The 68,265-nt window shown below is 44.0% G+C and overlaps 7 protein-coding genes across 8 annotated transcripts; 4 read left to right on the forward strand and 3 right to left on the reverse strand.

Moving 5' to 3' along the window:
- Positions 1-12,504: 12,504 nt before the first annotated feature.
- On the reverse strand, positions 12,505-15,393 carry tmco1 (transmembrane and coiled-coil domains 1). Its single transcript, XM_070832329.1, has 7 exons — positions 15,212-15,393; positions 14,333-14,410; positions 14,177-14,236; positions 13,973-14,019; positions 13,671-13,738; positions 13,337-13,481; positions 12,505-12,969 (listed from the first exon to the last, which is right to left on the reverse strand). Exons 1-7 carry the CDS (start codon positions 15,279-15,281, stop codon positions 12,871-12,873), a joined length of 567 nt encoding a protein of 188 aa, XP_070688430.1. The 5' UTR covers positions 15,282-15,393; the 3' UTR covers positions 12,505-12,870.
- Positions 15,394-16,036: 643 nt separating this feature from the next.
- uck2a (uridine-cytidine kinase 2a) lies at positions 16,037-21,292 on the forward strand. Its single transcript, XM_070832582.1, has 7 exons — positions 16,037-16,141; positions 17,628-17,787; positions 17,989-18,085; positions 18,803-18,945; positions 19,662-19,759; positions 19,856-19,904; positions 20,723-21,292. The coding sequence occupies exons 1-7, from the start codon at positions 16,037-16,039 to the stop codon at positions 20,857-20,859; spliced, it is 789 nt and encodes a 262-aa protein (XP_070688683.1). The 3' UTR covers positions 20,860-21,292.
- A 1,020-nt stretch (positions 21,293-22,312) lies between these two features.
- Positions 22,313-24,907, reverse strand: aatf (apoptosis antagonizing transcription factor). The gene has a single exon (XM_070832084.1). The coding sequence runs from the start codon at positions 24,855-24,857 to the stop codon at positions 23,139-23,141; it is 1,719 nt and encodes a 572-aa protein (XP_070688185.1). The 5' UTR covers positions 24,858-24,907; the 3' UTR covers positions 22,313-23,138.
- Positions 24,908-25,564: 657 nt separating this feature from the next.
- Positions 25,565-27,114, forward strand: magoh (mago homolog, exon junction complex subunit). Its single transcript, XM_070832471.1, has 5 exons — positions 25,565-25,717; positions 26,059-26,117; positions 26,450-26,560; positions 26,738-26,820; positions 26,909-27,114. The coding sequence occupies exons 1-5, from the start codon at positions 25,627-25,629 to the stop codon at positions 27,006-27,008; spliced, it is 444 nt and encodes a 147-aa protein (XP_070688572.1). The 5' UTR covers positions 25,565-25,626; the 3' UTR covers positions 27,009-27,114.
- A 192-nt stretch (positions 27,115-27,306) lies between these two features.
- cpt2 (carnitine palmitoyltransferase 2) lies at positions 27,307-30,927 on the reverse strand. Its single transcript, XM_070832906.1, has 5 exons — positions 30,452-30,927; positions 30,075-30,155; positions 29,871-29,977; positions 28,475-29,779; positions 27,307-28,197 (listed from the first exon to the last, which is right to left on the reverse strand). The coding sequence occupies exons 1-5, from the start codon at positions 30,631-30,633 to the stop codon at positions 27,869-27,871; spliced, it is 2,004 nt and encodes a 667-aa protein (XP_070689007.1). The 5' UTR covers positions 30,634-30,927; the 3' UTR covers positions 27,307-27,868.
- A 9,240-nt stretch (positions 30,928-40,167) lies between these two features.
- scp2b (sterol carrier protein 2b) lies at positions 40,168-45,765 on the forward strand. Its single transcript, XM_070832425.1, has 5 exons — positions 40,168-40,281; positions 40,943-41,039; positions 42,722-42,851; positions 43,140-43,219; positions 45,057-45,765. The coding sequence occupies exons 1-5, from the start codon at positions 40,259-40,261 to the stop codon at positions 45,150-45,152; spliced, it is 426 nt and encodes a 141-aa protein (XP_070688526.1). The 5' UTR covers positions 40,168-40,258; the 3' UTR covers positions 45,153-45,765.
- Positions 45,766-51,820: 6,055 nt separating this feature from the next.
- On the forward strand, positions 51,821-65,841 carry podn (podocan). Of its 2 annotated transcripts, none has more exons than XM_070832849.1 (11): positions 51,821-51,904; positions 55,708-55,989; positions 56,149-56,242; positions 58,026-58,090; positions 59,337-59,446; positions 59,538-59,694; positions 59,810-59,925; positions 60,138-60,351; positions 60,573-61,016; positions 61,913-62,061; positions 63,847-65,841. In XM_070832849.1, exons 2-11 carry the CDS (start codon positions 55,726-55,728, stop codon positions 63,998-64,000), a joined length of 1,767 nt encoding a protein of 588 aa, XP_070688950.1. In that variant the 5' UTR covers positions 51,821-51,904; positions 55,708-55,725; the 3' UTR covers positions 64,001-65,841. The 2 variants fall into 2 exon arrangements, with proteins under 2 accessions (XP_070688950.1, XP_070688949.1); XM_070832848.1 differs by having other exon boundaries at positions 51,855-51,934.
- The last annotated feature ends 2,424 nt before the right edge of the window (positions 65,842-68,265 follow it).

The raw sequence follows: 68,265 nt of genomic DNA on the forward strand, positions 1-68,265 counted from the left end.
GACTGTCTGACTACTGTCTATGTATATGAACAAAATTAACATTTAAGCAAAAGACAGGCATCGAATTGCAAGAACATTTTGAAAATGTGGGTTTGGTTGTGATTTTCCCATGCTTGTTACTAGGGCTAGGTGATATATTGAGTATATTCGTCCTAATTGAGTATGAATTAATGTGTTAATTAATGCAGTATTTGGGTATTTACAGTTTGTTATTTTAGAGAAAATGTGTATATCGAGATATATCTCGCAATCACGGAATAGCCTGAAAACATTGAGATATTATTTTTCAGCCATATCGCCCAACCATACTTGTTACTCAGGTTCACAGTTTGCAATGTCAAAAATGTTGATATTCAGTAATTTTATTTATCATCACTATCACAAATGAGTTCAACTAGTGGCTGTGCCGAATAGCACATTTCTACAAGGTCACACTTGTGTTTTTTCTTGTTTTTTAAAGATTTTTCTCCTTTACATCATTCAACATCATCCTCCCTCACGGATACCCTCACATCACTTTCTTCAAGTGACAGTGACTTCACCAGTCAAAAAGAACGGGGCATTCCCAAAAAGAAAAATTATAATCATGTTTGCTTTTTAATTAAAATCAGAATGATGTAAAAAAAAAAAAAAAAAAGACAAATCATATTGCAATTGCAACATCAGTCAAAACAATCACAATTTGATACATTTTTAAAAAATTGTTCAGTCCTAGTTGAATCCAGACTATATTGTTTTGTCTTTTAACCTGACCAGTTGTCAGGTAAATGTTGTGCACTTGCTGCTTTACCCGATGTCTTTTGTTTTGCAGCACTGCTGTGTTTTTTGTGACTTTCCTTTGATGCATTGAATAACTTTTACCCTTACTCTGAAGAGATAATTCATGGTGTATTGGTATATATGTGTGTATGTATGTATATACACATATGTATGTATGTGTATATATATGTGTGTGTGTGTGTAGTGCATTTTATCATTAAAACACAGATCTCCTGGTATGATGAACACTATCGTGGGTTTTATCTGGAGAAGACACACCATATAACTCTTGTTGGACAACAAAACCTTAACGATGTTTATCCTCGGTCAGCCTATATTGTTTCAGGAAAGCGAATGGTGACATTGAAGTGCCACATCTGCCTCAAGTGTTGAGAATCACAGTATGATCTCTGCTTCATCTGCCCTCCTAGGCATGGAACAAACTGTGAGATTTCGGGTCGTCATCAATCATGAAGTCAAGAAACTTACTCTCAACAGTGGCATTCCCTCATCTGTAGATGAATTAGTTGAAGCTGTAAAAGAACATTTTTCCATCCACACAGAAATAAGTCTTCAGTACAAAGACGAAGACTTTGACTTCTTCACCCTTACCTCTACAAGTGAACTGAAAGATAAAGATACACTTAAAGTAGTGTATACACCACTTAACCTAACACTGACCATTGTTCCTGAGGAAAGCACTCCTATCAGATGTTTCCTCTTTTTCTGATTGTGCCTCTCTTTCTGTGGACTCAGACGATACCATCATTCTCAGCCCCCATGTCACTGAGAGGCAGAACCCATGGCGTCCTGTATTTCCAATTCCAACTTTCTCACACAACACTGAGCTGGCTTTGAGGCAAGGCAATGAGACTTATTTAAGAGATGGAACCACATTGACGTCACCAGTGTAAAATCGGACATCCTGGAACAGCTGGCAGAGTCAATGTTTTCTTACACGGCTTACCCTAATGATGCTCAGAGGTGTGCTGTAGCACAAGTGCTAGTGGATAAGCATCCCTGCCTAAAGGAGCCAGGCTCTTTTAATGGAATTTATGGGTGGCAACAAAGCCTGAAATACAAATGCGGAAACTACCGGACAAAATGCAAAGCACTGGGAAGCCCTGAACTCCTGATAAACTCGATGAAACACAAGACTGAAGATGACAGAAAACCTGCTAAAAACATCAAGAAAGCAAAGAAGGCAGAAGTCAATTTTCTTCCTTCACACCCAGCTGGTGAAACTGACGATACCCTTGAGAATGAAGCCAGCAAGAAAAAGGACAATGTCAAGAGCATTAATTACATGATGGCCAAGACATACAGCTACAGAAGAATGGAAGTGGTTGTGCAGTCCCCAGGAGTGGCAGAATTCAAAGAAAGGTGGCCTGCCCTCTTCGAACCATTCCAGGTAAATCATTTCTCATTTTGGTGTTCCTGAAGCTACATTTATTAAAAATAATAATAATGATTGCACAAAATGCAAAGGCTGTGTTTACACCTCCTGAAAGTCCTAAACACTTGCTGTCTTTCAGATCAATGAGTTTTGTAGGTGCACTGTAGTTCCACTAGAGTCAACGTTTATGTCTCATTGATGTGAGATGTCTCATTGAATATATGGGAGAGATTGTTGAGGAGCTCATTTGACTTCAAAGTAAGTATTGTTTCAGGTCAGGACTGAAGTCACTGAGTCAGGTCAGTCAGTCACTGAGTCACTCAGTCAGGTCAGTTACTTAGTCAGGTCAGTCAGTCACTCGGTCAGGACAGTCACTCGGTCAGGTCACTCAGTCACACGGTCAGGTCAGTCACACAGTCAGGTCAGTCAGTCAGTCAGGTCAGTCACTCAGTCAGGTCAGTCAATCAGGTCACTCAGTCACACAGTCAGGTCAGTCACTCAGTCACACAGTCAGGTCAGTCACTCAGTCACACAGTCAGGTCAGTCACTCAGTCACTCAGTCAGGTCAGATTATCTGAGTCGTGTCTGACCTGACTCAGTTTCTGACCTCAGTGTCCCTCTCCCTGAGCAGGCTCTGCACCTGATTTGTCATCCAGGGTTTTTCCTTGGGGTAAACCCTGATGCTCCTGTCCACAGTGGTGATGTCCTTGCAGAACTTTATGCAATCCAAGAATGCTGTCGTGTATTGCTTCAGGTCAGGACGTGGAGCAGTACACGAAAGCAGTAGAGAATTTTGAAGTATTTCAAGGGCTTATATCTCAGCAAAAATGACACGTAGGAAGCTGGTTCCTAGACCAGGTGGAAGCCTGCACATAGATGCATAAGTATGAGGTGAGTATGAGGAGTTGCATCACCCTAGATACAAGCATTGAGGACATATAACAGATCAAAGACATTCCAGATTTACATCTATTGTATTGTGAGAAGAGATTTTTGAAGAATTTCAAGGGCTTATATCTCAATGAGAGTGAGATGTAGGAGGCTGATTAAGTATTTCAAGGGCTTATATCAGCAAGAATGTCATGTTGGAAGCTCTCAGAGCTGGAATTTGCAAATTGAGAATTTGGTATTTGGAATGTTGAATTTGGAAGAATTTCAAGGGCTTATATCTCGGCGAGAATGACATGTAGGAAGCTGGTTCCTGGACCAGGTGGAAGCTTGCAGATAGATGCATCACGGTGAGGTAGTTGCATCACTCTAGCTACAAGCATTGAGGAGATATAACACACATTGGGGCTCGTGGAAAACGCTTCCAGAATATTTAGTGTGGGCTTCTGGGGGTGGTTGTTGTGGGTCCACTGACAGAAAAATGACCACTGGCCATGAGCGGGATGCCAGCTTTGAGCCAGAAGTGGTGGCCAGTCTCTAGCTGGCTCTATGGCCGAACAGGGCCCAAAAAGACTTGTTGTGTGGCGAGCTTGACTTTTTGACCTTAACGGCCATAACGTGACAACGCAAAGGGCTAGGGACGCGGGGCCCAAGTGTTCCCGAAAGCTCTCAAAGAGCTTTATCACATATGTCAGAACGACATCTGTAGCTCATTGTTTTCTTTATTTATAAAGCACCAATTCATACCAGCGCTATCTCAAGAAGCTTTACATAAAGAGCAGGTCAAGACCTCTCTCCTGGACTGCTCCCTGGACAGTGGGCCAAAGTCGTGTCCACCTGCTGAGGAGACTGAGATCCTTTGGAGTGTGCAGGACTCTGCTCAGGACTTTTTATGACACTGTGGTGGCGTCTGCAGTCTCCGGCTGCCTCTCTCCTGGTCTGCTCCCTGGACTCCATACAGGAGGTGGGTGAGAAGAGGACTCAGCAGCTCCTTCAGCAGCAGGCTGAGGCACCCACCCTGCAGACAAGATTGAGGAACCCACACGCTCGACTCAATTAAAGTCACAAAAAACTTTAATCAAAATGCAAAAAACAGGAACCAAGACAAAAAACCCTAAAACTAACTAAAGGCAACTCCGTGAAAAAACAGGAGCGATCAAACAAAACAAAATCAAAACACTAAGAACAGAAATACTCAGGCAAAAGGCACTCAAAACTAGAAACACGATACAAAGTAACAACTGAAAAAACAAAGCTAGACTAATCTTAAAGTGAACAACAAAAAGAGCAAGGCAGAGCTTGAAACAAAGTATACAACTGAAAAAGACCAAACCTCAAGAATGGTACTCCAGCAATGGGATTTCAAAGACAAGATAGCGCAGAATGGCAAGACAATGGACGAGACGCAGACAATAAATACACAGGGTAATGGGGAACAGGTGGAAACAATCAGGGAGGAGCCAGACAATCAGACGAAAGGAAGTAACTGAAACGAGGAAACACATGATACTACAAAATAAAACAGGAAATGACAAGACAACATGAGACGAGACAAAAACAGAACTAGACAAAATACAGGATCATGACAATTTTCTTGTTTTTACACAGCTTTCCCTTACTTAATAGAAATTAAGTAATTTGAAAATTCTCTGGATTAAGCAATTTATTTGCTGTGCACAGAGGGCTGGAAAATCCTATGGTTGACAGTGTTTAAGACGATTCTCTTTTCTTCCACCATAAATTCTTCACATTCTGGAATTTGGTGAGTCGTTTTCTCTTGTATATTTAAATGTTGTCACTGAAGCCTAAAATTTAACTGAGAAATTTCTAATTTCTGTTAATTGTGGTACATACACATCCTGTCGTGTAACCTCAAAATATTGTCACGTTATTTGGTCAAGGTAGTTGACAGTAATTGACCTTTTTTGGGCCCTAGAGGTTACACACTTCCCAACAAGCAAAGTTTCTAATTTTATTCATAAATTATAACTGGCATGAATTCAACTGGCATGAATATCTTTGTTTCTCTTGTTTCTCAAGTTTTATAGGACCTTCATGACAGAGACGTGTTGAATGTTCCAGTGGGTATCCTCTGCTCTGAAGAAAGTGGTGCCCAAAACCCATCGCTGCTTCACTTCATTCAGCAAGTGATGCTAAACCTGGGTCGAAGTGTGCTACCACCCAAACTTCAGACTCTAAAGAATGTGTTTGCCCTGTAAGATTGATCATAGCACCAGAGTGTTCATTGTGTACGTAAAGTGCAAGTTTTAGTTCAAGCTAGTGTAGCACTTGCTTAGATTTTGGGCCAATTGCAAAGCTATGTGGTTACTAGGTTCTGGAGGAGTGAATAAGAGAAGACATATACTTGCAATTTACAACAGCCGGCAGATTTATTGCAGTTTAACAACACCAACGGCAAACATTAGAAAAATAACAAACCCCAAAAAAGTAGGAAAAGATAAGGCAACAAAATAACCAAAGTGTCCTTGGATGTCTCTCTCGGAGATTCCTTTGGTTTGAATTCCTTCGATGTGTCTTTTATTAGTGTGTTTCCCTCTATCCTATTAGGATGGATGTGTGAATGGTAATTGGTCCCTATCTGCAAATCCTGTGGAATCACAGGATGGCGTCTTCAGAGTGGAGGTTGAAACAGCTGGCCACACTGCTTCAAGCGTCCATCTCGTGAAGAATTTCTTACTGGGTCTGGCTCGCCATCTCGTTCAGCAGAACTTAATCCAAGAATCTGATCCAGTCAACAAAAAAAAACAGTCTGCACATACAGTACAGAGCACATCAGTATAAATCATGTTTCTATTCTATTTCTATTCAAATTAATAAATGAGATCTCATCAATGTAAATAATCCATGTTCTTAACTGTTTTTATACTGTTTTAACCCCATTTTGTTTCTAAGGCATATCAGTATTTAATATGAAATAAACCCTTTTCCAGGAATTGGATAATTTACCTTTCAAAACATAATTTATATACATTTATATATATACTCACCGGACTCGTTTACCACCGGAGCACTGCATCGTTCGAGTAAACAAAACCAGTGGATTCCTCCCTCTCCCAAAACTTAGTTCTTTAGCTGATTTAATTAGGGCCCGAGCACCAAGCGGTGCGAGGACCCTGTTGAAATTGCGTGGGTGAAAAACATGCAAGGGAGGAAAACATGCCAGAACCCAAGAACCAAGAGGTGTACGGACCTCATAGGCCTTGGAAAAATACGTCAAATGAAAAAAACCAGGAGACCAGGGGGCCGAAAACATAGTTGAAATGCAAGGAATTATTCTCCTTATTTTCCGCAATGAATTGCAAATTTGGGGGCCTGAACATGCACGAAAAGTCAGGGGTTTTTTTGCACAAAATTCAGACATGGTGAAAATTTTCGGATTTTATGGGGTTCGTAAATGGGCAGGAAAAAATGGCTCTATAGCGCCACCAGAAGTCAGCCCTGGCACTGCGGTTCATGTACATGTATGAAATTTGGTGGGTACATGTATCTCTTCAAGACATACAAAAAAGCCTCTTGGAGCGTTGACCTAAACCAAACAGGAAGTTGGCTATTTTGAATTGCGTGTCAAAATTTGTGAAAAGTAGGGGTCGTAAATGAACGAGCTAGTCCGAGGGGGTTGAAGCGATCGACTTCAAACTTGGTCAGCTGGTAGAAACACTATCAAGGATGAAAAGTTACCAAAGGTTTTATATAATCTTTAACGGTTTGGGCGTGGTGAGCTCTCAAAATTAGGTGCCTCGCCGTCAAACAGGAAGTTGTTAATAACTTGACTGTACGTGATCCAATATGCACCAAACTTCACATGTCTGATGAGAGTCCCGCCCCGAACAGGTCTACATGTCAATATTCATTCTAAGTCACAGCGCCACCTGGTGGTGACAGGGTTATGTTTTACGCTAGGATGGCTCAAGACCAGCCAGTTGATCGGATCCACTTCAAATTTGGTCAGGAAAGCCTCAAGATGTTGATGTTGGTCTGGAGCGAACGCCGTGACTCTCCATCAAAAGCTGTTGCCGTGGCGATGCAGACACTGTCGATTTAATTTTTTTCGCCATCAGAATTAAGTGCTATAACTCCACTGTACAAGGTCCTATCTTCACCAAATTCATACAGTTTGATGACTGTGCGGCTCTGAAGACATGTACATGCCAATTTTGAACCATAGTCATAGCGCCACCTACTGGCGGGAGGAGGTACATGTCTTCTTTCTCGGACGTCTCTCTCTCAGCAGGTTAACCACAGACACCTCAAATTTGGGCCAAACATTCTCAAGACGTGGTTGATGCAAAGTTATGAAGCCCTTGAGGTTTTGCCAAATGCTGTCACTGTGGCGACGCCTTGTTCGCCATGAAAAACGAATTTAATTTCCAAGCTTACAACTGCATGCACACTCACCAAATTTGGCATACACGTCAGGAGGCCTAAAATGAATAATCTTATTTAGTTCACGACTTTGGGTGGGCCAAAATGGCTCTACGGCACCCCCTACAAAACTTTGACAAACTAGCCCCCGGGCTACGTTTTACCTACATCTACCAAATTCGGTATACTTATGCAGGACAATAGGACCTACAAAAAAGCCTCTTGGAGCGTTGACCTAAACCCAACAGGAAGTCGGCCATTTTGAATTAAGTGTCAAAATTTCAGCCATTTATAGGGGTCGTAAATGAGCAAACTAGTCCGAGGGGGTTGAAGCGATTGACTTCAAACTTGGTCAGCTGGTAGAAACAATATCAAGGATGAAAAGTTATCAAAAGCTTTATATAATCTTTTACGGTTTGGGCGTGGCGCGCTGTCAAAGTTCAGTGTCTCGCCATGGCACTGAAAGCTCTTCCAAGTTCACTGTAGATTCTCCAGTGTGTTTCACACTTCTCATGTTGAGTGACAAACCCATATAAACGGGTTGTTCGCCCACAGAAGCAATTCTGTGCATTGGGAGCCGACGTGTGTGATTACACATAGGTCACGTGGTGACCCACCGGGTGAAGCGAAGCCCGACGGTGCCCCCCAGCTCCGGCAGTGCGGTAACCCTGCAGATCTACCAGGGTCCTATTTACAAACTCAGATGTGCTGTCACAGCGATGTCATGCATGGCGTCACATCCGGGTACGAGTTACGTCTGATTGTGATGTAACACAGTATAGTAACTGTGGTGGTGCTGCAATACCAAAGAGCACTACGAGGTGGCGCCCCCCTGTAGCGTCTAGTGATGGGAATTTCGGCTCTTTTTAGAGAGCCGGCTCTTTTGGCTCGGCTCCCTAAAAAGAGCCAGCTCTTTCGGCTCCCAAGTGGCTCCTCAGATTTTTTGTTACTTCAATAAATGTATTACCAAATTATGTGTAAAATGAATTACTAATGTAAAAAGCACATTATATAGAATATTTGTTGTTTATATTGCTTTATTAATTTTAAATTATTTAGTTTTACTGGGGTCATAGAGCTCTGGGCTGTAGGTCTTGGTGGCTGTGGTGTTGTCCTGGATGATACTGTAGACATTGTAGGAGCAGTAGACACACTGGCACCTTCATTAACAGCAGGTTCCCTTGCTTGTCTTTCCTCCTCTAAGTGAATTGATGGTGAACAGTACACACATGCCTGTGCAGGTTGTTTGTGGAGCCTGCCTGATATGAAATTTTAATTTTGCAAAGTCTGCACTCTGCCCTCGAACTATCAATTGTATTAGAATTTGTCCAAATTTTGCTACATATTCTGTCACTCATGTTTCTCACCTGTCCTGCCTGCAGTCTGACTATGTAGCAGTGCTCTCTCGCTCTCTTGTCTCTCCCTCACTCCAGTTCCGAAAGAGCTGGCTCTTTTTAGGGAGCCGAGCCAAAAGAGCCGGCTCTCTAAAAAGAGCCGAAATTCCCATCACTATTACTCTCAGCAGAGCAAAGTTAATAGTTTATGCACAACAGAGGGACGTAGATCAAATGTCCAGAAATGCTCCATTACTAATACTTTTATATTGTTTGTAAGAGTTGGCCAATAGAATACATATTTACATTTCTACTAGTGATGGGCAAATGATACAGAGGCTTTGGAGCTTGTGTCACTCTTCCTGAAGCGGAGTGATTCGAAATGCTGTGTCGGAGCTTGTATCAAAACACCAGTGTCACGTGACCGATGACGTTCGAAGCTTCGAACGTCATCACTGTTTCGCATCGCGCTTCATTGCTTCAGAATGTTTCGAAGCTTTTCATTGGCTCATAGTCTTTCAGTGTGTGTCATTGGCTCATGGTTTCAATGCATTCTGAGCCAATGACAGCTTGACAGGTTTGACAGATTTGAGTGGTTTGGTGCCATACCAGCTATATAAGATGCATCATTATGCTTCAAAATGGGGTTGTGAGGAGAGAGAGATTTGGAGAGTGAGAGTGAGAGTATTTTGGCAAGTTTCATGGCGAGTACCACCAATAAGCGACGTTCTAAAGTTTGGGATCATTTTGATCTCATACCACCAAATAAGGTATAATGCAGTTTATGGCATACATTTTATGTTTCCATAATTGAATTGTATTTTTAATTTTTAAATGGGTCTAAAAATTACAATTGCTTGTAGGTGCGGTGTTTGCTCTGCACACAAGAGTTGTCTTACAGCAACAACACATCATCTATGCTGAGACACTTGCGTGCCAGGCATGATGACAATCATACCCAGCAAACCAGTGACCCTGTCAACACTGGAAATCCTGACAGTAAGCTAAATATATATGTATTTATTCTGTATATATGTATGTGTGTGTGTCTATTTATTGTAGATGTTGTGTATCATATTCATACAGCAACCTTTCTCCCACACAGTGTCCAGAAAACAGAAGCTGGATGAGGCCTTGGTGGACATGATAGTTAAAGATGGTCAGCCTTTTTCTGTCGTTGAGGATGAAGGGTTCAAAAATGTCATTAAAATCCTGGACCCATCATACTCCATTCCAAGCTGCAAAACTGTAAAGGCAATGGTGGAAGCAAGGTACCCTGTAACCAAAGAGAAGGCCTTGGCAGAAATGAAACAGACTTCAGCTGTTAGTTTGACTGCTGACATGTGGACATCAGTCAACATGGATGCATACCTTGGTGTCACTTGCCATTATGTTATCAGACAGCCTAGATCTGGCTACTGTGCTTTTAGGGGTGCAGTATTTTCCTTTGACCCACACAGCAGCTAATATTTCAGATGCAATTGCAAATTTGATGACAGAGTGGGGAATCACTGAAAAGGTCTGTGGGATGGTTACTGATGGAGCTCACAATATTGTGGCAAGTGTTACGCAGTTAAATGTTAGACATATTTATTGCTTTGCCCACATGCTGAATCTCATTGTCAAAAAATCACTCTGTCAGACTTCTGAGCTGGAAAACATGCGCAGCAGGGCCCGCACAATAGTGGCACACTTCAAGTCCAGTTCAAAAGCAAAGGAAAAGTTGAGCTCTATTCAAGCTAATATGGGCATGCCCCAAAAAAAGCTTGTTCAAGAGGTCGAAACCAGATGGAACAGCACTTATGCCATGCTCCATAGGCTTTATGAGCAGAGAGAACCTTTAGGGGCAGCCCTGGCATCACTTAGCACTGACATAGTGCCTTTCACTGCTGATGACTATGCAGCAATCAACCAGTGCCTGACAGTTTTAAGGCCATTCTATCAGGCAACTGTTGAGCTTTCTGAGGAAGGGAGAGTGTCGGGGTCAAAGGCAATTCCTATAGCCAAAATGCTGAGACATGTAATTTCTGCCGAATGTGCCCAAATGGCTCCTTGTATTGGTGCCATGCTTGCCAACCATTTGAAAACAAATTTGAATGAAAAATTCAGTGGCTTGGAAAAGGTGAACTCCCTGTCTGTGGCCACCATCTTGGATCCACGGTTTAAACAGGCTGGCTTTACTAATCAAAGCAATGCTCAGGCTGCTGTAGAAAGGCTGACACGAGAGTGTGCCAGTCGTATTGATGGGTCGGCAGAAGATGTTTCACTGGAGACTGCAACAACATCTGCCAGTGCTGGTGAAGAAAATTACAACTTGTGGGCTTTACTGGACAACTATGTAGAGTCTCAGCACCGCACCAGCAGTGTATCTGCCAGCGCTGCAGTGGAGATCCAGAGGTATGCATGTTGATTACTGTTGAAACATCAGTTGTTTTATTCAGTCATTCATTGTCTTACTGTCTGTGTCGTAGATATTTGAAAGAACAAATTCTGACAGGAGCAGAGGATCCCCTGAAGTACTGGGTGGCACGAAAGACTTTATATCTTACGCTGTGGAAACTTGCATGCAAGTATCTGTGCATCCCAGCATCATCTGTTCCCTGTGAAAGGATATTTTCCAAAGCTGGGGAGCTGGTCAGCCAGAAGAGGAGCCGACTGAAGCCTGCGACAGTAGAAAAAATTATATTTCTCAATAAAAGCCTGTGAAGACAAATAACTTGTCTGCTTCTGTGAATAATCATTCCAAATGAACCATACAAGTCCCCAAATGACAAACCATTATCTTTAAAGGTTTTCCTTAAAAACACTTCACACAAAAAAAACAATGTTTCTGAATTCAAACACCATCATCATTTGCAAAGTAGGAAGGATCTCTAATCCTGTTAGGGACTTTTAGTACAGTTTTTAAATAAAGCTCAAAGTTTTAATAAACCCTTAACCAACATTTAACCCTTAATATAATTTGCATTTATTCTTTGGGTTCATCTGAAATGTGTTTTAGAGTATGGGGGAGAGCATCTGCATATGTTATTGTAATGACGATATAATCATTATTTGGTATGAATGAACAAAACACTTGAATGACCACACAGACTTTTCTGAACTTTTATTGCTGTCATGGGATTGAAACAGTGCGAGTGCTTCAGTCGTGCTCTTTAGAGGTTGCTATGACTTCAGTTGTCCACCAGATGTCACCGTCACTGAAGTCTTGAAGCTTTGAATCTTTTTCGGCACAATTGTTAGGAAAGCCTCAGCGCTTCATGAGGCTTCACTTGCCCACCACTAATTTCTACATAAATAGTATTCTCAGAAAATGTGTTGTGATTTGTTCTGAGAGTGTCTGACTGTCAGGATGTGCTCTCTGGTAACTAAAGTGTTAAAGTATTCATACAAAACATAATCTAATAAATTAGGGCGTCCTGTATGGATTCGAGCCACACAGGAGAACATGAAGTAGTGCAAATGAGCCTGACATTGACCAACTGCAACATTAGCGATGCTCACACGTTAGAGCATCAATAAATATAATCCATTATTATTCTGAATTCTGCTTATTGAATGCCTTTATTTCGGCGTGTAGAGTATGATGTGACATTTGTTAATAACGTCTTCATTGTAAGCTAAAAAAATAGCTAGAAAAGAGAGGAGAGTGAAACATGTGGGACGCCTCAGAGGAGTCTGTCTGAACAATGACAAAGACAAGGTGCAAGTGCAAGAAAAAGACTGAAATAAACAATTGTAGTGTAATCATAAAACTTTATTAATGTGTAAGGAGGACACAGACATTGAAATACAATAATACTGACAAATGGATCAGATGTTACTGTGCCAATAATCGTTAAAATTCCCAAACAATGTATGTGCTGAATACAAGGTAGACATTCGTATCCTTTGGTAATCAACGTAATTAAGAACAACTTCCTCTAATTTCTAAACGAGACAATCAAAGTTAAATAATGAAAACGTGACTGAGGAATCCAGCAGAGGGTGGTGTAGCTGCAACACAGAAGTAGAGGAACACTGGAGGGGCAGTTCTGTCAGTGCTCTGATGAGGGAGCCACGGCTGCACAGTCCCAGTGCAGGAGCAGCTCCGGTGGACCCGTGCGATCATTAGGAAAACTTAGCTGCTTGGGGAGGGGGTCCCAGGAAGCCTCCAGCCTGTTTGGTCGCAGCCCTGGAGGGAGCGAGGCCGAGCATCTTCTGAATGTTCTGAAACAAAAAAAAAAAAAGACACAAAATACTGTCAGGAAACTTTCAATTCTAAATTCCTTTGTGGGGCTTACAACACTTGGCCCGAGGGTGGCACTGCAGGAGGCTGCATCCAAAACGAAGCAGCTGCACATGGGCACCTCTTTGGAATATCAGTAGTGCTGCCTTCATGCTGCATGCTGCAGTGTGCGACAATTTGAACGCCTTAATGTTGTAAACCTGAAGGGCAGTCAAATGTGCTTTGAGACCACCGAGTTTCTTCTCAAAAACCTAGTACTGACTCCCTCCTGTGCAATACAACTCGTGATATCCATAACTGTCCAGTAGCGCACAGTAAAAGGCATCAGGCGTAAAGTGCACAGGGTACCTGTCTGATGGACATGGTGCAGAGGATGTAGAGGAAGATAAAGGAGCAGTCCGTGTAATCCTCGCCCAGCAGGTTGCGATGCGACAGTCCCTGGATGTAGGACAGCGGCACGAATGGCAACTTGGCCACTACTCTTCCATCAAAGCTGCACAAGAAAAAAAGAATACCCAGAGGAGGCCGTGGTGAGCTCAACAGTATGATTAAAGTAGCGGACTGACTAAGTTACAGGTGACAGATTTTGCTCCAAGTATATATTTTTTTCTTTATCTTGTTTGACTTTTCAATCAAGAGATGAACAGCTGATCCAGCTGATGTCATCACATCAAACACTTACATGGAGTTGAACATGCCCATCAGAGCTGTAAAGCAGAAGCCTATGGCGAACATGGACTTCATCCGTACCTTCAAACAAACACGCACACCATTAAAAATTATCATTTTAAATTTGATTGCGTTTCACCAGAGCTTGGGTTTCCAGTATCACAGTATTTCTGAATAATGATGTGAATCCTGAACTACAGGTGGGAGATATAACAACCAAAATCCCAGACATGATCTCATTTCATAGGCCATTATATTGATGCATTTAGTTCTAAGCTCAAGTGTTATATATTCATTACAAACAAGCCGTCTCACCATCGACAGGTCTCTGTTGTTGTTCTTCAGCTTCTCTTCTTGTCTTTCTGTAACAGATTCAGAAGCACAGATCTCTCATGAGTGTGAGGGAAAAGGGTGTTCCTCAGAGCAGTGTGTGCATGTCCATAGTTTTTCCTGTCCAACTCATCAGTGTTTGCTTTAACACAACGTATTGCTCAGCCAATTTGTTTACTGGGTTCTCACCAATTTTCTTCTTCTGTTGACGTCCAGCAGATTCTGTGATGGTTTCCTTTTTCTTCTCAACTAATATCAAGCAAGCAACAGAGAATACAGAGAATTACTAAACAGTCCAAAGAAGAATCAATGGAAAAATAACAGGCTCGCGCATGAGTCACTCACGTTTTTTGCTTTGTTTCTCCACTTCAGCCTTTAGTCTCTTGTACTTTTCAGTCCGATACACTAACACCCACGTAATCCCTGAGGAGTAAAATCAAAAATTAAATTGTCAACCATTTTATTTATCATCAATGGTTCTATCAGTAAACAGTTTAGAGATTTGGAGACCTTCTTGGTTAGTAGAAATATGCTGCACTGAATTCACCATCCATTCTCTCAGAAATTCAAAAGCACCAGACTATAAGCAAAGGTTCAGTTTTTAATCCTGAATTAAAAAACTTTATCTGCAGCTGAATTTTACATCTTTTTGTTTCCCTCTGCACCTGAATGACAAGAATGGGGGATTTAAAATGGCACTTTTAATTGACCTGCAAAACAAAACCATTTAGAAGAAAATGGTGGCAAAACCCACTTGGGAAGCTCTAATAACTGAGGATATGAGTTTAAATGATCACTACCAAAGTCATTATCTTGTTCAACAATAAAACTTCTATTCTTCTTTAACTTTCCTTTTTTCTCTCCTTAATTTGTTAAATGTGAAGAACGAATTTACCTTTGAGGAGGAATAAATCATCTACACCCACGCTACAAAAAAACTTTTATTGTGGAAGTCCACCCGGACGTTGTGTTCCTCTCTCTGTCTAACCTGCGGAACCCGAGGCGTTAGCTTGATTAGCTACATTCACCGGCTAGCTGCCACACTACTGGTCCTCAAAGGCACCAAAATGAGTATTTAATCAATATTAATAACGTATAGAAACATCCTCCGCTGTGTAATCCAGAAAAGTGCTAAATGTTAGCGCACCCCCGGGTTTCTTTGCGTCAGTAATCCGCCGTCCTGCTGAGCCAGCCGGCCGAGCAGTGGGGGACGGTGGGACTCACCTTCGGCTAACAGCGCTGTGCACACGGAGATGAACACGATGAGGATGGTGTCTGCAAACATGGTGCTCATGGTGGTAGAGTCCCGAGGGTCCGACCGCAGACTCAAATGGTGTCTTTTTTTAATCAGAGACTGCACTTTCCACGGCTCAGCCTGGGCTCAGCCTGGGCTCCACAGGGCTGTGTCAGCACGGCACAGCACGGTACAGAGGGCACGAGCAGAGTACTTCCGGTTCACCGCCTCACCACAAACATTCACAGACTCACGCAGAACAACTGTTCTATGGCCAAAATTATAGTTTTATTCAATTCGTATGAATTTATATTTATTTATCTGTATTTATTTTCCTCACTTAAGACACTTTTTTCTATTTTATTTACTTGAATCTGATAGTTATCTATATAATAAACGCTATTTCTTATATTGGGTGTGTCGTTTAGCCAGGCTGACCTGAGAGACCGAAGTGTCAGATGCATACTCTGGGATGTTATTATATTTCTAGAGAGTGTGCGTAGTTTTTATATTTTATCTAAACATTTTGCTGAACTTAAATATAAAAAGAACAAACTCATATTCCCTTTCATCTCGAACATGTCGGTGGACACCACACCGGGCCAGGCCCAGTCAGTGCATGCGCAGCTTTTCAAAATAAGTTACAGATTGCCTCAGTGACCCACATTTTTCAAGCGACTTACCCAGCTCTGGCTTCATCATCACCGTGAGCACCACCACCACCATCATCATCATCATCATCATCATCATCATCATCAGATGGGAGGAGCGCACGCGGAGCGCAGACACAGGCCGCCCCGCGCTGCAGATGAAGCATGGCAGGCGACCGCGAGACAAAGCCAGGTGACCAAGCCGGACATGAGAGCAGCGGCCGGCAGCCTTTCCTCATCGGCGTCGCTGGGGGTACGGCGAGCGGCAAGGTCGGTGTTTAATGTCAGAGCAGAGCGTTTTTCTTCAATGTCTATTTCAGGTGTTTGTCATAATAGACTGTCAGTGTGAGCCGACACAGATGTGTGGACATCATTTATTCTAGGTGAGCGGCGTGTTTTTTTTTTTTTTTTCTCCTCTAGAAAATCTCCATCATGTTTCTGTCGGATCAATCAGACTGATGGTTTATCCGATCAGTAATGAGCGTGGCGAAGGCCGCCCTGCTGCATGTGAAATCTGCCTTTTCTAGGATGGCCAGTAAAGTAGTGTGATAAATCAGACTTAGTGCTGGGATCAGGGATCAGAGGACAAAGACAGCAGAGATTTCAGTTCATTCGCATCAGCTGCGCAGGGTCTGCCGGCTATAAGCTCATGGAAATTAGACCAAAGTAAAAACACATTCACAGATCCTGAAAGCTCAATAAACTCCCCAATCTGCCTGTTCTGTCAAGGTGTGACAGGCCACATGTGACTGAATACCAAGTATCCAGAGCAGGATGTGGCATCCAGAGGACTGTGGCTGAATTGTTATGATCTGTGCTGTCTGTGGTGGATCTGTCACCCTGGATTCTTCTTCTTCTTCTTCTTCTTTGTGACTGATGTAACTGCTGTCTCTGCTCATGCGTCTCAATAAGCTCTCCCCCCTTGATTTTTCATTGCAACCTCATCTCGCAGGCTGCCTCCTTGGCATTGCAATGATGCCTTCGCTGCCAGGAGAGACTAAAATATCTGCATTATCATCCTCTTTTCTGCATCAGGAGACGGATGCGTTACTTTGACAATTTGTCACACAGTTGCTCTGCAGATTAGATCACCAGGACACGCACCCCAAGGCTAGACGCAACGTTTTGTTTGTCCTTCTTAATGTGTGACAAATTTGGTTGGTGAAATGTCAGAGGGGTGTTGGATCAGGTCACGCAGTCCTGCCTCCAGGTGGCAGCGTGCAACATTTTGAACACTTGCACAGTGTAAACCTGGAAGGTACTTGAGTGTGTTTCCATGTACTGTATTTGTGTTTAAGCAGCTCGTTCCTTGGCATCGGCTATGTGTGTGACAGCAGGTTGAATTCACAGGTGATCGGATCATCAAAACTTGGTGGTTCGGCAGACAGCTGTGTGCGGGTTGGACTTCCTGGTATTATGCTCTTTATTTCCCACAGGAGTAACTGCTCACAGAGGCACCTGCTCTCCCACACGTTATCTGAACGGGGGAGTAAACGTCTCTCTCTTGTTTTGCCTGTGTGACTGTCTGTGAGTGCGTCTGTCTGCCAGGTTCAGATGTGATAACAAAAGTTTGTAGCTTTTAAATACTGACGCCTGATAACCGACCGAGGAATATCTCACGGCCCCAGAGGCACGAGTGAACCGAATACAAAGAGTGAATAAAAGTGTGCACCTTGGTTTAATTTGTACAGACAGCCCACTCGAGCCCCCAAAAACACGAGTCACACCTCTTGCTTTGTTCTCCTTGCGTGGCCAGTCGTCGGTGTGCAGCAAGATCATGGAGCTGCTGGGGCAGAACGAGATCGACCACCACCAGCGGCAGGTGGCCATCCTCAGCCAGGACAGCTTCTACAGGGTCCTCACCCCAGAGCAGAAGGCCAAGGCGCTCAAGGGCCAGTTCAACTTCGACCACCCAGGTATGTCAGTGGAATCAGCGATGGATGTGCGCTGGCCTGAAACGGCTGTGTGGCTCCTGCTGGGACACATCTTCCTTGTTTTATTGAGAAGCGATTCCAGCTGTCGGTCTGTTCGGGACTCAGGGTCTCAGGGCGTGAGGTTTGCTCAGTGATGCTGAGGAATGATTTTAACTGCGTTGTGCTCTTCTTCCTGCTGTACAGATGCATTCGACAACGACCTCATAATCACAACTCTGTGGGACATCAAGGAGGGAAAAACAGTACACATCCCCGTTTATGACTTTGTTTCCCACTCCAGGTGAATGACTCTCATCCAGTCCACACAGAGACCACATTAAAGGAGTGTATTTGCAGGCCTCAGCCCACACAATGTAACATTACCTGGAAAAGCAGACTTGATGTCCACTGTGGTTGATTACTTTGCTCTACCTTTTATGCAGATAGAGTCTCATAGCATAGTGAAATGAACATGAAATAGTTACCTGGAAGGCATGAAAACATAGTTGACACTCTGAAGCACCACAGTAAGCTTTGGAAGATGATCATCAGTAACACAAAGTACATGGAAATTATAGTAAAAAGACTAAAACATGCAAAAGTGTGTGTGTGTGTGATCCCTTTTAACTAAATGTTTTTCCTCTTCTGTTTTGTGTTTAATCAATGAATAATTTAACACTGAAAGCTTTTCGTTGGAGCTTTAAAGCGAGACTGTAACTGTCCGAAAGAAGCAATCACACTTTTCTTTCTTTTACAAAATAAAAGTCCTATTCATTAGGAATAAAACACAGCAGTTCTCAGTCAAGCACTCTGGGGATTTTGCTGCTACACCCTGACTTGGTCTGGTATGACCAGTATCACACTTCAGGCAGGCATCGCTGTAAAATAATTAGTTTACTGAGTCAGGTCTCTGTTACCCTACAGATTACCATTTAGCAGTATTGACACTTTGGATCACATTGGGTGCTGCTGAGCAAACTTCAGATAGTTTTTATACGTCGTGTCTTTTGTCTGACAGGAAGGAGGAGGCGGTGACGGTGTACCCTGCTGATGTGGTGCTGTTTGAGGGCATCCTAATGTTCTATTCTCAGCAAATCCGAGACCTTTTCCAAATGAAGCTGTTTGTGGACACGGACGCTGACACACGTCTGTCACGAAGAGGTGAGGCACACAATCATGACCAGACAAATCCCTTCCTTTTTAACCGCACGGGGCAAACATAGGCTGCATATAAAAAGTGGACGTTGCCCACCGGTTTGTGGACCACCATTATTGAAGCCTCGGGTTTCGCTTTACTGGCGTCGCCATCTTGCTTTTTTGGAACCAGAAGGGACATTCATTCCAGCATGCCCTGCTTCATGGTCTATTTATGGTCATTTACTAAATGAACATCATTCTGTGGTGAAGAGGACTTGAAACTCGCGACTGAGATCATAAACTCATTAGGAAAGTGTTAACTGAGGTAATAAATCAAGTGAAATGTAGGGTCATTTTCTCATAGACTTGCATTCATTTGGACTTCTGTTTGCAACCAGCAGAGGCCATTAGAAAGAATGCAGGTTTAAGGCACCTCCACACTGGCTTCACTTCTCAGACCTGGAGGCTACGTCCTCTTCTTTTATACAGTCTATGCAGGAAAGACACTAAATGAAAGAGTTTGACATTTTGGGGAAAATGCACGATACCACTCATGTCTGTAAGGTAAATATGAAGGCTGTCGCCAGCAGGTGGTTAGCTTAGCTTAGCTTAGCTTAGCCAAAGACTGGAATCAGGGCTAACGGGCTGTACTGGCCCTGTCTTAAGAGTTTTTCCCAAAAGGTGTAACCAGTGGTGTTCCTCTTTAAAGAGAACCTTTCCCTGGTCTCATTCTCCCCCAGTGCTGCGTGATATAAGTGAACGTGGACGGGACTTGGAAAGCGTTCTAGCGCAGTACATTACTTTTGTCAAGCCTGCATTTGAGGAGTTCTGTCTGCCGGTAAGTGCTGTTCTCCATCTAACACCGCTCCTCTCAGTTTGTCCCGTCATGTCCCTCGTGGTCCAACCTTTTTTCCTTTATCTTGACACTATTTAGACAAAGAAGTATGCCGACGTGATCATACCGAGGGGGGCTGACAACCTTGGTGAGTACTTGTGCTTTAGCAGCTTGGAGATCAACAATAGACACATGATGATATTAAACACTTTGAAACCACTAGTCTAAACAGGGTTATCGCTCAGGACACAGCTGTGGCTGTTGACCTTGGAGCTGGGAAGTGCGCTCTGGAATCTATGGAGGCAAAAGGCCTGAGCTGAGTCTGTTTAGAGAAGAGAACTTTAACGCATCCAAAACAACCTGCACAAGAAAAGCAGCCAGCAGATACTCAGTTTGTGCTTCTCATCTATTACATCCCCGTGACAATCCTAGCCACGTGTACCATGCTCCTCATCTTAGCTTAGCCTGTTAGCATGCTAATGTTTGGCTAATTAGGATTGCTGAGGCTGATGGGAATGTTTTGAAGTTAGTTTTGCACATAAATGAAAATGAAAACAACTTGATGGTAATGAAATTAAAAATGCTAATGAAAAGTCAGCACAATTCATCCTCTGGGGACTATGACTGTTTGAACCGTATTCTGTGCCCATCCATCAAGTAGATCCAGAGGTTTCACAGGAAAAGTGAAACCTTTTAGCTGTTGGTGGTGCTATGCATAGTCAATGGATCACCAAAGTCAGTATAAAGAAGTGCAGGTGGGGAAAAAGCCTTATTTCATGCAGCAAACTGAATATGTCTTCTATTGTGGAAATACCCTCAGAACAGTGTTGTATTTAAGTGTCGTTAAATGACCTTCAGGGTTTTTCCAGGATCACTGAGCAGTCAGTGACTCAGATGTCACAGAAACACATGAGCGAATCAAGCTGGGGCCAGGCCTGACATCACTCTCTCTGTCTCTTCATACAGTCGCCATAAATCTCATTGTGCAACACATCCAGGATATTCTAAATGGTGGTTTGACCAAGCGGCTCAACGGGTGGTTTAATGGCTACGGAACGACAAAGAAGCAGCCAAACATGGAGTCCAGCAGCCGGCCACACTGAGTGCAGCACACCCACCCCCTGCCAGGAAGGAGAGTCCGCCTGTGTGTGTGCTCCACGCTGTGGCTGACAGGCAGGAGTCAACGCCAGGAAATCAAAAGGCCTCCTTTTTGATCAGATTCTGCTCGGACTGGGGAAATGAAGGGAAACCATTGTTTTGGTTTAAAGCACTTGCATTCAGTTCTTTTTTCTTTGTTTCGCTTGAGTGCTGTTTGAGATTGAAGGGGGAGAAACACAGAGGGGCTCACTTGTAATTTCATTTCAAACGGTTGCTTGCCTTTATCGCAGCACTGAAACTGACTACAGAAGCAGTTACAGTGTCTGAAGAAAGATTTCCGCACACTGGACAGCCTTTAACCATACAATAAATTCAGTGTAGCGACATGCTGTTTCATGGCAGGGCCTTACCCATCTCACTACAGGTTAAGGTGCACCATTTGACCCAACTAATTCCCTTTATCAATGCAACTTGACGTGTTTTTCTCTAGCTCTGTCTTTACAGCATATTTTGACTTAAAGATTTTACGGGATTGAGATTAATCATGTTTGTGTCATGCGGCCCCAAGCTGCTCTTGCTTTGTCTCGTGCGAGTCGAACTAACTGAATTAGTTACTAGTCCGCTTAAACAACCGATCCCCACCTCAAATCATCTGATGAATGACATCATCGCCAAAGAGAATTCTCTGTACTGTCTTTGTGGACTTATTGTGACTTTTATTTTAATGCGATACCGACATTACTGTAACTCGTTTGACAAGATGCCGTTAGCATACGCTGTAATGGAATTACCACAGTGTTATTTTTTCCTTTGAGTTTCTCATACACTTGAATCCTCAGATGCACAGTATGCAAGTTTCATTTAAAAGTGAACCTACACACTGAAATCAGTGTTAATAAATGCATTGAGCTGTAACAAGTCAATAAGTACAAGGTACCCAATGTAAATGTCTTCTGTAAATGTTTAACAGAGTTTTCTTCCTGTACATGTTTTTCTTACGATAAAGTTCTCAGGTACTTCTTGTTTGCTTGAGTTGACACATCTGTCACGTCCAAATTCTTGCATTTGATTTCAAATACATATGCATTCTGGTTTAGTCCGGATGAAAGAGTGTAAATGAGCTTCTTTTGTTGTCTGATGTATTGTAGCAGTTCAGTACCATGTGAAACTAGATAAACATGTAGCTCCTTTAAATTAGCTCAACCTATTGTCTTAGTGATAATGTTGATAATGTGATAATGTTATTTTGATGGAACTGCCAGCAGTTAAACACGCCTGCAGCTCTTTTCACCAAGTGGACGTATCAGCGGCGTCCATCATCCCCCGATACCTCCGACTCACAATTACAAGATGGTTTTTTTTCCCCCACTCTGCTGCTTGTTATCAGCTTCTATGTTAATGTGATGCACGACACGTTGAATTGTCTGCTGTGAAAAAGGCCTCTCCAACATCCTGATTTCATCACTAGATTTAATTTGAACACTTTTTGAAGACAGGTTTCACATTGCAGTGTAGCAAAATGTTTAGAAAATACAATTACAGAAGACACCATTTAAATGACGGGAATAATTAAATATGAAAATCAGAAAAAGAAAAAGACAGAATCAAACTGCATGTCATGTCACAGCCGTGTTCCACACCCACTACAGTCCATACGAACTCTGAACTGGTTTCCACGTTGTAGTGTGTTCACACTGAAGAGTGAGAAAATAAAGTTTCCTCAGACAGTCAGTATTGGCACTAAATTAACCCTTGAGTTTTTCTTTAATCCTACTCTTGAAGGACACTATTCTCCCACAATGCAACACTCAAAGGAAATGAGGGAGCACGACTGGACCGTTTTGTGGCTGATGTTGAAACTGTGTGGCATGTAGGCTGATGTATACGAGCTGAAAGACGAGTACACTGAGGATTAGTGAACCGTCTACAGTGTGTTGTAAGGAGCTGGGACGCAGCAGATATATTAGAAGTTATATTTACCGTTTTAAAAAAGGCCGTACGATTTGAAGAACACACGTTGCTTGAGTCTTGGTGACCAGAGAACACACACTGCACTTTGTTTTAGTGAAAACACACGTGTTACACATTTTGTCAGAAATCAGCCATGAGGCAACAACACAAAACTGAAAATGCTGCTCAGTAGAAAAGGGGATTTTATCAAGAACTGTGTCCCACGAGTCCATATTCAGTCAAGTGAGGGCGCCCCAACAGTGTGCCCGCCATGAGCGGCTCCTCCTGACAAACAGCAGGCCCGGCCTCCATCCTGGCGTCACTCCTGCTCTGTTTACGTGCTCCCCACGAGCACCTGCCTGGCTGCGCTGTTCTGTCCGAAGAGGCTGCGGTACAGTTCGTTGCGCGCCTCGTCGTTCATCGCGCTGTGGTCGATAGGGGCCATGAAGTTCACCAGCTTGCTGTGGATGTGGAATCTGACTTTCCGCCCCTTGCTGGCTTTGGTGTCCACCTTCTTCTTGATCTTGCTGCGCAGCTTCTGGATGGCCAGCCACTGCCGGCCCATGGCCACCTGGTCGTTAGGGTCCGCTGCGCTCGTCCTGCGCTCGATCAGCTCTCTTAGCAGCTGGTGGTAGAAATCGTCGTCATCGAACACGTCCTCGTCCAGGTCCTTCAGGTGTGTGTTTGCTTTCAGCTGCTGCTCCGCCTCCTCTCCCTCCGTGCAGACGGTCTCAGGGGTGAGGGCCTCTCTCTTCCCCAGGACTCTGTACTCTGAGCGTCGGGTCTGGGTGCGCCTCACCAGCCTCTCATTGTCCATCAGCACCTGCTCCACCTGGGTCAGAATGTTTCTGTCAAATGCCCCGAAGCCCTTGCTGCTTTTGCCCATAGTCAGTCTGGTCTTGTCGTGCCACTTTTGCAGCGTGGTGTTACTGTACGGCTGGAAAGCGGCAAAACGTTTGGCCATGAAGTCCGGGTACTCCGCCATCTCCAGTTTTCGTTTGGGTGCTCCACCGTCCTCTGCCGACCCCCCTTCGTCCTCATTCTCATCGCTGTTTATCTCCTCATCTTCATCCCGAGCTCCCGTCCTCCCCAGAACAATGGACCTCGTGTCTGGACTCTGGTACAGCAGCTCATCGTGCAGCTCCAGCAGGGACCGCTGCAGAGCTTTCAGAGCCTTGTGTGTGTTCTTCAGCACCCCTGTGAGCTCAGCCCCGCCTCTCCTCTTGAACTCTGGGAAAGTCTGCGGCTGTGGGAGCTGGTTGGCCGTCACCAGGGCCTTCTGCATTTTGATCCGACCCTCGAGCAGCTGGTCCCACAGGGCCAGCTGGGTCTTCACAGCCTTCCCTTTCTCAACCTCCTCGTCTATTTTCTCTTGGGAAAATGTGCGGACGGTCGCCTCTTCCTCACCATCTTCTTCCTCATCATCATCATCATCATCATCGTCGTCGTCGTCGTCCATCTCATCGTCATCAGAGCCATCACCTTCATTGCTGCCTTCGGTCTCTTCGCCATCGTCGTCATCTTCGCTCACTCCCAGGTCATCCATGCCTTCTGTCAGTCTGTGGAAGTCCACTCCCTGAGGAAAGGTCATGTCACCTCCCTTTGTCTTAGACATCAGTTTAGCACCTGGCTGTCCATCACTGCCCTCCTCCTCCTCCTCCTCCTCCTCCTCCTCTTCATCCCCCATAGAATCATCCTCCTCTTTTTCATCCTCTTGCTCTCCTATGCTGCCCTCCTCCTCTTCCTCTTCATCATCATCATCATCATCATCTTCGTCCTCCTCCTCACCAGATCCCTCCATGTCCATCAGCAGCTGTTTCCGTGAGACCGGCTTCCCCACGTACCGTCTGTCCGTCTCTACGAGCAGGGACGTGTTGCGCTTCCGCAGAGCACTGCGGCCAGCCGCATCTTCTTCCTCTTCATCGTCCTCCTCGTTTAATCTGTCTATCACTCTGGCTTTGGTGGCCTCGTCATCATCGTCATCTTCTGGATCGGCAAATTTGGGCAAAGGATTCAACAAATCCTCGAGCTCCTGAGAAAACGAGCCCGCCATGCGTCAAAGTTTGTAACAACCACACGTGTGCTGCGCGGACCGGACTGTTCCTTGGTGCGGACGGTGATGACGTCAGTAAAATGCGACGAGGCTTAAAGAATATTCATATTCAATCCCCGGGAGTTGTCTTTCAGGCAGAGGCGTTTTAAAGGCTCAGCATAAATCTTCACGTTTAAAGTAAAGGGGAGACTCAAAGCCCGACATTAACAATTAACAAAATTTAATTAAAGAAACAATACAATTTCGAGCACAACAATAATAGCACGGGGAAAATGTAAAATTCTGACCAAAACTGTGCAAGTCTATAAGTAAATTCATTTAGTACTGAAAACACAGAGACAAATCTATGGACACGATTATTACCATTGTAACAGATTAACAGTTATATTTGAGAGAAATTGTTAAAATCTTGCTTTGGGAACGTGATGTTTGCTCAGGAGAAATTGATTTTTGTAATGAGTAATTTATGTGAATGTTGTTAGAATCAATGCACTGAATTCAATTTGAAAGGTTAACAGGTTTAATACAAAAATACCACAAACAACGGATAGACTCAATGTCTTTTTGCAGAGGAAACACAATGTCGGATCTTTTTTTATTTTTTATTTTTTTATTCACCCTCCTGAAAGACAAGTTTCAGGGCACAGCTTCCTCCACGCGCTTGACCCTTGGCGCATGCGCACACGGCTGGTGAGGCTCCAGGTTGCTCTTACCAGCTAAGTTTTGTTTCTCAGAGCTCCCCATAAAGAGTGCTCTCTGGAGAGTCAAGATGTCAACCAGCGACTTCTATTTGAGATATTATGTGGGACACAAGGGGAAGTTTGGACACGAGTTCTTGGAATTTGAATTTAGACCCGACGGTAAGTGAAGTTTGGCGGTAATACAGACGTGTTAGCCTCCCCGTGTGTGAGCTAACGTCGCTAGCCACCGGCAGTGGCTAGGCCGCAGCGGAACTACAACTGGTAGCTAGCGCCAAATTCTCTCTGTGGTGTCCACTGTATTAGAAATCAGAAATGTTAATGTTTGGCCTGAGCTGATACTGTGAAATGTATTTGTGATTAAAGTATGAATGTTGGAGTAATATCCTGTGAGCGTTTAAGCGCCATGTGGCCCGTAGGGACGTTAACACTCACCTGCGTTGTGTGAAAGACGATGCGCTGTTGTGAACTGCTTCAGTACTTAACGTGCACATTTCTTGCAGGTAAACTGAGATACGCAAACAACAGCAACTACAAGAATGACGTGATGATCAGGAAAGAGGTAACTTGATTAAACTTGAGATTAAAAGCACGTTACTGTCGTAAAAAGACTACTGTTTGATGGCTGTTAACACGAGACTAATGTCTCTGACTAAATACCAAGATATCAGTAATGTGAGCGGGTTTTGGGCTCGACTGTTGGTGCTTTCCTGCAGTGTTGTGGTCATTCATGAGGGGGGTTGATAATGATGACCATGCCTCTTGGTTACCACACAGTATATAACATTAAATGCACGTGTATGGTCCAATAATACTATGCTCACACATCACATGTGTTGTCAGTCTATTTACAAAGCTTAACCTGTTTCATGCGTCTTCTCTGCACCAACCCAGGCGTACGTACACAAAAGTGTGATGGAGGAGCTGAAGAGGATCATCGACGACAGTGAGATCACCAAGGAAGATGATGCTCTGTGGCCGCCTCCCGACAGAGTTGGCAGACAGGTTTGTGACTCCATTCGCAGAGAGCAGATTATTGTTCACCCCACCTTTTCAATATTTGGTTAGCCCACAGGTCTCAGATTTTCACGTCATCTCTGGCATTGTAGTAAATTAACTCTGCATTGATGAAAAAGGTTTTAAGTCTTTATAACTTGCCTGTATCTGTGCTCATTTTCACAGGAATTGGAGATCGTCATTGGAGATGAGCACATTTCATTCACAACTTCCAAAATTGGCTCCTTGATTGACGTCAACCAGTCAAAGTGAGTAGTTTGTCAAGGAGTGGGGGGGGGGGTGGACACTGTGGATTTGACAGACAAGAGGGCATAACTTTTGAAACTGTGCTTTCAGGGACCCCGAAGGCCTGCGCGTGTTCTACTACCTGGTGCAAGATCTGAAGTGTCTCGTCTTCAGCCTCATCGGTCTACACTTCAAGATCAAGCCTATCTAAGTGTGGATGTCGCTCGTTTTAATTGCTTTAGCTATTCTGTTGTTGTACTACCGCATTTGTACATTTGCTTTTGGTGGGAACTGTTTTTTATTTTAAATAAAGGGTGAGAAAAAAAAAACATTGTCTCAGCTGTGTGTATAAAGTTCAACACAATTGTCTCGCAGGTGTAACCACTCGGGGGGTGGGAAGATGTTCTTGTTGCAGACATTTATGAAATAACGGAACAAATGTAATTAAATTAAGTTTAATTCAAAGTACATTCAACCACATTACTAAGGCTGTGAATGACCTGATGAATTTTTATTACAGTGACAGTAAGTGCTGTTAAATACACATTTTAATAAGGCACAAAATCAGACTGGTACTTTCAGTCTATATTGCAGTTCTACATCTGAGAAGCACTTCGTAATGATGATCAGCACTTCAGATCTTTATCACTAAGTAACCATATAACTAAAAACAGCTATCAGTTACCATTTGGTTACAGTACACTGCTGTCAGAATGGACGTATGGCTGTAAAATTCAAACAGGAAACTTGGAAAGCCAGTGGATTCAATCAGTTTAAGAGGGAAAAGTGGTTTTCAGTTTCCAATTAATCGTATGAGCTGTGACCACAGTCAGACTGACTAGATGACTTGTTTTATATAGACAGTGATATCCAAACTGCTTCCAACCATTTCATTTGCCAAACTGTATGTAAGCACCACGATTCTCCTTCTGTTGAATAAGATAAATTCTTACTTTCTGCATGTTTGCCCAGAGAAGTTAATCAACTGATTTGTGAGCCGAGAATGAAGATCTTCACTGATCTGTAAAATTATAATTTTTTTTTACTTTAGTGATGTCAAACACACATTTCTTAGCTGAGCGCCTTTCCTTCCAGCACTGTGAAAATGTCCTCTAAAGACTTGTGGACACACTGCAGGAATTCATGGACATTGCGGGTGGGGTAGCTGGACACATTGCAGCCGATCCAGTTGTCATGGACACCGTAGCCAACGCCAAAGCCATCAGGCACCACCGGGGCAAAGCCGCCGAGGTTCACAGCCGGACTGGTGAGGGTGCTGGTGGAGAGGATGTTGTGGTTGATGGTAGCGTACGCTGGGTCTGTGTACAGGCTGTGCAGAGCCTGGCCCTTTGAATTGGCCAGGTATCGCAGGGCAAACAGGTGACGGTCAAACCCTCGGCCTGGTGACACAAAGAAAGGAAGTGGTAAGTACAGCAGACCAAACTGTATGCTTGTGTGTTTTCAGGCCAGTCTTGTCTTAAATTACTCCCTTATTTACAAAATGCCATGTTGCATGTGCCTATTATCAGGTCAGTGCCAACAGATACATTACAGTGTTATACGTCTGTAAGTACGTGAGCATTTACAGAAACAAAAATGTATCTCTAGTGTTCTGAATGTTTCATGGTGTCATGAATTGTAATCATCTAAATGCACGCAGAAACATCTGATACACACCCATAGCTGCTTCCTTGGTGAGCTGCCCGTGATATTTGGAGCATTCACCGAGCATGGCCTGTAGCTGCTCCACACTGTGTTGGCCTGGCTGGAGAACAAAGGCATGTGCACACCGTTTAGTGTGTGTGGTGGCTGGCCGGATGGTCTCTGTGCGGCCGTGCTTGAACGCGGCCGTGCTGCAGGACTCATATGTGGCTACTGTCTGTCCATACTGCCTCAGGAAGCCCATTTGAAAAGCCAGCTGGGCAATAGCGTCTGGACTCAATTTGCTCTTCTTCAACTGTTCCTTCCCACCCTTCTTGAACTCCAGAGCGTCGATGGTGAGTTTAGATACAGCTGAGTCAAAGTTCTCCTTGGCTTTTTTGATGCCGTTCTGCAGCTCGCCGTCCAGGTTGAACTGCAGCCTGCGCACAGCTGAGGCTGAATCCACAGCAGCGGCAGCAGAGCCCGGGTGTACCAGCGGCTGCTCTGTCGTGTCCTTGAAGATCTCATTCTGAAAGCGAAGCACCGCCACGCCGTCGCCCCAGGAGTGCTCAAAATTGATGGCTGCCTGTCCATCTTTGGTGAGAATGATGCTGAAGGACTTGTCGTACCACCGGTTGCAGCCGTCGCCGTGCAGCATGTTGTGGGAGATGTGAATATGGTCCGTCATGCTTTCATCGTCCAGACTGAGACAGAAAAGGGCGCTGTCAACAAGCCCTAAACTCTCAGCGTTTCCGGCTACTGTCAGCTTGTCCCTCAGCCCGGCCCACACGTCCCTGTTCTCACTGGTGAGGACCCCGAGGGGAAAGGCGGGCTCTGGCGTTGGGTCGGACAAAATGTACTTCAAGTGGGACTGGATCTCTGCGGGTTTTACCAAACTCCCATCCCTGTCTACAATGTCGAACACGTACATGTTTCCTTTCCTCATAACTAGGAGATGTCGCCCCTTTTCATTTGTGAAGAGCTCATCTCGCCCACGCTTGGGAATCCGAGTTGAGTTGAAGAGGCGAAAGTACTGAGACATGTCCAGCGGATAAGCGTTCACCATGTAAGCTCCATACCAAGACAGCGAGGACGGGACCCAGCGGATCAGCTTTTTGAAGCGGTCTGTGTCGCTCTTCGCTGGGTTGAGGTGAAAAACCTCTGGCTCCAGTAATCCAGCTCGCAGTGTTTTCATGAAGCGCACTGCTGAACACACCATATTGGTCGCCCGCACAAGCTGGTCATTGTACTCTGTCTTGGGGTCGGGATTGAAGGACATGAAGGGGTTGAAGTTGAGCACCACAGAGTCGCGTGCAGAGAGATACATGTCAAACCATGGTCCTGGGGGGGAAAAATAAGGCGTTATTCAGCCAGGTTCAGCTGTGACTATGCATCAGTTTCGCGGTGATGATCGTCCGAATGCCAAATTCACCTGAGATGTAGCTTGTGTGCTTATTGTTTTTGTCCTGAGCAACCAGTTCCTCGTGCAGCTGCCTCCCGACGCCATTCTGGAAATCCTGTGCTACTTTCTCTGTTGTTCTGAGGGTACACAATAAAGACGGTGTAAATAGTTAGTGCTGATTAGTAGGTATCAAACAATGAAATGATAAAGTTTCATTTCTTTGTGAAAACTTACGTGAACTGGTCATCATCCAGCAGAGGCCTCTGAGCAGCTAAATACCTCTTGATAGTGTCCTCCAGTTTTGGTATAGGGAGCCTAAACAATGACAGAGTGATCACAGAGAACATTGAGCCTCCAAGCAGCCTTGTACATGTTAGATGTCATGTCAGCAGCCCCCTAGTGGCCAGTGATCAGAAATCAGGTGTGCACTTTCACCCACATTCATCTAAAAGCTTTTATGGTCACCTTCTATGACTTCTAACACGTTGCTACATCCACCTGACAATTCCTGGGTGTTTTACACTTCAATGAGCCCAAGGTCACGTTGAATTAAAACCACATTCTGGGGTCAAAAACAGGTGCTTGGCCAATTTGACGTGTGGCCCCCTTACCTGGGTAAGCTCTTCTGGTAATGCATCGATGGCACAACGCTTTGGTGCAAATACTCGCTCGAAGAGGCTTTTCTGCTGCTGTAGTTTGGCGCTCGGACGCCCAGAGCAGCAGCTCCTAGGTGAAGCAGGCTTCCAGGTTTCCTCAGGGAGGCGACGCTTTGAACGGAGAGCAGAGTAGCCATGATGCTGCGGAGCTGACTGAACACCTGACGTTACTGAGGGAGGGGGGGTTTGATCAGGGGAAAGCTCACCGGTTCAAGCTGAGGGACAAAAGCACCAAGCTACAGAGACATCCGTGTCACGGCTATGGGCGAAGCCGACATTAGCGAGCTAGCATTAGCATTAGCAGTTAGCATTAGCTGACAAATTACCTCAGGCTTGTCTGCGAACTAGTTTGAAGCCTGAAGTGCGTTTAGCCAGCGAGTACATGTGTATGTGCCTCTCATTTATATTCACTTCCGACTTGTGATAGAAACATTAACACGTCAGAGCAAAAACTAACTAACTAACGACTGACTGAACTGGATTGTCAACAGGAAGTTTAACCGGCAAAGCCTGTCACGTGACTCAGACGTCACCACTGGTCAACGAGAGTAACTAAGCGGGGGGGGGGGGTATAACAATACAGTTACAATATAACAATATAACCATGTACATTGAATGGATTGATTCAAAAATAATGAATAAAAATTAAAACTACTAGATCCCAACCAATCAACCAGGTCTGATGTATCGGCCAGTATGAGCTGATGGCAGATATATTCATACAGATGGTTTGAGCTGCCAACAATATACATCAGATGTCACCTGTCACTTACTACTTTAATTTACAGCGAGCTAAACTATCATTTTAACACACGAGATCCCCCTCTCTTGTAGGAGCCTGGGGTGTGCACGTGTGTTTTTAGCCAATGTTCTTCTAGTCATCAGACGGTCATATTGGTTCGTACAACAGAATGAACAGCCCCTTTCTCCACAAAGCCACAAATCCTAAATTCAAAACAACATTCTCAGCCTGTCACTGCTAATTTCATCCAGTCATGACACCAAATACTCAGGACTGACTGAACAGACACTGCAGACTAGAAGCCAGTGGCCCCTGCACATTACATTTCAACAGTCTATTCCAGCTTTCATTCTCTGCTGAAGTTGTCTGATTGAAGGACATTTTGATATCACTATCACTATCACTAACACTTGCACAGAACAGAAATGTTATTTGATTTGGCGTGCACCAAGGATGATTGAAAAGTTGAGAATTGAGAGGGTTTAAAAATAGATAAATGAATGAATGAATGAAACAATACCCATGACCTCCAGCACAGGGCCACTTCCAACGCTCACAGCTATGTTGATATTGGTGCACAAAGAAGTGAAGTATAGAACAGCTGCTTGGTGTTTGTTCATCATGTATAGACAAAGCTTTGAGCCACATGCTCTCTCTTGTCTAAAGGCATCTTATTAAAGCCGTATTCAATCAAAAACATTCCATGGTTGTCATGTTTGGTCTCCAGGTGCATCATTTAGACATGAACGTCACTTTAAACACAAACAAACTTTCAAGCGGTCAGAAAGACACAGATTTCTAAGGATTTCTACAGATTTCTACTTTCAGTGGAGCACTCATTTGGAAAGGAGACATCAGCAGAGACTTTTCTCTCCCCGACCTTCTCCTCAGACCTTCTGTCACCAACAACAGGACTTTTTTCACAGAGACATAAGATTCATACTTTTTAAGCCCACGATGTTTTCTAAGGGTTTTAGCACCGACACTCTCTGAACCTCCTAAATCCACTGATGTCTCTGTGAAAATTGGCGATATTTGACCTTTTCAGTGTTTCTGACTGACGTTTGACTGCAGTGACCAAGTTTGAATGAGGGAACCACAAGTGGTTTGTTTTATATAGACTGTGTTCCAGGTGTCTGCTTCAACTGGAATTAAATACTAATAGAAATAAGGTTTATTCATTTAATGTTATTTGTAACGTGTGTGAGGCTATAAGTCTAACCGCTACGTGATGCATTCAGGTACAATAGCATTGAGCCCCTATTATTGAATGTCCTCCGCCTATAGGCTCATAATGAACTCTTTTTTGAAATGTTTGGGATATTTGCACAAAACGTAGTCCGTTTTATGTCATCATGGCCTGACGAACACTCGTGGTGAAAAACAAGTGTCAGAAGAGACTCTTCCAGAAAAAGTGCAGACTGTGAAAATGGCTGATGCCCATTTGGCAAACTGTTTGGATTCATTGAAGAAGGCTGCTGTTTGTCACACGGTTGTCAGGTTCCATTTGAATGAAATCATTTGTTCTGATACAAACGTTGGTGTCCACAGGGCCAAAGAGATGTGAGGCTCTGACATGTCATTCTCCACCTGACTGACACTTTGCTTCAGAGTCATGACAGCTGTCCATCATGAACTTTAAACAGCCCAATCCTTCATATGCTCATTCAGTAATAATTAAGATAATGTTCTGAACACTAATGGTCGCCCCCAGAGCCCCCAGAGCCCCCAGAGGCCCTGTGTCGGTCTGCAGAGGCCCTGAGACAACGTGGGACAAGACTATTAGGCAGCAGGTGGCAGAAGAGGGCTGCTGAGCCTGCAGGTGTGTCCTCAGGTAAGAGCAAGTTCTAGGATGTGGGTTTAAGTTCAATTTTTTTCATCCATTATTTTCTATACCGCTTATCCATCAGGGTCGCGGGGGAGCTGGAGCCCAGCTGACTTCGGGCGAGAGGCAGGGTACACCCAGGACAGGTCGCCAGCCAATCACAGGGCCAACATACGGAGACAGACAACCACTCACACTAACACCTACGGGCAATTTAGAGTTACCAGTTAACCCAGCTTGCATGTCTTTTGGATTGTGGGAGGAAGCCGGAGTACCTGGAGAGAACCCACGCTAGAGAACATGCAAATTCCAGGTTCAAACCGGGATTCGAACCTGGAACCTTCTTGCTGTGGTTCTTCTTCTTGCTAACCACCGCACCACCGTGCTGCCCCTCAGTTTTTTTCATTTGAACTAAATTGAATTAAATTTCTTTTAAATTGAATTTACTTAAAATGTTTGAATTTAATTTAATGACCTTATTTGATTATTTCACTTGAATTGCTTTGAAATGAATGTATTTGAATGTATTTGAGTATTTGAATTAAATGTCAAGAAGTTTCCCAACCAGAAACCCTGGATAAACAGTCACGTGCGTCACATGCTACGTGCTCGCTCTGCTGCATTCACATCTGGCAACGAGACCGAGTACAAAGCTGCGAAGTACGGACTGAGAAAGACCATCACAGCTGCCAAGAGGCAGTACAGAGAGAAGCTGGATGGCTTCTACTCCTCTGCTGACTCCAGGCTCATGTGGCAGGGCCTGCAGCACATCACAGACTACAGGAGCAGCTCCAGTATCACCAGTGCCACGGACAGCCTGCCCGATGACCTCAACACTTTCTACACTTTCTTCGAGACCTCCACCCCCCACACAGAGAGGAGGCTCACAGACACCAGGACCACTTCACCCCCCTCCCCCCCACCAGTCATCTCATCAGCTCAGGTGAACAAAGCCCTGAGGAAGATCAACCCCCGCAAAGCTGCAGGCCCAGACAACATTCCTGGACGAGCCCTCAGAGCATGCGCTAACGAGCTGACTGACATTCTCACCTCCATATTCAACCTCTCCCTCAGCCAGAGAACTGTCCCCTCCTGCTTCAAGACCACCACCATCATCCCCCTCCCCAAAAGGAGCCCGCCCACCTGCCTGAATGACTACAGGCCAGTAGCACTCACTCCAATCATTATGAAGTGCTTTGAGAGAGTGGTGCTGACCCACATTCGGAGCTGCATACCGGACACACTAGACCCCCTGCAGTACGCCTGCCGGCCCAACAGGTCCACTTCAGACGCCATTGCTGCAGTCCTGCACACCTCCCTCTCACACTTGGAGAATAAAGACTCCTACATCAGGATGCTCTTTATCGACTACAGCTCTGCGTTCAACACTTCAACACGGTCATCCCCCACAAGCTCACCCACAAACTGTTCTCACTCAGACTGACTCCTGGACTTTCTGACTGGCAGGCCTCAGTCTGTCAGGATAGGAAACAGGACTTCAGCCAGCATCATCACCAACATCGGCACACCTCAGGGGTGTGTCCTCAGCCCCATCCTCTACACCCTGTTCACCCACGACTGTGCTGCCTCCCACAAGGACAACACCATCCTGAAGTTTGCGGACGACACCGCCGTGATAGGACGCATCACCGGTGGAGACGAAGCATCCTACAGGAGGGAGGTGGACACTCTGGTGACATGGTGTGAGGACAACAACCTCACCCTCAACACGGACAAGACTAAGGAGATGATAGTGGACATGAGGAAGGAGAGGAGCCCTCATCGGCCACTGCTCGTCCGAGGTCAGGAAGTGGAGAGGGTGAGCAGCTTCAAATACCTGGGGGTCCACATCAACGAGGACCTCACCTGGACACTGAACACCACACAGCTGGTGAAGAAGGCCCAGCAGCGGCTGTATTTCCTGAGGAGGCTGAGGAGGTTTGGCATGTCGTCAAAAATCCTCACCAACTTCTACAGCTGCGTTGTTGAGTCCATCTTAACCGGCTGCATCACCGTGTGGTACGGCAGCACCACCATCATGGACCGTAAACGCCTGCAGAGAGTGGTGAGGACCGCGTCCAAGATCACCAGGACTCCCCTGCCCTCTCTGCAGAGCATCTACAGACACAGAGTCCACCGGAGGGCTGCCTCCATCATCAAAGACCCCACCCACCCCCAACACAAACTGTTCACTCTCCTCCCCTCAGGCCGGAGGTACAGGAGTCTGAAATGCAGGACGTCCAGACTCAGGAACTCCTTCTTTCCCTCCGCCATCAGGCTCCTTATCAGCCGATAGGAGTCACTACTACCTCTAATCTGCACATTCATCTGCACACTGACTGTACTTTATTTTAAGTTGCACATTTTGTAAATATATTTATATCTCAAGCAATAGTAGTTTATTTAGCAATAGTAGTTTATATTTATATGTTTTTATATTTTATTCTATCCTCTTCTTTTTCACTCTTTGGCATTCAGTGCGGATGGCAAAGTAAGATTTTCATTGTACAGGGAAACCCGTTTCTGCACTGTACACATGTCAATAAACGCTTTGAATCTTGAATCTTGAATCTTTGAATGTCTTTGAATTGAAATGGTGTTTTAATTGGTTAGAATTGACCTGAGCTGAATTAGATTGAACTGTCACTCAGGCAGGGGGTCTGCACAGAGAGTGTGATCGGGGGGGGATAGAGTGAATCTACAACGTGTTACGCCCCCCCCCCCCACAGTGAAGCTCCTCTGTGCAGAGAATTAACAGGATGTCAAGGAGGTTCATATGTCTGTCAACACCCCCCCACCCCCAGACCATGAAGAGTCTGCAGCAACAAGGCTCTCAGTGCAGAGGTGCACAGTTTACAGTGGTGGAAGGTGGGATAACATTAAGGGGGATGTATAGAAATAGAGGGCATTAAAGAGACGTGAGGAGAAAAGAAAAGACATGAAGACACAAAGAAGAGGAGAGGAGAGGAGAGGAGAGGGGGAGAGGGGGGAGAGGAGAGGAGAGGAGAGGAGAGGAGAGGAGAGGAGAGGAGAGGGCAGAGGAGAGGAGAGGAGAGGGGGAGAGGGGGGAGAGGGGGCAGCATGCAGAGAGAGCTCTCTCATGTAAAAGGTAATTATCAGTTTCTTTAAATATCATCACAATTCATGCTGTGATGGACAAATGTTCTGTTTTTTAACTATGTCTCAGAGGAGAGCAGAGGAGAGGAGAGGAGAGGAGAGGAGAGGGCAGAGGAGAGGAGAGGAGAGAAGAGGAGAGGAGAGCAGAGGAGAGGAGAGGAGAGGAGAGGAGAGGGCAGATGAGAGGAGAGAAGAGGAGAGGAGAGGAGAGGAGAGGAGAGGAGAGGAGAGGAGAGGAGAGGAGAGGAGAGGAGAGGGCAGATGAGAGGAGAGAAGAGGAGAGGAGAGGAGAGGAGAGGAGAGGAGAGGAGAGGAGAGGAGAGGAGAGGAGAGGAGAGGGCAGAGGAGAGGAGAGGAGAGGAGAGGAGAGGAGAGGAGAGAGCAGAGGAGGTGGGAGGCAACAGGAAGTGTGAACCCTCTCATGAAGTTCTTTGTTATTATCAAAATGATACAGATGAATAATTCAAATCATCACCTTTGGTCTCTTAAGATTGTAACTGTTATTTCCTGTTGTCAGAGGAGAGGAGAGGAGAGGAGAGGAGAGGAGAGGAGAGGAGAGCAGAGGAGAGGAGAGGAGAGGAGAGGAGAGCAGAGCAGAGCAGAGGAGAGGAGAGGAGAGGAGAGGAGAGGAGAGGAGAGGAGAGGAGAGGAGAGGGCAGAGGAGAGGAGAGGAGAGGAGAGGAGAGGAGAGAGCAGAGGAGGTGGGAGGCAACAGGAAGTGTGAACCCTCTCATGAAGTTCTTTGTTATTATCAAAATGATACAGATGAATAATTCAAATCATCACCTTTGGTCTCTTAAGATTGTAACTGTTATTTCCTGTTGTCAGAGCAGAGGAGAGGAGAGGAGAGGAGAGGAGAGCAGAGGAGAGGAGAGGAGAGGAGAGGAGAGGAGAGGAGAGGAGAGGAGAGCAGAGGAGAGGAGAGGAGAGCAGAGGAGAGGAGAGGAGAGGAGAGCAGAGCAGAGCAGAGGAGAGGAGAGGAGAGGAGAGGAGAGGAGAGCAGAGGAGAGGAGAGGAGAGGAGAGGAGAGGAGAGGAGAGGAGAGGAGAGGAGAGGAGGTGGGAGGGTGAAATGTGAAATATGAAATGTGAACCCTCTCATGGAAATGGTGAGTCTTCATTTCTTTAATGTTGTTAAGAATGAATGCCTATTTATGTTATGATATCAGAAGGATCCAAGTTCCTTGTCTGATTTTTCAGAGGAGAAAAAGGGATTAAAGAGAAGAGGTGTGAAGAGAGGAGGAACAGAGAGCAAAGACATTCAAAAGAAGAGAGGAGGAACAGAGAGCAAAGACATTCAAAAGAAGAGAGGAGGAACAGAGAGCAAAGACATTCAAAAGAAGAGAGGAGGAACAGAGAGCAAAGACTCTATTGTTGTACTTTTATACTAATATATTTTGTATGCAGCACTCTGCAGAAGTTGGGGCAGCAAAGCATTTCCTGTTGCCCCCATTCCCAAATGTCTGCTTCACTTCTGTGATTGTGTGACGAGGGCTCAGTTATGTAAAATATATGAAGGCACAATAAAAATAGAGGATGATTTCCATTTAATTAGCAAAGTTCTGCAGAAATCATGGCAGCTGTTTCCAAGTTATTACTTTACACTAACTTCTAAAAATGGGAAAAGCACATCAGTTCTGAGTGAAGATCACCCAACATCTGTACGGCCAGAGGGCACTTTACCTTCCTTCTCTGGTACACAGGAGTGTAGGAGAAAATATCAGGGGAACCATCTGGAATGGCTTTATCAACACTACCACCTTCCTTTACCTTAAAATAAACCTTCATACAGTTCATGTGTGTTAACATTTTCCAAGGCGTCCTTCGTGCGTGCATCTCATATTTGTTCACAGGGTACGAACAAATCAGGTAAGAAAATGCTGATGAATCCCAGATTTTAAAACATTCATAGGCACTCGCCTACAGGAGAGCCTGCAGCAGCATCATCACAGTTAGACACTAAGACTAAATGCCCATCAAAGGTATTGTTGCAGAGGCAGGCAGCTCCCTCTGATCTTAACATTCACCACTTGTTTTGAAGCATTGAAAAAGTGAACTTAAGCTGTTGGCCGGCCCGCTGTGGCTCATCCTCAGTATTTCCAGCATGCTGTTACGTGGCCTACAGGCCAGCAGAGCGCAGTGTGTTCCTGATTAGTGTCCGTTCTGGCTTGAAGTTCACCAAGCTGTGTGGCTGTGTGTGGTCTGAGCTAAACCCCCACACATCCACCACAGGTGGAAGCAGAACAGGCAGAATGTTGTGACAGCAAAGCATCACATGTTGAGCCTATCATGCATGATGGGTGCCTGGCCTTGAGCCCTCCTCCACACATACCAGCACCCCCAACCTTCCACCCCTCCATCCCTCGCCATCCGGCCTCCTTGCTCTACAAAGGCTCAAGGGTGATAGTTCACAGCTTCCATTAGGCTGATGAGATTTTCTGATGTTTGCCTCCACCCCTGCTGTGTACATAAGATGCAGCTGACCTGCATTCTGCACTTTCACACACACTGTATCTTCAACTTGTGTATCCAGGTGACATTCAAATTGTTTGCTGTGGCTGTCCATCCCAAGTTTTGAGGGCACGCGTTGAGACGTGTGCTTTCTTTTCCTCTAATGACATTACATTTCTCACCCTAGGCTCTCCATGTTTAAATCAAGGGTGCAGGACCTTGGCAAGAGACCTGGAGGATACCTTATTATTATCTTTGACATTCAGTCGTCGTGTCTTTGGAATAGAAATGTGCAGAAACAGGAAGAAAAAAAAGAACCTCTGTTACCACCAATGCAAGCTTTTGCTCACATCCCTGGAAAACTGTGACATTTCTTGGTACCAAGTTTGATAATTAGACAGAACACTGTAAGAACATTGTGGTAATAATATATACTTTTTAAAAATTATTATTTGACTGCAATTCAATGTGATAAAACACCTTGGGTCAGACCTGCTTTTGTAAAAAATGTCCATGGAATCCATGCAAATCTACAGCAGAAGAGGCAGAAAGCACAATACACAGAGTTTAAATCAGCAGCCCTTCTGCCTCTTTAAGGACCATACTAGTGTGTTTGCAAGTTTTGGCTCCTATAATACTTTTTTAGATGTAGTTTTTTGAAAACTTGAGCAGACAATTAAATGATGGAGGTTAATTTCAGTCCTGACTTTGTAAACATGAAGTTTATCTGTGTGCAAAAGAAGAACGGAAGGCCTCTGTGCCACAGAGCTCCATTGTTGAATGAAAAACTATTACAAACCCATCATGGAGCCATGCTGCTGCGAAGGGCAACATGTTCCTTCATCGCCATGAGTACGCGCACACACACACACACACACACACACACACACACACACACACACACACACACACACACACACACACTGTGGATTATTTTGATTCCACCCCACATACACTATACAGCTGCAGGAAATACTGAATGTGGACTGACATGTGGATCAATGTGCTGCTGAATATAGTCCCTAACAAATGCACTGTGTCCCACTGCTGAAAGATGCAGTGCCTCAGCTGTTTCAGGAAATTAGTCTGACTTTTTTTTTTTTTTTTTTAGAGATGAAACAGTTTCTAAAGGAGCTTGTGTGCAGCAGGAACGAGCAGGCCTGGGCCTGAGAGACACACACTGGGCAGAGAAGCTGGAGAGCAATGAGAGACAGACTGCTGCCACGTCTCGTCTGTGCTGCATTACATCTGTGTGGAAGTGCAGGACTGATTTGAACATTACAGCAGCACTACCTCCCAAAAGTGATGCTCACAGTGATGGAGGCAACACATTCAAAAATGTCTATGCTATGGAATAAAAATAATGTGTGATGAATGGGCTGAATCGTGCCAAACTATGAGCGCAGAACTTGGAGGTTGCTTTTATTATCTATTTTCCAGGTTATGTTGACGATACGTCTTGTCAACGCACCCGGATGTTCAGGGCTCTCTGACATCGACGCGTCGAGTCTGAGGATCCGGGAAACCCGGAAGACACAAGGAAGTGAAGTTAGCAAACAGCAGGCAGAGCGCAAGCTGCACCGGTGAGTCTGATAGCTTCACCTGAGCCCCCGGGACGTTGTAGCAAAATGCCTGAAATACTGACACCAAGGTAAGAACAGTAGCTCAGCTTTGTACCATTACCGCAGCGCTGTGACGCGTTCACTGACATGCTTTTTTAAACGATTCACGGAGGTCCCCCAAGTCCTACCCGGTTAATATGAGCGTTACGCCAAGTTAGCCACTGGGTGAAATGTCAAACAGCTCCGGTAACGTCCGTTATAGGAGCTGTCTGATACATTACGACCAGGCTTCAGCTAGCGTGCCAGTCCTCCTGCTGTGACAACATGGCTGTAGCTAGCAGATGATTCAGTAGTAAGAGCTGTTTCCGGAAACCTGTCATACTACATGTGTGGAAACCCTAAGCAGCCCAGCTTCTCCTCAGCCAGCTGACAGCTGTTTAAAGATGCTCACATCCTGGGTGTAGCTGTTCCGACGCGTAGTTAGATAAAGTGGCTGAGAACCAGGACGTGAAGGTGTCTAATGTGCCCATTAGTGGACATGAGCTTTTAGTGGGCTGTGTTGTGTTCAAGTGTCATGATATTGCATTACCAAGGGTGATCACACTCTTTACTCCAGTGGGCAGATCCATGCCAAAATATAAGGTTCCTCCTACAAATGTAATACATAAGTGTCAAACTGAATGAATCAGTTCTACACTTCCGGCACTTTCTTTAGTTGCTAACCGTGCTTTCTCATTCTCCCTTCACCAGGTCAAGGATTGAGGCCATCAACACCAGTGCTAGTGACGGACTGGAGGGCTTCAAGGCACACGCTGTGTTCCAGGAAATCAACAAGAAGCTCCAGGAGGTGATTACATGACTTTACAACAGGAGCTGATTTTGTTAATTCCTAACATGTGACTTCATGTTTTTCTAATTTTTTTACTGTCGGCTGTTCTTTATTTCAGTAATTCAATAAAAAAAGGCAGCAATTGTTTTTGTAGAATTTAATTTGTAATGCAAATATGAGTTTCATCATGGATATACGGATCCATCCAGCCCGTGCGGTGTTTCCAGGTTTGCGCCGGTCGGCTGTGTGAGCCTCGTGGAGGCACATCTGGATCACCTCCCACACTGACAGTCATAGCGCAATAACAATTCCAAGCCTATGTTGACCCAATCAGATAAATGGTTTCCTCCTAAACTCAGTGTTTTTAAGCAGTTACCTTTGTTTGACCTCAATCATAGCAGAGTCCTCTGAAGCTCGCTGGCGGTGCTGTCTATGTAATGACGGGGATTCATCCTAAATGAGAAGATGACAACAGGGGAGCAGTCTGGATACTTAGAGGCATGGTTTAGGGTAATATGTCAGGCAACCGATCAGACAAACAGATTTAGAATTTTAGATGTGGAGCTTAAATGTGGAGAGGAAAATAGATTGTTTTAATAATATAAAGAGAATAAATGAATGTAGCCTGAGGAGGAGCGTCGGTTACGTGTGTCGACTGCAGGCTCAAAGGTGTCCTGTCAAGCAGCAAACAAAGGAGTTTAAGGAAGGAGATAATTTCCTACTAACACACAGTGTGTGTATCCATGGGTGGATTACCTAATAGGCCCCCTGGGGCCCATGCCAGAGGGCCTCAGAGCCTCAGTGTGAAGTCACGGTTATTTGTGCTCAAAGTCCCACTGAATAGACAAAACATTTGTTGTTGTTATACACTTTATCCCTTCAGTTTATTTATAGTCATTTATTTATTTCTATTTGAAGGGGCTTTTAGAGGGCTGAGTATTATACAATAAAGGGGGGGGGGTTATTATTTGTCCGTACCCAGAAGACCCATTGCCTCATAATCAGCCTAAGTGTGTATCCTTGAGGTCTAACAAACATGTTTGCATTTCCTTCCTCAGCAAACATTTGCAAAGCCTTTTTTTTTTAAACATTTTGGAGCCGGTTCAATGCTGCATTTACTGACACCTGACATCAGTGGATCTAGTAAGAAATGATAGGCAGGAAGGTGTATTGCTGCGTCTGATATCTCTGTGCTGCCTGTAAAGAACTTTTATTTGTACACTTGTGTGTGTGTTTTGGGTATTAAAGAGAAGTTAAAACATATAGCTTCACTTTCAAGAGAACCTCTTTTACTTTGTGATATGTTTAGGAACCTTAGGGAACTAAGAAATGAGTTTTTACCAAATCTGAGACACATTAATCGTTACGACAGAATCGGTGCATTTTGGATCATAAAGTAGCACAAATCCATTTACAAACCACTGACACAATCCTCTCTGCACCTCTATCCAGATATTTACTGTTCCCTGGACACCTGTGCTTATACAGACACTGAAATAGTTTCAAATTCAGTAAGATGTTTTAGATAAAAAAGTATCCCAGAACATATGAACGGATGGTATGTCTGAGCAGAAGAACTCCTCACATGGCTCAGACATGCAGTGTCTTCGCCGTGAGCCTGTGAATACGGGTAGTGACAGCTTAATGCACGTGTAACAGATATGCTGGAGGGTCACTGCATGTCTGTGTACTTTGAACAGGAAGGGGAGCAGTTTGTGAAGAAGATCGGGGGCGTTTTCGCCTTCAAAGTAAGAGATGGACCGAACGGACAGGAGGCGACGTGGTTTGTGGACGTGAAGAACGGCAGTGGCTGTGTTCACAATGACACGGGTAAGAGAGCTCGGGTCAGAACGGCATCAGGGCTCTCTGTGCTCTCCTGTGACCGTGCGGACCTATAGTGACATGCAATCAAGTTAATTTTCAACCATGGTGGAAATGCAGTTTGAATTCCAAGGCCTGCAGTGCACAGACAGAGTTTCCCTGCTTCGTCTGTGTGGGAATGGATCAGACTTTAACATTTATTTTATGTCTTCCAAATAAGTGCGAGTCGCTGAATAAATATCCCTGAAATGTATGTTCCTGTTTCTGAATGAAAACTCTTGTGTCTCTGCCCTGCAGCCAAGAAAGCAGACTGCACCATTTCCATGTCGGACGCAGATCTGTTGGCCTTGATGACGGGGAAGATGAACCCGCAGGCTGTGAGTACTCAGGCCCCATGTGGTACCGATAATGGCTGTCATTCAGAGAACTATGTCATTTACCTTTGCTGCCTTAAGCCTGTCTCACCCTCGGCGTTTGCTGCCATTCCAGCTGATGCGCAGACGGTCTTGCTCGCGGCTCACATGAAGAGACTCTTTTACCGTTTTATTTTTTTACCCTCTTTTCTTACCATTTGTAGGGATGCTTTTCTGTGGTTGTAGCAATGAAGAGAGCAGTCCAAGATTCATTCAAGAAGTTTATGTAGGTGTACGAGCTCGGAGTCCAACATCACAGGCATAGATGAGACTAAGGAATACAGAGTAAAGCTACCACATCTATAGGATTCTACAAACTATATCTGGTTTCAGATACATGAGGGCATGTCCCAAGATGGACTTGATCTTTCCTTAGAACAACCAGTTGTCCAGACAAAGCGGAGTCGGGAGAGTAGTATGCTGACTTGAGAGTAACATATACACCATGTATGACACAAGTTCCTACAGAATCATGTTACATGAGAAAAACCTTCTAACACCATTCACCAGTTTACCACCCTCAGACTAGAGGCCATAAAGTTGTCACAGCGTGGGGTGAAAATTTCACTCCTGACTTTGTAAATATTCTTTTTTTTGCACCTATGTGCACAATAAGAATGACAGGCAGCCTCTGTCAGCATCAGATGTTCTCTAAAATCCTGTAATTCTTCCTCCTCCGTCCCACAGAGCTCCATTGTTGTCCAAAAAAACCATTCAAAGCACATCACGGAGCCATGCCACTGTGAAGGGCAACGTGTTCCTTCATCATCAGCTCAGCTGTTTCAGGAAATTAGCCTGACTTTTTGAGAGATACAACAATTTATAAAGATGTTTGTCTGCAGCAGGAACAAGCAGGCCTGGGGCTGAGAGACACAAACAGGGCAGAGAAGCTGGAGAGCAATGAGAGACAGACTGGTATTATCCTGGTCTTTTGTTGATAATAAGACAAATGTAAAAATAACTCTAGCCAATTCTTTCAGGATGAGTCTCAAACATACAGGGCGAGGGGGGAAAAATACTGAACAAAGAAAAGAGATTAACGTCTTGTTTCACTCATTTCTCCCAGAAAAATGACAAAAAAGAGAAATTCCTAAAAGCTTTCTGCTTAAATTCTCAGTTCCCTCATGTTTTTCATGCTGTGTGCAAACATATCTGAGTTATTATGGGTAAAAGCAGAAAATCAGGGAGCCCACCAAGGTCATCTGTACTGCCAGAGTGATGTGATGGCCATTTCCACTGATTGCATGTATCAGGAGGCCCCGGAAAAGCTGCCTCTGTGCTGTGTTTGCGTCATCAGGGATAGCTGTGCATGCTCCAAGAATAAAGTCAAGAGTTTTTCCGCTGCTTTCATCCCCCACCGTTTGGAAATTTGGACAGGGTGACTTTTTGCATGATGTTTTTAATACAAAGGCAAAGTCGATCATTTCAGCTCCATTACCGTCGTGTACTCGCAGGCGAAATCTTTTATTGTCCCTCTGAGGAGCAGGTTCATATTCTGAGAATGTCTGCCCACCCTGACTGGTCAGATTTAGCTTTTTTTCGTCTCTTCTTTTCTGCTTTTACACTCCAGTCTACAGCATTCCTTCCTCCGCCCCTGTCCACTCTGTGTCTGTGTGCCATGCACTTTCCTGACATTTCATAAGCCGTTGTTGCCGCTGCCCCACTTTTTCCCCAGGCGGAGTTAATCTCTCACGGTAACTCTTAAAACCAGCAGCATGTTGTTCTCTCTCCGTCGCGGGCCGAGCCGCACCTCACACTCAGTGCGGTGCGGATGACGTTTTTCACCCTCTCTGATCCACAGGCGTTTTTCCAGGGAAAGCTGAAGATCACAGGGAACATGGGGCTGGCCATGAAGCTTCAAAACCTGCAGCTGCAGCCGGGCAAGGCCAAGCTGTAGACAAGACGTGCGAGCCTGCTGTGACTACACCTCCGAACACCGAGTAGAGTTAGCCACGCAGAATTCTGGTTTCAGATTCATGTTAAAGGTCTGCAAACCTTCCTCAGCACCGGACTGAACCACTTTTCCTACTAGTGACCTCACTGACTGACATGGGGATTAGTCAGCAGCCCTGCCAGCCTAACTGGAGAATAAGAATAGATGGACACATAATTCATTCTCTAATTAAGTCCCTCTCATAACACTGTCAGTACACTGAGGTAGAGACAGGTGCTCCCTGCTCTTCTACTTCATGTCTAGTTTTCAATAACGCCCGTTGCTCAGTAAAGTATGTTGCTAATGAAACTTTTCTTTGAGTGTATTGTGTCTGGAAATGTTTTGAGTTGAGCAGATTGATGTAATTTTCCACAATCACGGACACAACCGTCTAAGTGCCTCCTCGTCTCAGACTTGCAGTTCCCTCTAATGTTTTTAGCCAGAAAAATAGAAACGTTCCCCACTGTGGCCGCCCAGTGTTTTAACGGAGGGGGGTTGTGTTTTTCCGCATTGGTATCATTACTTCATGAATCTCCGAAAGATTTCTACTAAATAAATTTGTCTTTGCTTCAACATCTGTTGGATGGTCTTGGGTCTGTTTTTCTCAAGCAGTAATTGTATTTAGCACACGCCCTTGACTCATGACTTTGTATTTCCAGTCATTTTCAAGATAGAAAAACCAAAAAAATCCAGATCATTTGCACATAAAAATTAGACGCCTTCTTGACTTTTATGATCAAATGCTAATGGTGAGTTTATGGATGTTCAAATGGAAATATTGTCCAGATTTCCTAACATAAACTTCAGTGTTTATTCAGTGTGAAGGGGAGACGTTAAACCCACATGATCACACTCCTCCTGGCTCCACAAGACATTAACACACCACAAATGGCTCCTCCTGCACAATTTAGGGGTCCCGTGCGAGGGTATGTGAGTGTGACCTTCCACAATGAACGGCCCTCTGTTCAGAGGCGACGGTACTTGGATGTCACTGTCGAGCTGGCCGGGCCCTGCATATGTTCCCCTTTTGGAAGGACCCTGTTCCAGACTGCCACGCTGTAGTTTTTCCTTTGTAAATGGAGGAGCGTGGCAAAAAGACAAATCTGTTAACTAGCTCTGACCCAGATTCCACTGCAGCTTTGGCCTGCCTCAAGGTTTTAGTTTCCAAGGTCTTACTCTGCAGTGGCAGGGGAGTTATTTCACTAATCATCAATGAATGCTTTTATGTTTGTCAGAGATTTCATGATTTGGGCTATTTGCAAAAGCCTTTATTCAAAACAGGTAAAATAATACTGTAAGTGTATTCAGCAATGCATACAAGCTTATTTTAAAAGGAAAACAGAGAAATTGTTGAATTATAGATGTTTATTCTTCATCATCCATACTTTACACATGATCACTACTACTCACACACTACACTACGCCGGTAAAAACACCAGTACAAATGTGTTTTGTGGCTCTAGAGGAGTCTTTTCAGGTCTGGGAAAATAACCCTGATGATGTCATCAGGGTTATTTTCCCAGATTTATTATTTGTTATTTATTATTATTTTTATCATCTTGGCTTGGGCTCAGAGACGACAAACTATAACAGAAATCTTGTGGTGCAAACAACAAATTTTAAAGACATGGGTTTATGAGGAAGGAAGGAAGGAAGGATCTCTGGAAAAATGCAGTTACAGCCCGTTGCATTATGGGAAATGTAAGATGGAGTGTTTTTGTGAAGCGTGACCCATACAAGGGACTAAAAGCCAGGATGTCCTGGTCCCAACGGCATCACTTTTGACCATTAGTTGGTCAAAAGTTGAGGGAGTGCACCAGTGCATAAGTAGTGTTTAATGTGTTGTGGCGAACTGCATTAAGGCCTGAAATTATCTTCCATGATGTCTCTGCTTGCTCCGATGCCACCGTGACCCTGACCCAAATAAAATGTTTGCTACTTTGTATGAGTTACGCAACACCGGCAGTGATTCATCCTGTGTGCTGGTCATTAGAGTCCCGGGGATGATAATCTGATGCAAGATGTGCCCTGTTGTGTGTTTCCAAAAACCCAGCGGTTTGTTTGGAGCGAGGAGAAGATGAGCTGAGTAGTTTGGAGCAGCGATAACAACCAAATAAACATCTCTCCATCGGTGCAAGCAAAGCAGGAAAAAAAACAGGTTGTCCGGTTTCCAGTATACAGTGGGGCAAAAAAGTATTTAGTCAGCCACCAATTGTGCAAGTTCTCCCACTTAAAAAGATGAGAGAGGCCTGTAATTTTCATCATAGGTACACTTCAACTACGAGAGACAGAATGGGGGGAAAGAATCCAGGAAATCACATTGTAGGATTTTTAATGAATTAATTGGTAAATTCCTCGGTAAAATAAGTATTTGGTCACCTACAAACAAGCAAGATTTCTGGCTCTCACAGACCTGTAGCTTCTTCTTAATAGGCTCCTCTGTCCTCCACTCGTTACCTGTATTAATGGCACCTGTTTGAACTCGTCATCAGTATAAAAGACACCTGTCCACAACCTCAAACAGTCACACTCCAAACTCCACTATGGCCAAGACCAAAGAGCTGTCAAAGGACACCAGAAACAAAATTGTAGACCTGCACCAGGCTGGGAAGACTGAATCTGCAATAGGTAAGCAGCTTGGTGTGAAGAAATCAACTGTAGGAGCAATTATTAGAAAATGGAAGACATACAAGACCACTGATAATCTCCCTCCATCTGGGGCTCCACGCAAGATCTCACCCCGTGGGGTCAAAATGATCACAAGAACAGTGAGCAAAAATCCCAGAACCACACGGGGGGACCTAGTGAATGACCTGCAGAGAGCTGGGACCAAAGTAACAAAGGCTACCATCAGTAACACACTACGCCGCCAGGGACTCAAATCCTGCAGTGCCAGACGTGTCCCCCTGCTTAAGCCAGTACATGTCCAGGCCCATCTGAAGTTTGCTAGAGAGCATTTGGATGATCCAGAAGAGGATTGGGAGTCATATGGTCAGATGAAACCAAAATAGAACTTTTTGGTAAAAACCCAACTTGTCGTGTTTGGAGGAGAAAGAATGCTGAGTTGCATCCAAAGAACACCATACCTACTGTGAAGCATGGGGGTGGAAACATCATGCTTTGGGGCTGTTTATCTGAAAAGGGACCAGGACGACTGATCCGTGTAAAGGAAAGAATGAATGGGGCCATGTATCGTGAGATTTTGAGTGAAAACCTCCTTCCATCAGCAAGGGCATTGAAGATGAAATGTGGCTGGGTCTTTCAGCATGACAATGATCCCAAACACACCGCCCGGGCAACGAAGGAGTGGCTTTGTAAGAAGCATTTCAAGGTCCTGGAGTGGCCTAGCCAGTCTCCAGATCTCAACCCCATAGAAAATCTTTGGAGGGAGTTGAAAGTCCGTGTTGCCCAGCGACAGCCCCAAAACATCACTGCTCTAGAGGAGATCTGCATGGAGGAATGGGCCAAAATACCAGCACCAGTGTGTGAAAACCTTGTGAAGACTTACAGAAAACGTTTGACCTCTGTCATTGCCAACAAAGGGTATATAACAAAGTATTGAGATGAACTTTTGCTATTGACCAAATACTTATTTTCCACCATAATTTGCAAATAAATTCTTTAAAAATCAGACAATGTGATTTTCTGGATTTTTTTTTTCTCATTTTGTCTCTCATAGTTGAAGTGTACCTATGATGAAAATTACAGGCCTCTCTCATCTTTTTAAGTGGGAGAACTTGCACAATTGGTGGCTGACTAAATACTTTTTTGCCCCACTGTATTAGACAAACCTATAGAGTGCGTGCTGCGAATGTGACACAGATAATCAATGTCACTCTTGTAGGATTGGCAGGCTGTCAAAAAGAGACTTTTTACATCACAGGCGTACTCCGGGTGGGACGCCAAGCCTCGGTTCACTTTTCCCTTCGAAGAGCAGCGCTCAGTGGAACGTAGTTTGTCCAAGCAAAAGGTGAAAAGTGTTAGTTTATAAAATCCAGACAGCTGTGTGCTGTGAGGAGACAATATCGCAGCTGTAACTGACAGATGGTAAACAAAGCATTTCCATGCTGTGGACGTATGACTACGTGGCTGTGTTTTAACACCGTGTAGGTAAGTTAAAAAACAAGATCAGAGGCCACACGATTCTCTACTGATCGTTACAATAGCTCCCATGATCCCTGCTGGTCTGTGCAGCCTCCTGGATAATGACACGAAGCACAAGAATCTGCAACCTGTTCATAACTGTTGCGAAATGAATGTGTTGGAAGGGCCGCTGCTCTGAGGAAGCGCTGTGAACACGTCCCACCAAACCAGTGGAAACTTATTAAAAACATGTAGCGGTGACCAGAGACCCTCTGAGGGGAACAGCCTGCCAAAAAACAGGGATGAGTAATAACGAGAACATGGATCAGAGTGTTTTTTTTTCTCCCGTTTCAGGAGGGGATTCAAGGCTACAAACCGAGGTCTGTCTCTGAAAACGGCTGCTCAGCAGGCTTGTGATTAGTGAGTCTCGCAAAACCTCTTCGGACTTCTCGCAAGGGACCAAGCATCTTCCACCCCAGTCCGAGCATTCATCACTGTCTTCATTCATGTCTGCAGTTCCAGCACAAATAGGTTTAAGAGGGTGATTTATATTGTCGGACAAAAATACTAAAGGCCTATTCTAGAAGATTCAGTACCATTGCTCAGTATTGGGTCCAGATGCACTTGATAAAAACATTCTTTTCAGTTTCAGTTTTTAAAAACACTACACAGATAATAATGTAAATCAGTGGGGAAGGAGCACAGTTTGTAGATGTGGTAAACCTGACGTTAAAGGCAATCTTCAAATCCTCGTCTGGAATGGAGCAACTCAGTCTCTCGGAGGTTTGTCTGTGAGATGGGAGAGCAAACACAGGTTTCTGTTATGTCACTGGGTTTGACTTTTTTTTAAATCGTGGCAAATGAACAATGTCAGCGTGCCTCATGATTGGTAATAGATCACGTGACCTTTTTGCAGAAACATCCAAAGAATTAACAGTTAAATACCTGCTGCTTTCTGAGAAATGATTAGCTAATTACAGGAAATGTGTGGGAAAACGAGGGACTCTGGAAAAAAAACCTTTTCTTTTCTACATCAATTCAAAATTGGCCTCTAAACCACGTGTACATGGAAGCTGCTTTTTAAACCGGGGACAAAAGCAGTTAAATTGGCCGTGTGAAGAGGTCAACAGAAATATTCTACTGCCTTACCTTTGGGCCCCTTGAGGTTTATCATTTAAGCCAAAGAGCCTGCTAGAAACTCAGATGTCTGTCCCACAGAATATAAGAAGAAAATGTGTTCTCTCAGCTTTCTGTTTTTTAGCTGTTAGCTTTGAAGACCAATACCAAAGCTGTGCTATAGCTAGCAATAGCACACATGCACAGAGTATGGGCCTATCTAACAGCAAAGTGTATCAAAATCAAAGGAATATTTTCTCTATTTGTTTGTTTGATAGGGACAGAGCACGTTATTGAACATCAGTATGAAAATAATTTACCAATTTACATCCTTAGTTCCATACCACTCTCATGTCATTTCAAGCCATGGGGTTTAATCTTTGTACAACTTTCTTTTTTTTTCTTCTGCTGAACGACATCACCGCGGAGGTACAAGCCATTAACCGGTGCGTCTGGGCCAGAGGCATGATGGGATAAACATTACTGCGCATATTGGCCACATAACCCAGAATCTAACCAGAAAGCCTGAAACTTTTTTTTGGCGTGAGTGCCACGTAATTCACCCATGATTATCCTCATTGAGCCACACCATGCTGTTTCCAGTCCTAATGTTAAGCTAAGCTACATAAGCTACCTACTACAGTATAATGTGACATTTTCAACATTTAATAACATGATTATTTTTGGTGGTGATGAGATTGTTGCTCACACACAGATTGTAGGAATTGTTTTTTAGAAGAAGGTAAGAAATCAGGTGTGTATGTGAAAAACTTTGTTTTCCACATACACACTTTGACTTCCCATGGTGATGAATGATCCCAAAGGTCTTGCACATGAAGTTCAATGAACTGTGCTAATGCACTGTATGGTAGCAGATGTTGACACGCTGTATCTGGGTTTGTTGAAAAAGGGGCCTAATCTAGGAACACGTGGGACATTAGATCATATCCTGTCGCCCCTTTTTGGCACGCTACTCTTCCACTTTTTCATTTATTACTGTCTCTTCCTTAATGAAAGTTATCTCAGAACATGCTAACAAATAGAGGCAAAGATTTTTATTTTCAGCTCAGTAACACGCCAGTAATTTCAAGATCTGGTGAGACCTATCCTACATATACCCACCGTATCTGTTTGAGGTGATCAGGCCTCTGATTCCAAGGTTATGATAGTAATCTCACATATGGGATTAGAAAGCTTAACAAAGACGAAAGCTTAACAAACTCCACCAATCCAACTTCACACGACACAAAGTTATTACACACAACTGGACAGACCTGCTACGTTGAGGGAAAAAAACCCATTCTTGGAAAAAATATGAGAAAAAAGGAAAGAATTTGTGTTTTTGGCTCCCGTTCAGGTCAGAGCTGTCTCTCTTACTCACTCCCTTCCTTTTCTTTCTCCTAGCTTTCCCTTTCCCACTCCCACATCTCTCTCACATCTGGAGGGTATCTGGAGTGGCTGTGCGACTCCTCGCCTGCTATGGGACAGCCTGTGTTTGGACTGGACGTCAGACTTCAGTGCGTTTCAGCAAACGTTGGTCGGAAGAGGTAAAGTAGTGGACCAGAAGGTTGCTTTTGCAGACTTTACTGCTGCATGTTTTATGGGTGGCTGCTCTGTTATATAGACATTAGACTGAGCTTTAGGTGCCAGTGTCATTCATGCGTGCATGACAGTTCTGGCAGACTACTCGGCAGTGCAGTGAAGCCACCTCGCCATCTCTGTTCATCTGACGAAGAGCTGAGGAGCATGAAAGCAAGATGATGACTTTTAAAATGCTCAGCATCTCTTGCTAATAAAGCCGACTCTTTTCTTAAGTTTCTAAATTATAGTGTAACAAGAGAGTGCTGTTGATATGTGAAGGCTTTAAACTCCTCTCTGGCCCCTGGATGGTATCATGCTTTTGCTCTAGCCAGGGTCGACACTCTACAATAAGTGCAGGAGAGTGCACAGGCTTTTATTTTTCATTTGCTGTGGGTGTATGCATGCTGCTGTCTGGAATCTGAGTGTGTGTGCACTTGCGTATATGTTTGCCACAGTCTATCTCTAACGCGTGGCTGTCAGAGGTTTGCCTTTGGAGCTGCCTTGAGTGCCCATTTGGAATAATATTTCTACCGACACTGGTGAAGATGTTCAGAGGGCTTTTTCTTGGCTTCACCGACGAGCCTCACATAAACATGGCTGACAGTCACAAAAGACTAAAATCATATTTAACAAGCACGGAGAGTGGGCTGTCATGGGTGATGCTTCTGTTCTTTTTTCTCACCTTGCAGTTGGTGAGGACTGAAGCTTCAGACACAGCAGAGAAGGGGGGGGCACAGCCGGCAGCCTTTTTGTTGTTGGCCTGGTGTGTAAACGATGCAAACCCTCATTCACTTCAACACATTCGTGGCGATACAGCTGTAGGTAGAGGTAGAAATGGCCCTACAAGGGACAGAACAGTGCTGGTGGATACATAAAATTGTGGTAAGCAGACACATGTCTTTAAAGGGATGCTGCAGTGATTTAGTATTACATTTCCATACAGCTGGGGCAGTTGAAAGGGATTAAAGAAAAAAAAAATTAGGCAGCAGAAGTGAAATATCCTGAATTTTAGCCTCTAGTAGGGCTCAATCTCAAAAACCTTTGGTTCTACATTTCCCATAATGCAACTTAAAGTGTCTATCAATTAAGCTGGTTCAAGATGAGCTGCACCTCGCCTGGAAAGCGATTACGATGAGGCAGCTGCAGTCAAGTTGGACAGTTTCCAGCAGCCTTCCAGGACTATACAGGAAATATTTACATCCTGTTAGATTCATCACAAGAAGAAGTTTGTCAGTTGTACTTTTCATCTGTTTAATGATGCTGCTGTTATAAATGAGGAGAGAATCAGAGAGGGATTTTAACCCGTGGAGGTTATAATTTATAGAATAAGTTCAGCCCGCATAGAAAATGTATGTAAGGGCGCCGTCGTTTATACATGATATGATTCCTACATTTAAGAAATGGAATTGCTGCAGACCAAACATTCTCACAGCTCCTTTCAGTGGCACGGAGGAAAATCACAAAACTGTCCTATAACCTTTTTTATACAGATTTTTTCACATGTGTGACTGTGTGTGCATCTGGCATTGTCTTCTGTCCTTCTCATTATAAACCACACACTGGATGTTTGTTAACAGATTAAATTTTACTCAGATAATTCTGATTTTCTACCAAACAGGGTTTTTGTGGTCATAACTAACAGCCAATCAGCTCTTAGATCTGGCGAGAGACGGGCATTTCCCATCATGCTCTGGGTTTTGCAGTCGATGGAGAGCAACTGCAGCGCCTGGTTCTAAAAACTGCGGCTGCCTTGATCTCGTGAGGTTGTCGTAGCTGGTGCGTGCATGATGTCAGAGCGTGAAACTGGACACAAATCTAACCAGCATGCATTGTGTGGTGATCGCCGGTGATCGATTCTGCGCAGGCCTGACTCATCTAGAACTCATCTCACCTAGAACGAGCCTATTACATCCTCACTGCCGGGAAATGACCTGCATCTTGCCCTAGTTTGTAACACAGCCTTATTGTGACTTCACAGAGATTTTAATTAGAACTCAGTTTGAGATTAAAAATGACTCAAGTGACGTCATCTGAATAATTATTCTGCCTCTCCTATAGAGCCCTAGGGGGGAGGGGGAGCATGTCGTAGAAAAAAGGGGGGATGTTTGAGGACGCTAGAGGAAAAATTAGGGGATCACCAAATTTCAGTAGGCTATGCCCTCTTGGCATCATGAATATCTGTACCAAATTTTATAGCAACCCATCCAATAGTTGTTGAGACATTTCATTAGGGATCAACCCCCCCCATGGCCGAGGAGGCTGGGGGCATAATTGACTGAAATAATAGATTACTACCTGTCCTCTCCTGTGTGCTGCACGTGAAAGGTCTTTTTCACAGCTCACATTTGAACTCGTCATCAGCTCTGATCTACTCAAGTATTCCATTAAGCCGCGGCAGCACCATGAACAATAGGACCCTGAAACTGAAGCAGCTAAATGGAATCAACCTTTTATTATTCTTACTACTGTCATGTCACAATGTCTGACAAAAGTCTATTGACCTGTGTATAAACCGGACACTGTGCTTGACTGTTAAAGGATAATTCATATGATGAAGTTCAGGCTATTTCCACTATTTTTCTGACTCCGGTTATTAGAACCAGAAATCTTACTTCAAAATCTCTCCCCTAAAATGCAACCCATGCACACAGATTTCGATACAAGTATTTTTTCTATGGTTTCTCCCCTGGTGGGCTCCAGAGCCACAGAAGACATTAAACAGCTGTTTTCACAGAGTAATCCCCCCTGTGGCTCATAAAGTGATTTGTGACATGTAAATTCTGTGCAGTGCCCCTTTAAAGTAACCATAGAATACCTTGAAGCAGGATTTGTCTTCTCACCCTCCAGTGTGCCGTTTAGGATCCCCCCCCGCCCCCCACCCCAAACACTGGCCTGCTCTCACACAGCTTCCTGTGTGGGGATGAGGTAACTCCTGCACACAGAGCCCACAGGTGTTGGACACGAGATAAACGTCACAAAAGCTCTGTTGAAGAACATTTCTTTCTGCTGCTCACAAACTGTCCTTTGTGTCTAGCTCATTGCAGGTGTTTTGGACCTCGGATGGGAACTAAATTGGGTTTTAAAACATCAACTGTCAGCTGGCAGGGAAAGATGCTATAAAAAAGCTCCAGAGCTTCACTGTAGCTGACCTGAATTTCACCCTTAATGACTCTCTGAAGCCTTGACAGAAATAACTTGCTTCCTTTCACCAGGTTATATCGGTCCTGGTAGTTCAGTTCCTTTGATGTCACCTTTTCTCCAGATCCATTGGGGTTGTTGCTGTTTCTCTTCGTCTCTGACTAACTAACTTTTACTTGTGCTGTGTGCTGAACTGGACATGGCTGTTGTGTCTGAAAGACTGCTGTGAAACTACTAGATGTGCGGTGAAGTTGCCTCGCAAGGAACTCGTAGAAATTAACACAATAATGTGATCTGTAGCAAGATCATGAAATGATCACCTGACTGCAATATGTAGGTAGTAAGGACCAGACTGAGTTGTGATGATTGAATGACTGACATGACCACAAAGTTCCATTGAAAGCCCATTAGTGGTCCATCTCACAAACCCACCCTAATAATTACATACACCAAATTAAGAAAGTCCCAAAGTATAAAAAAAACACCTTCTTCTGCTTCATTGGCCAAAAAGTAGCAGGTTTTGGCTTCAACAAGGTCCTGCTTCAAGGAGCATAACACCCCGTGACCTGGTGTTTTTACCATCCGTGTGTTTGTGCAACAGGAGAGCTCAGCAGTGGACATGGCCTTTCCAAAGCATTCCATCCTGCAGGCCCTGAGTGTGCTGCTCTTGGCCTGGGTGTTGGTGCGTTGCCAGGCCCCTCTCGAACCAGAGGAAGAGGAGGAGGAAGAGACCACCATCGCAACAGTGGTGCCGAAATCTGAGCCGGTCGAATGTCCGACAGACTGCAGCTGTACAGCAGAGGGGGCGGTGGACTGTGCCGGAGTTGACCTCACAGAATTCCCCGCCGAGCTGTCTTACAAGACCCGCCAGCTCTCTCTACAGGTCTCTCATGCAACTGCACACACACACACACACACATACGGACATTAACAGGAATGCACATCCACATTTTGTAATTCTGCTTTGATGCTATGGTGTAACCAGTGCAAGTCTCCCGGCTGCCATTGTGTTTACTGTCTGTGTTTTTCCTCCTGATGGCAGAACAACAAAATCGAGGAGATAACAGTGGAGCACATTTCCCATTTGCATCAGCTGGAGACTCTGAACCTTCAGAACAACTGGCTTACTACAGATGGTAAACACGGGAAAACCACCTAAACACATAGCAGGAGGCTGGTGCACCACAGGGCAGGGAGTCTGCAAGGTTGTTCTGCAACAAACAGCATTTAACTGTCAACTGGAGCGATTTTAGTTTGATGAGTAGTTTCTCTGCCTCTGGGATGTTTTTTAAAGGGGGGGTCGGGGTGGTGTGTGTCAATACTGAGTTTTACTTACAAAATCTTTTCAAATACACGCGACAATGGCAGAGAAAAGTGTGTTTTTCTGACTGTGGCCTGCTGCCTAATTTATCTGTTGTATACGCCAGGCTTTGCTCCCGGCAATAGTCACATCCAGGAAATGGAGGGCAATTGACTGGGACATCAGAACCTGCTTCCCTCTGGCCTTCATTAAATCTTTGTTTGTCTTTAAAGTAAACGTCAAGCTGTAGTTGTGGGTCAAGTGGCTAAACAAGTGAAACCTCTTGCTAACGGCTGTTTGCTCCTGCTGGCTAGGCCTTTGTTGTTGCCATAGAGGTGTGGCTGACTGCCAGTTGGTCATTATTATTCAGCAGTGCTTGCAGATGAACAGATAGCTTGGTGGATTTTGGTCTTTCTGGCCAGCGGTGGCCACTGCTGGCTTGTTATCTGTTGCTAATGCTCTCTAACTGCAGCTCCGCGTAAGCATCTTGTTGCAATGGTTACCCTAATAGACAAACACAGGACCATAATCCTCCATTGAAATGATTTTATATGAGATGACTCCATATGGTGAGTTTGTGTACCAGGCTAGAGCGTATGTATAAAGAGGAAATGACTAGATGTGTTTGAAAAGGCTTTTTAATACATTTTCAAACTGGGAACATTTCTCCTGAAATCCACTTAAGGACTCCTCAGTGTGCCTGGCCTCAGTTTAGAAATACTTGCTTTAGTCCAGCTGACTGTTCATCAGCTAAAAACTCTTCTTCAGCCTCCTTTTGAACCTGGCTCATGGGTGGACTTCTGAACTTGCCGTGTAGTTGCCCCCACAGTGTTTTGGCCAACGTTTTGAAAAATGCTCTCTGTCGTTACCAGATAGGAGTGGTAGGAGGATTTACTGTTCATTTACTGAAATATTCTCTTAGAGTCCAGAGCAGGTGGCTGGGTCCACCTCTTGTATCCACTGCACCCCTAGAAGAAATGATTGCCAGTGCATGTACGAATTCATCTGAGCCAAGTATACATGAATTAGCAGTGATATATTGTACCGTATGTCATGGCTCTGATAGCCACAAAATCTTTAATGATGCAATACTCCTTTTTGCAAGTAAGGTGACTGCTGAGCTATTAGCCATACAAACAATGCTTATACAGGCCTGATTTAACTCACACCGAGATGAAGACAATCAGAGGCATTAATGTCCCTGTGTTATGAGTGGTGATGTTAATAATGCTGATGTCGTGTGTTGGGACGGTAACACAAGACACCACTTGGCTTCGACTAATAAACTCCAGTCACTGACAACAAGTCATTGTTGTTGTATATAATATCTGATGCTGCTCCTTCATGTTGAATTCCTCAATCGTTGTGGTCTCTCTCTTAATTAAAGAGTTTGGTCTTGACCTGCTCTTTATGGAAAGCGTCTTGAGGTAACGTTGTTATGAATTGGCGCTATATAAATATAGATTGACTGATTGATTGAGCTACGCTGAACAAATGAGCATATTCCCTTAGCTTGTGCCATTTAACCATGAACCATGTGTTTGATGAAAACTACATATGCTATATACTTGTTAATTGGCTTGTGATGGTAGGTTAATTAACTTGCAATCTTTTTATAGGCCTTGAAGATGAAGGTTTTGAGATGCTTGAGCAGCTGGCTTATTTATACTTGGCAAATAACAAGGTGAGTCATACACCAGACTTTCAAATGTTCTCAATGCTGACCCCAAAACTGTTTACATGATGCAATGGGAAATGTATCCTTTTTTTTTTTGTCCATTTCATGATCATTTTGCTCTATCCTATTCTCTTCTGGTACATTGACATAGTGCCAGCTGGCAGAGAGGGGTGGCAGTCTCCTCTCATACACTCTGTGCGAGCTTATGCTTGTAATCACTTCCAGTATGGCTGTGCCAGCTGGTCAGAGCTAAAATGTTACTGACCCTATTGGACATAGAGCGAGAGAGAAAGGATGGACAGATTTGTTTGTGCCTTCACAGGGATGAATAGGCAAACGGGATACAGGAAGAATAGAGGATTTTTAAGTGCTCACTAAGCCTCAGAGACACCCATGCTGCTTTAATCCATAACCCATGTTATAAAGGAGAGAGCTCTAAATGAACATCTAATCTCACCAGTGCTTCTCGGATGTCTGTATTCTCTGCTATGTTGTACAATGTAGTACTCATTGTGGATGGAGTGACAAAAGTCAGGAAAACCTTGCTTTTATTGAAGCAACGTTATGAAGGTTGTGAACAGTGCCTGTCTGCAGGCATGTATAGAGGATAGTGGAAAAAACCAAAGCAAATATTGGAAGCATGAGACAAAAGCAACAAGTTCTCATTCCTTAGTCACAAAATTGGTAGTTTGTCATTGTCTTAGTCAAAACACCCCGATGCCCATTACAAACAATAAAAATGTTAAAATGTTAAGACTACTTGGTTAAGGGTATGGACAGTGTGTGATCGTGCATGGTTAAAAACTACGAGTCTACAGCTACTCCACTAGCTGTATCAGACTATACTAAGGCACATCAGTGCTTTGAGCAAGATGGCATGATAGCATGCTGATGTTTAATAGGTATAATGTTTACCTTGGTCATCAACTTAATCTCCTGTATTTAGCACTGAACACAAATACTTACCTGGTGATGTCACTAGATAAAAAGTCAGTGCATCACACTTTGTACACTCTCCATCCAAGCTGGCCTCCTCCCTAGCAGTTTTCACCATGCTATTATAATGTCACTCTACCTTCACCTTGAGAGAACATGCATTATTCTTGTACCAACAATGGTAAATGGTAAATGGTCTGACCTTCTGATTGAGGGACGACCCACTCTACCACCGCCCCTAATAACACAATAAATTCCCATCCTCCCTATAACCTTTGTAACAATCTCTGTCATGCTTCTTTTCTTGTGCTTGCAGCTCACCTATGCGCCAAAAGTCTTACCACCCTCTTTGGTTAGTGCTGATTTTGCTGCTAATCAGCTTACAAGGATCTATCCATACACATTTGGATATAAGCCAAAACTGAGGTACGAATGTGTGTGTTTGTGTAAATGTACTCCATATTCTTGGAATTATGTCCATTTACATGTAGCAATATCCCTTGATCATGGCTCCCAGGTCTGTGTATCTCCATAACAACAAGCTGACTGACACAGGGCTTCCTGATCAAATGTTCAACGGTTCTGACAACCTGGAGATCATCACCATGTCCAGCAACTTCCTGCGGGTTGTCCCAAAGAACCTGCCCACCAACCTGTTCCGTCTTCATCTCAAGGTCCAGCACCGGTTATGTTCGCATTAGGAAGTTAGGTGGATGATATACATCTTGTTTCTTATCATTCATGAATGTGGTAATGGTGGTAACATAAGGATTAATCCTGTTGTTACAGAGTAACAAGCTGGAGAAAATCCCAGTGGGTGCCTTTGACAACTTGCCAAACCTCAGAGAGCTGTACCTCCAGAACAACCTCCTCAGCAATGAGGGCATGGACAACGAGACTTTCAGGTGGATAAAAGTATTCTAACGTCTTCGTATCATTGCCAATTTGTGGATTGCCTTGCTTATAATTGCATTTATATGCTTTCAAGTGTTTACCAGACATGGGCATCTGTTCCCCAAAGACTATGTGAATTCTCATGCTGCAGCACCTCAGAGAAAGCACAGAGTGCAGGATCAAAGAACTGATTGGATGACTTCCTCTCCTTCTCTCCTGGCAGCCAGCTGAGCAGCCTGGAGTGTCTGGACTTGTCAAATAACAACCTGAGCGTTGTCCCCAAGGGTCTGCCCCGCAATCTAGTGTTGCTTCATCTGGAGAAGAACTCCATCCACAGCATCCCTGGAGACGCTCTTACTTCTGTCCGAAACCTCGAGTACTTACTTCTCCACAATAACAAGCTCCGCTCCCGTTCCATCCACCCGGCTGCTTTCCAAGTATATTTCATTTCATTTCATTTCATATTCATTTGGATCAATTCAGAGAATTCCTGAGCTGTACAAACATGCATTCCTTTTTGTACTTTCAGTTGTAAAAACAGACTGGAAGAGGTGATATGCTCAACTGCGTTGCTGTTAGCATCTGACAACTTTAGACTTACTGAACTTCTGCCGATCAGTTAATCACCTTTTGATCAGTAAATGTACATTTTCTCTAGGGCTTAAAGAAGCTGCACACTCTCCATATGTACAACAACTTGCTGGAGCGGGTTCCCAGGGGCTTGCCTAGACGGGCCAAGACCCTAATGTTACTCCACAACTCTATTTCCGAAATTGGCCGCAATGACCTGACCCTGCTGTACACCCTGACCGAACTCAACCTCAGCTACAACAAGCTGACCAGCCCCAAGCTGCACCGCGAGGCCTTCAGGAAGCTGCGTATGCTGGAAACCCTGGTTCTGTCGGGCAACAGCTTTCACTCCATGCCCCTGGGTCTGCCTCGCAGCCTGAAGGTGCTGGAAATGAAGAACAACCAGCTGAACTCTATACCAGACAGAGCACTGACAGGCATGGAGAAGCTGCAGAAGCTCATCCTGAGTGAAAACCAGCTGAAACTGAATTCAGTCTACCAGGGAGCCTGGATGGAGCTCAGTGCACTCACAGTGAGTAGGCTGGGGGAGGAAGAAACAGATCAGATATTACTGCATGACGTTTTGTAACCCACTGCAGAGAAATAATAACCTCTAAGCTGGGCTTTAAGAATGTTGTGAAGCTTCCACTGTATTCCACAATCTGGGCCATTTGGCATGTGTACCAACAGGTTTATCATTTTCATGTGTATGAATTCCACAGTAGAAGCAGAGGAGCTTGCTAAAAAGTGTATGTGGGTGCAAGCTAGTCCAGAGAACTGCTGGTGCAGGCACAAGCTGGTCAGAGCTGTTTTTCAATCTATTTTTTTCTGTGCACCATTGGCTCTGTTTTGTATCCCCATTTCTTCCAGACACTGAATGATGTGCTTGCTGTAGTCGTCGTCGTTGTGATGTGACGACACATCCGTTCGACTAATCATAATTAACAGCACTGTCAGCAACCCCTGAAAGCTGGAATGTGCATTTCAGTGCCATGAAGTGTTATATTGCCTCTGTATCTGCAAGGTTGGATCTCTAAACGTATCAGACTTTTGAGTTCTCAGGTGGCCTTTGGCTATTTCCTGGTAACTGTACGTACCAGTGGTGGCAAATTCTGAAGTCTGGATATTGGTCTCAAATTAGTTCATTAACTTTTTGCCAGCATAGTGCATCATCACCTCCTGAGTAGCTCACAAATTTAGTTCTGGAAACTCATACCCAGAGCAGATGGAGAAGAGTGGAAGCAAAAGAAGAACCTGTGACAATGGCTACGCTTTTGATATTTTAGGTTCCAGCAGTGGAAAAGGGATATTTACTACACTTCTAAAGCATATTTTGGAATAATTCTTCCTATTTATAATAATTTATCACATAGATCAGTGAAAATGTTTCATTATGTCTATTAATCATTATGCATCTTGTAACTTAAGACTCTAGATCTGTCTGGCAACCAGCTGTCACACATCCCCTCTGACCTGCCTGAGTCTCTGGAGTACCTCTACCTGCAAAGTAACCGCATCTCCAGTGTTCCTGCTTCAGCATTTGAAGGCACTCCGAACATCAAAGGCATCTTCCTTCGGTAAGCGAGACTCAGTCTTGTTAATTGTCAGTCCTAGTTTTTCTTTCCACGCACTCCATTCATCCTCCGTGATTGCAAAACATTTCACTGCACATTATACTGTGTATAATTGTGAATGTGACAAATAAAGGTTTTGAATCTTGTTTGCACAAGCCACTTTCCTTAAAAGAAGCTGCTTGACACATGCAGGAGGGCATAGGTCTTGAACTGACACTCTTCACCATCCTCAGGGCCTTGTGGTGATGTGGTGGGTGGCTCCTTACATAAGTGTCTTTCCATTTGGATTGATCTCCACTCAGGAAACGCTTATGCAAGTGCGATGGCGGTGAGGAAATTGTTGCTTTTGTTTATACTGCTCTGTGAGTCTCTGAAGGACAGCTGCGAACGGGTGGAGGTACATCAGAATACTTTTCTCCTTTTTAAAGCACTGTTTCAGCTCAGAGGGAGTCTAGTGACATTGAAAAGTGTTGAGTGTCTTGGACTTTTTTTTTTTACTTGTGTAAGTGTCTGAGAGAAGATCACACGCACTGCATAAAACCCACAATCTCTAAAAGGAGCATGTTGAATATAGGAAAGTTGTGCGAGTTGTACTGTATGCAAACTCACTGTTTGACATCTTATATCTTGTTTGTTTAATTTGTGCAAAGAAATGTGAAAAAACTGACACCTTGCGGTTTTCTGGGAGTTATGAGCCAGACTATCTCTTGGCCAGTGACTTCTTAAGCTTCATAATTACCGTAAACACACGAGAGAGGCATCAATCTTCTTATCTAACTCTTGCCAAGATAATGAGTGAGTGTGTGTTGACTATTCATTCAACAGTGCAACAACAGTTCAAACCCTACTTTCAACATTTCACAACATAGTTCAAACTGTCAAAACTTTCTTTTAATCATTGAAATTATAGTCTCGGTGTTATACAAGTGGTCCTTGTGATAAACTTGAAATCCCCAGTCTGTTACTAATCAACTAAATTTACTATGGGTTAGACAGTCCAGCTGAGTTCATTTTGCAGAGTAGTGCAGTGTGGTATCTAATCTCTCCATCTCCTCTAACTTGTGTGCATTCAGCAGAATTTCTACTTTGGTTTATTCCACATAGTGCAGGCTTATACCCACACAAGGAAGGCAGAGAGCAGCAGTCAGACAGCAGGGTAAAGAGGTCTCTGGCGAGCGCTTTCAAGGCTTTTGTTCTGTTTTCGCTTTCAGTCTGACCTCAGCCTAGTTGCTTTATGTCTTGTGTTTACGGGTCTTGACCCCGTGCAGGCTGTTGTGCTCTTCGTGTTGTTCACATCAGCTGCTGCCTCGTATTTTTCTTTCACCACAATCCCCCTACAGACGGGAGCCTTTGGCCTGAGCCAATTTGAAGCTGCTGGAATGCTTGCTAAGTCAGGATTTATGTGTGTTTAATAATTGCATGTGTATTGCATGATGGCTAGTTGTGAAAGTTAATGGGAAACACATGCAAGCAGCACTGATAGTGGATGCAGTTGATTCCAAGTATTTCACAAGTGCTTTGAGGTAAAGTGAGTGAAACGACTGTGCTACATTTGATTGACTCGACTAGGAGTGGGTGCAGTTCAGTGTGGAATGCATGCCCAACACGTGGCTCCAGCTGTACTGATCCCTGAGTGGACAGCAGCTGTGATGCCCGATCATCCTGACAGATGTGATTTGTAAATGTCACCTGCTGTTAACCGTCTCCTCTGCACGTCAGGATTTTTGCTTTTAACCTCGTCATCAAAAGGCTGTTTTGATCAACTGTCTCTCCTTTCTCCTTTTTCAGTTTTAACCGCCTGTCTGTGGACACCGTGGATGAGAGCTCTTTCGCACACCTGTCCAACTTGCAAGTGCTGGACATCGGCACAGGAAATGGTGACCCCTTTAAAACAGATGAGATGGAAGGTGATAAGGTGATGCAGGAGGAGCAGGGAACATAAGAGACACTCAATTAAATTGGACTGTATTGTGTCAAGGACAGAAAGGGCTTTTAAATGGGAATGAGCCTGTGAATTTCATTTCCCAGGTCCATTATTGTGTTGTGCTGAGTGGCACTTACACATTTCTGGTGCAGGATACCGGATAAAGGAACAGTAATTTCCATTTTTGGGCTGGTTAGTAAAACATATCTTTATGTAGCTGAGCTAATATTTGTTTTTGACTGTTTACGTGCAACATCTGTCATCTAATTGTCTCTTTATTCTAAAAAAAAAAAATGCATCCACAACAGCCAGTGTGAATTTTCCCATAAAAATCTTTCAGATACAATACCATCAATTTGAGCAGGTGTTGTTCACACTGAATGATTTTTTTTTTTTTTTTGATGAATGCTGCCTTCTCCCTGGCTTCAAAAAGTGATTCTAGAAATACTGTGAAACAGTTTTGTTTGACACCAAAGCTGACAAGATAAGCAGTCTGATTCCCACTGGAAGCAACAAAGCCCGAGTCATCTCATACTATTGTGTGAAATACTGCAACAAACCTTCTCAACTAGGGCTGCAATTCACTTCCATTATCAATTTCGGGCTTGTGGTGAGCATGCCATTTTTGACAAGCTGCCCACAAGCCTGAAGGGATCTTTTTTAAAAGCTTATTTTGTCAGTTCAACAGACCAGAAATCTCAAGGATAGCAAAACAGCAAAATGTCACATCTGAGAAGCTTTCAGGTTACAATCCTTAAAATGCTCACATTCAAGATAATGAACACAGTTTATGTGTTGCATATTTAGCAGGTCATTGTGCTACTATGTACAGTAGCAGTTTTTATTGTTACTGTCAGTGAATCCTCTTTGGGAGGATTACAAATCAATTATCAACGCACCAGGGATTCACTAGAAAAGCAAAAACGCACAGTGATGCACATATTTTATCTTAATGCCGAACACAGACTTTCGTCATGTGTGGACCCTGCAAGTTTTTTGGGGCGCTCCAAAAGACCCCCTCAGAGCATGTTAGCTTCCCAGTGATCAACATGTGTGCCATTTTGAAATTAACTTTAAATATTAAATCACACTTGCTGTTACCATCAGTTCCAGCAGTCCAGAAATCTTAAGGATTGTAACTTGACGCAGTAAATGCTCAGTAGTGATAAATTATCTAAATAAGAGAGAGTACTCAATTCCCAGCACGGCTCTCAATTCATTCACATGCTGAAAGGTGACAAATGCGCAGCCGGTGAGGTTTTGGAATTTTTATGTTATTCTTCTGCCATGTGCTATGAGTGAAATATTCCAAACAGAATTTCAACATATTTGAAGCTTCAACCCACGCAGCTGCTACTTCAGTCCATTCCTGTTTTTTTTTGTTTTTTTAAAGATAGCAAATATTTTTGTATGACAATAAAAATACTCACCCTATCACACTCACTATATTACTATGAATACAGTGTCACTTTTACCTACAGCAGTGTAATATTGTCACATATACAGTCATTGAACACAGCAATAAATTATTTGAAAAGGCTGAAGAAGACTGTGCGTTTCCTAACATTCACCAGAACATCGGATCAGTGTTTCAGCAAATTCTCCCAAACAGAGCAGCAGCACTGCACAGTTCCCATTTGTTTCTGATGTGCAGCTAATGAGTATGAGCCAGATACCGAAGGAAAAAAACACATGTCAGAATACAATCTGTTATCTTTGCACGAGAGAAATGTTGGCAGCCTGTTGTACCTGTGTGAATGCTTTTTCAGAACGGACTATTTTTCCAGGGTGAAGCAGTCCAAAGTGGTTGATTAACAGACAAAAACGACTGAAACCTTGTATTTGACCACAGTAAATTGGAGCCTTTATGTGACAAGAGTGGAATGTACCATGAAGAAATTTCACATGTGGACATTCTGGTTTAAAGGAGAGGTTCAGATCTTTTCAAGTCTGTCTTAATACTAGCGTTGGAATCAGACCCCCCCAAAAAATACAAATAGAGATTCAGCCAACCTGGCCTGGGTCAGCCCAGTCACAACCGTTAATCTAACATGTGGTTGGTTCCATTTTTGTAAACAACCAAGATGGCTGCTGCTGATGTGGGACGTTCTGTTGAATCTGCTTTTGCGCCAGTGTGAACCAAACTGAACAGAATATTTGCTCTAAAAGAACAAACAACTGCACTTACAGCTTTTGTTAATAAGAAAGATGTGTTTGCTGAACTTTGACAGGATTTGGTTACATCACATGTTTCACAGCTCTGATTGGTTGATGGTCTATGGTCTTAAGTGCGTCCATAGGCATTTTAATCTGCGCTCACTGATAACACTCCTTGGAAATGAAAAATGGACGGAGAGGTTCCAGATTGATTTGCATTTGAAAATTGGTCGGGCCCTGCCGGGCTATCTTAATGCAAAACTCACATGCAATAATAATGAGTCCTGATCGTACTGGCGGTCCCTCTCTACAAACAACAAACTGCGAAGGACTGTTCAGACACAACACTCGGTGCATTCTAGATGTGGTGCGATTGCTTGCAAAGTCAATGGAAAGGTGCAAGTCGGTGCTATCAGAAGAAATTTGTCCATGGGAGAAATATGTGCTCAGCCCTTTATGCTCTATGAATGTGCTTTGTGAGATCGTAGCCTGAGCTGTCACACACACACACACACACACACACACACACACACACACACACACACACAGTGCACACACATTCCAGTTCATGCAGTGGTAAAATTAGCTTTGTTCTGTCTTAACTTAATGACAAGGGACAAAATCTACACTCCACAAAACTGCTTTTGTGTGTTTTATTTGTGTGATGTCGTCCCAATGTAGCAGCTTTCGTTGGAATATGATGGTGAGTCTGGAATCCAGTTCTTACAGTACATCCATGACTGCTGCACAATTATACTAATGCAAAAGTGTCTAAAATTTCAATGCTGTGGTAACAATAGCGTGAACTATTAAGTGCAATCATACGTATGAGCAGTGGATGAACAAAGTAGTAGAGTACATTTTGTCCCCATCACTTCATGGCCAGTACAGGCCATTCTCAGAAATGTGGAGAGAACATGACCTCTTTAACATCGCTTTACGTGGTGGTGGCACTAAATGTGTTACAGTTCCGTCACCGTGGAAACAATGCCAATGGAAAGTTAATTAGGGTTGTGAAGGCCGCTGTTCGTGTGAAACCAAAAGCCAGCACTGATTTATGTAATGAACTTAACTTACATTATGTACATAACGTAACTTAAGTATCGTCACTAACGTACATATTCTAAACATGACCAAGTAGCTTTGGGGCCTAAACCTGACCAAACTATGTCGCAACGTTAACCACGTGTTTATTGTTGTTACCATGACAACAACGGTGCGCCTGTTTCAGTTGCTTTCCAACTGTCATATAGGACATGTGTAATGGTCTCTGTGGCTATGGTAACGTTGTCTCATCATGTGCCACCACCACATGATGTGGTGTTAAGAGCTCATTTCTGCCATTTCCCATATTTCTGTGGGATCAGCTTGGCCAGGATGGACAGGAGGATTGATTTCAGTGACCAATAACTCTTTATGATCACATGGGCATGAGTGTTATATCAAGGCAGCCCTGAAAAGATCCAAATCTAACTTTTAACTGAATGGCTTCAGTGCATAGTGCTGAAAAGTTATGTCAACTAATACAGTAGAAAAGCTCCAAAGTCCTTCATGTGTTGTAGATACAGAATGCTCAGATCTTGTTTGATGTATTGGAGATAGTAGGAAAAAATTCCACTCAACCAACAAACAAGGACCACTTGGTTTATGTTAGACTACTAGTGGGTATTTTAGGCTGTTCAAGTGCCAGGAAACCAAGTCCTCCTGAGGCTGTTCAAATGCTTCAAGCCATAGGAATCTCTATTCTGCCCACGTGTTAAAGTTATGACATGACCACGAGGGAAGGTAAAGTTTCTGATCTTCTTCTTCATTCCTCTCTTCCCTATCATCACTGTCAGCCTAGCACCACCAGCTTTGTTAAGGCAAAATTCAACAATTAGGGCATTTCACTTTGTCTCCTGATCATTTAGCTCAAACCAGAAACTTCTGCAGTCCTGTCTGGTCTCTTATATGACACGAACAACTGGTTGCTTGCAGTGATATAAAATATAATAAACACTTGTCTTATTAACATGTTGCACACAGACAAAAAAAAAATCATAAATCATATAAAATGTAGATATCAAATAGAAATCAGGTTATCAATGCAACTGCACCTGTATTGTCTGGGAGTTTAGGTGCGAGCT

The sequence above is a fragment of the Pempheris klunzingeri genome, chromosome 6 (assembly GCF_042242105.1).
Source record: "Pempheris klunzingeri isolate RE-2024b chromosome 6, fPemKlu1.hap1, whole genome shotgun sequence".
NCBI classification, from domain to species: Eukaryota; Metazoa; Chordata; class Actinopteri; order Acropomatiformes; family Pempheridae; genus Pempheris; species Pempheris klunzingeri.

What these genes read in the sequence shown, in the direction of transcription:
- tmco1 (XM_070832329.1), bottom strand. Translation starts at nt 15,281, where the DNA reads ATGAGCACCATGTTTGCAGACACCATCCTCATCGTGTTCATCTCCGTG. An exon ending in CACAGCGCTGTTAGCCGAAG is followed by an intron (nt 14,411 to 15,211) that starts GTGAGTCCCACC and finishes TTTACTCCTCAG; the next exon opens with GGATTACGTGGGTGTTAGTG. An exon ending in ATGGGCATGTTCAACTCCAT is followed by an intron (nt 13,482 to 13,670) that starts GTAAGTGTTTGA and finishes TTTCTTGTGCAG; the next exon opens with CTTTGATGGAAGAGTAGTGG.
- uck2a (XM_070832582.1), top strand. Translation starts at nt 16,037, where the DNA reads ATGGCAGGCGACCGCGAGACAAAGCCAGGTGACCAAGCCGGACATGAG. An exon ending in GACTTTGTTTCCCACTCCAG is followed by an intron (nt 18,086 to 18,802) that starts GTGAATGACTCT and finishes TTTGTCTGACAG; the next exon opens with GAAGGAGGAGGCGGTGACGG. An exon ending in CACACGTCTGTCACGAAGAG is followed by an intron (nt 18,946 to 19,661) that starts GTGAGGCACACA and finishes ATTCTCCCCCAG; the next exon opens with TGCTGCGTGATATAAGTGAA.
- aatf (XM_070832084.1), bottom strand. Translation starts at nt 24,857, where the DNA reads ATGGCGGGCTCGTTTTCTCAGGAGCTCGAGGATTTGTTGAATCCTTTG.
- magoh (XM_070832471.1), top strand. Translation starts at nt 25,627, where the DNA reads ATGTCAACCAGCGACTTCTATTTGAGATATTATGTGGGACACAAGGGG. An exon ending in ACGTGATGATCAGGAAAGAG is followed by an intron (nt 26,118 to 26,449) that starts GTAACTTGATTA and finishes GCACCAACCCAG; the next exon opens with GCGTACGTACACAAAAGTGT. An exon ending in ATTGACGTCAACCAGTCAAA is followed by an intron (nt 26,821 to 26,908) that starts GTGAGTAGTTTG and finishes CTGTGCTTTCAG; the next exon opens with GGACCCCGAAGGCCTGCGCG.
- cpt2 (XM_070832906.1), bottom strand. Translation starts at nt 30,633, where the DNA reads ATGGCTACTCTGCTCTCCGTTCAAAGCGTCGCCTCCCTGAGGAAACCT. An exon ending in GCACACAAGCTACATCTCAG is followed by an intron (nt 29,780 to 29,870) that starts GTGAATTTGGCA and finishes TTTCCCCCCCAG; the next exon opens with GACCATGGTTTGACATGTAT. An exon ending in CACCAAGGAAGCAGCTATGG is followed by an intron (nt 28,198 to 28,474) that starts GTGTGTATCAGA and finishes TTGTGTCACCAG; the next exon opens with GCCGAGGGTTTGACCGTCAC.
- scp2b (XM_070832425.1), top strand. Translation starts at nt 40,259, where the DNA reads ATGCCTGAAATACTGACACCAAG. An exon ending in CTGTGTTCACAATGACACGG is followed by an intron (nt 42,852 to 43,139) that starts GTAAGAGAGCTC and finishes TCTGCCCTGCAG; the next exon opens with CCAAGAAAGCAGACTGCACC. An exon ending in GGAAGATGAACCCGCAGGCT is followed by an intron (nt 43,220 to 45,056) that starts GTGAGTACTCAG and finishes TCTGATCCACAG; the next exon opens with GCGTTTTTCCAGGGAAAGCT.
- podn (XM_070832849.1), top strand. Translation starts at nt 55,726, where the DNA reads ATGGCCTTTCCAAAGCATTCCATCCTGCAGGCCCTGAGTGTGCTGCTC. An exon ending in CCCGCCAGCTCTCTCTACAG is followed by an intron (nt 55,990 to 56,148) that starts GTCTCTCATGCA and finishes TCCTGATGGCAG; the next exon opens with AACAACAAAATCGAGGAGAT. An exon ending in GGATATAAGCCAAAACTGAG is followed by an intron (nt 59,447 to 59,537) that starts GTACGAATGTGT and finishes CATGGCTCCCAG; the next exon opens with GTCTGTGTATCTCCATAACA.